The sequence below is a fragment of the Ctenopharyngodon idella genome, chromosome 17 (assembly GCF_019924925.1).
Source record: "Ctenopharyngodon idella isolate HZGC_01 chromosome 17, HZGC01, whole genome shotgun sequence".
NCBI classification, from domain to species: Eukaryota; Metazoa; Chordata; class Actinopteri; order Cypriniformes; family Xenocyprididae; genus Ctenopharyngodon; species Ctenopharyngodon idella.
This window is the reverse complement of record NC_067236.1, coordinates 5,063,305-5,124,252: the sequence shown is the minus strand read 5'-3', so window position 1 is coordinate 5,124,252 and position 60,948 is coordinate 5,063,305. Positions and strand designations below refer to the sequence as shown.

General features: G+C 35.8%; 2 protein-coding genes and 2 long non-coding RNA genes across 7 annotated transcripts in view; all 4 read left to right on the top strand.

Moving 5' to 3' along the window:
• Window positions 1–6,554: 6,554 nt before the first annotated feature.
• Window positions 6,555–37,124, top strand: stac (SH3 and cysteine rich domain). 2 transcript variants are annotated; one of them, XM_051868867.1, is made up of 12 exons: window positions 6,555–7,160; window positions 13,513–13,867; window positions 19,807–19,836; window positions 21,896–21,996; window positions 29,875–29,956; window positions 30,077–30,183; window positions 31,260–31,341; window positions 31,748–31,815; window positions 32,723–32,817; window positions 33,615–33,666; window positions 34,773–34,910; window positions 35,000–37,124. In XM_051868867.1, the coding sequence occupies exons 1-12, from the start codon at window positions 7,053–7,055 to the stop codon at window positions 35,096–35,098; spliced, it is 1,317 nt and encodes a 438-aa protein (XP_051724827.1). In that variant the 5' UTR covers window positions 6,555–7,052; the 3' UTR covers window positions 35,099–37,124. The 2 variants fall into 2 exon arrangements, with proteins under 2 accessions (XP_051724827.1, XP_051724828.1); XM_051868868.1 differs by lacking the exon at window positions 19,807–19,836.
• Window positions 37,125–46,458: 9,334 nt separating this feature from the next.
• Window positions 46,459–48,132, top strand: LOC127498589 (uncharacterized). Of its 2 annotated transcripts, XR_007925919.1 has the most exons (5): window positions 46,459–46,725; window positions 46,817–46,926; window positions 47,033–47,119; window positions 47,435–47,627; window positions 47,812–48,132. It is a non-coding gene; the product is annotated as an uncharacterized LOC127498589 (long non-coding RNA). The 2 variants fall into 2 exon arrangements; XR_007925918.1 differs by having other exon boundaries at window positions 47,435–48,132.
• A 1,164-nt stretch (window positions 48,133–49,296) lies between these two features.
• Window positions 49,297–50,813, top strand: LOC127498866 (uncharacterized). Its single transcript, XR_007925989.1, has 4 exons — window positions 49,297–49,484; window positions 49,614–49,714; window positions 49,840–49,914; window positions 50,215–50,813. It is a non-coding gene; the product is annotated as an uncharacterized LOC127498866 (long non-coding RNA).
• A 9,308-nt stretch (window positions 50,814–60,121) lies between these two features.
• The window catches only part of spdya (speedy/RINGO cell cycle regulator family member A), a 4,238-nt gene continuing 3,411 nt past the window's right edge, over window positions 60,122–60,948 (top strand). The window contains exons 1-2 of one of the 2 annotated variants that reach the window (XM_051868731.1): window positions 60,122–60,423; window positions 60,719–60,948. The exon at window positions 60,719–60,948 is cut by the window's right edge and continues 8 nt beyond it. In XM_051868731.1, coding sequence (XP_051724691.1) covers window positions 60,752–60,948 — 197 coding nt within the window. In that variant the 5' untranslated portion in view covers window positions 60,122–60,423; window positions 60,719–60,751. Of the gene's footprint in view, window positions 60,424–60,712 lie in introns of both variants that reach the window. The other variant, XM_051868730.1, reaches the window with a different exon arrangement.

Here is a 60,948-nt window from a genome sequence, read left to right as displayed (position 1 = left end):
TTTGCTGAGGCCCCTAATGGGTCGAGAACCGCTGCTCTAATGGATTATGACTACAGGAATCCCAGAATCCAGTTCTAATCCATAGATATGAATCATTCCTGATCAGCCTCTGTGCTGTTTGTTTATCTTTAAACACTGAGAGCTGCACAATATTTCACAGGAAGCAAAATGCAACCAGGAATTACAGTCTAATTCTGATTATAATGTTTCCAGTCGTGCTGTGCCATTAATGAGTCTCACTCTTATCTGCTTTAATAAAGCTAGAACTTACACTCAGTCTACAGGGGCCTGTTGGATTCTGATTTATTAGCCATTTTTTTTTTAAGCATATTAGACAACCAATACACAGAACAAATGTATCATAATACACTATCCTCCGGTTTCACAGACAAGGATTAAGCCTAGTCCCAGTCTATAATGCATGTTTAAGCTGTTTTAACTGAAAGTAACTTGTGAGTAACTTGTGAGTAACTTGAAAGTGACATTTCTTAAAATATGTCAGTGCCATTGTTTTGTCTCAAGATGCAATTTTTTTCTAAGACATGTTTATAAAAGCTACTTAAATGTCCTAATTGAACTAAGGCCTAATCCTGGCTTAATCTAAAGCCTGTCTGTGAAACCAGGCCTAAATTACTCCAGGGGGATATAAACTATCTGAGTATAGTTTGTTTGTAAGGACGAGAGTGCATTGTGGGCAACCCAAAATGCACAAATGGTTTCAAGCTGTTGCATATGTGCAGAGATGCAAGTTTGTGAATAAGCCTCTGCCAAGAACATATGTGTGACAGAAAGGATGGCCCTCTGGTAGACACACAGCACACTGTTTTTAGCTCCAGTCTCATTAGCGATGGCCTGAACAAGCAGAGCAGTCTTAGGGGTTCATTGTGCGTCAGAGCACTGCTCACGCTCCCCAGACGGGAGGAAATATTATTCTTCACTCCCTGACTCAATGTACTGAACAGGAAATGATGTGCTTCATTAAGGTGCTTTGATGATACAAATGGCAACATAAGTGAGAGATATACACAAGTAAACTCTCCGGTTCTGGGTTCAGGAGGTCATGGATGTATTGTTACAATTAAAGCTGAGCTTCTAGGCTAACAGCTTAAAGACTTGAGGTAAATTATGAACAATATGAACATACAGGAATTGAGTGCAACACTGTCTACTTTTTTAGCATCCTTTGTTCCAGAAGTATCCTTCCCGTTTCATTTTTCCAGTGGGGATTTTAAAAATGTACCAACTAGCTACAAGGTGAATCACAACATTGCAAACCTTGATTTTTGAGAAAAAAAAAAAAAAAAAAAGTATGTGAAAATCTGACAAAAAGGCATAGTTAATGAGCTTGGAAAAGAACTACAATCCCATGAAGCATTGCGAATGACATAATCAAAATAAAAACACTGGATAAATATAAAACTATTGATTTAAATATGTAAATATGGATACTTTTTTGTGCAAATTGCTAGTTTGATTTCTCTGATTGATTTTTTTTTTTGCAGAATCATGAGTAATGTAATTTTTCACCAGGAATTCTACTGTTAAACACGATAATTTAAAAATATTGGTTGAAATAATGCAGGCCAACAAAAGCATATGACATTAATTAACAACCTCATGGATTACAGTAGATGTGTTGTTAAAGGTTTACAATTTATCGTTAAAAATCAGCTTCCCTATGGATAAAATGAATGAGATTCTTATTGGAACCTGACTGTTGCACTCTATAGTAGTTCTGAAATGTAAGTGAGGGGCTCAGAGATCCAAAAGAGACTGAAGCCCAGAGTACAAACTGAAAATTTAAAGATATTAACCTGCCTATAAAAAGCTACAAGAAAAAAAAACCCAGCATATTAGATTGCTGTTGAAAGCATTGAACTTTACCTGAAGAATCGTTTACAGTGTTAGTCATGACTCCCAGCCCCCGTTCCTCCCGTTCTCTTGCTCTCTTTCCTGCTGGGAGGCATGCTTAAATCCCTCATTAGGGGGAGGTTTAATTGGTACTAATGCTCTGGAGAACTTCTCAGGAAATCCATTTAGCACATTCCCGAGTTTTCCTGCTGTTCTGTCTATCTAATAGCGGTACTAGAAGACCCTGTTCACCGTGTGGGCGGCTTGTTTTGGGTTCATATTGAGTTCAGTTTAACATTTAAGCTGTTTAATTTCATGCTCTTTGTGAAAGAAATTGCTCACAACATGTGTGAAGTCATTGTTTTGTTAATCTCCTAAAATAGTAATTTATGGAAGAGAATTTTTGTTAATTATTCAACAATTGCAGGAAGCAATGTCCAATCAAAGTGACAAGCCTTTTGAATTCCCTCGCACTGTTGTGGATCAATAAGTCCACAAGTCTAGCGCCCTCTGGTGGAGCCAGTAATATCTGCTATTTCTTCTAACAGTCTTTCTCATTTGATCTCTCATCTACGCGCAGGCTAGACCTTCACCTGCTTTAGAGGAAATGGTGTGTTGAGGTTGTTGTATTGTGTGTTTAGCTTCTTTAACTGTGTGTCGGGGGTGTTTTGTTGTGTATTTAGGTTTTTATTGTTTGTTGTAATTGCATTGTGCATTGAGGCCGTTGGATTGTGTTTTGGGCTTGTGTTGTTTTTGCAGTGTTGCTCTTTCTCTGGCTGTACCTTAAGACTTTGTGCTTTCTTTAGTTTTTAATCTGCTGTTTGAATGTTTTATCAGATTGGTGCTGTTAGCTGTTACCTTTTATATAGCCTATATAAATCTATAGACTTTGATATATTTCTGGAAGAGTTAAACAAGATCTTTTTTTTTTTTTTCTAGAAGAAAATTGCATAAAACTATCAAACTGTTGCACACAGTATTTGCATTTTGTGCTCTGTTGGCATCTGGATATGCGTGTGGAATATAATATTCATGTTTACCTTAAAATGTTCTTGTTTTCTGTTCTCCGCTTTGATGTAGTTTCATCCAGAAGTGTTTAGAGCAGGAGGCAGGAGCATAGCGACCTGTTTCATCTCTCTGCCCTGGTGAAAACGATTAGAGTAAAATGTCATTACTGCCAGAGGTGTGCGTGTGTTGTGTGTGTGTGTGTGTGTGTGTGTGTGTATCCATGTATGTATGTGTGTGTGTGTTTATCCTTGAGGGCATTTTAACAAATCTTGCAGCTTTTATGTTAGTGACTCCATGATTCATGTGGAGCTTCGAACAGAACAGATGGAAAACCCCGAAAGCAGTTTCATCACACTCTTACGCCGAGAGTTTAAGATTTCCCTCTGTTTTTGTTTCAACAGTACATGGAGAGAGAGTGACAGTTCAATGAGGCTGTGCACTGAACTGGCATAAAATACAAGTAAATGACCATAATTTTGTATGTCACATTAAACTGATATAAGGAACATCCAGTATTCAAGAGTGTGATCAGATCATTAGGATAACAGATCGGAAGTTGAAGATACTGTACTGTTCAGATACTGTATTGATCCTCTCCTGCTTTATGATGCCGCTGTCACACCTTATGTGGGATTCCATTAAATATTCAGTGTCGTGGATCTCTGTCTCTCTCTCTCTCTCTCTCTCTCTCTCTCTCTCTCTATGCTGAATCATCTGACAAACAAGCAGCAATCGCAATTACCTCAGTCCATTATTCACAGATGCTAAACTTAGCAGGGATCAGAGGTAAAACAGATGACAAGAAAAGATATTGTTGAATCCATATATAACATGAGCCATAGTTATATTTAGAGACGGATCAATGCTATTTTAAGGTAACTGCTCAGAAGGAAGTGCGTGGATCACAAAGCTGATATCTGCTTGATGTCTGATTGAATCTAAGCCATTTTATTTTCAAAGCAATGCCAAATCAGTCTCTGATCACTTTGTTGGTATAGACTCAGCACACGGGGAAATGTTTGAGCAGTGATTTTAATAATAATAAGTCATATTGTAACCAGCAGATAAAGCCTTATTTTAGACCGAGAAGGAATTTGCTGAAAGAAACTAAAGCGTGTTCATTAGCTGAAAAGTACATCATGATTCCCTGAGAAATATTTAATTCTGATTGAAGTACTAGATATCCTCCTATGTTAATTCTCATTATTCTAGAATTGATCTGACCTTGCTGTGATTGGCTTAACCTATGAAGGACTCTTATCTAATTATCTCACATAAATATAGAGAAATACAGATATTCACCACATTATGGTCGGTATGAGGAGGTCTGAGCCATTATGTTTAAGTACAATAAACATTTAAACCTCCTCTCAGGTAAGATTAACTTGAAGCCCTAGTTTTTATTATTTATTTATTTTTTAGAGAATCACAAATCAGCATATTTCAGATTTAACAGCAGTCAGATTAAGAGTTTAAATCTCCAGGAGATGGTGATACTGGTAAATACTGGCGTCATTGTGCAAGAGCTTGAACTAATAGAGTAAAATCCTTCTGTCCTGTGTAATTAAGACCCTATTTTCCTTCCCCGTGGCCTTCACTCCTCTTCTGCAGCTGGGGGTGAAAATTACAGCCCTTCCTCGCTCTCCTGCACTTCTCTCTTATTTTTCCTCTCATATAAATGAGATGCCATCTGTTGCCATCACAACTGATGGATTTTTTTTTTTACATCGCATGCCACTGTAATAGATTATATTGGTCATTCTTGCTTATTTTTGGCCAAATCTGTACAAATAAATTATGGGATTAACTGGATTTGACATTGGAGATTTCTAGAATGGTTGAAAAGACAGAATATTTGTGAGCCCTGGCTCCAACAGCTCATATTGATGCAGAAGAATCTCACACATATGGTGAGACTAATTAAATAATGATGGGAATTAATCAGACCAACAACCTTGACAAAACAGAATGTGATGTGTTTTAAAAGATATTTACAATATACAAATCTCCTGGATGCTCCAAACAGTGTCAGCTGCAGGTAAGGCCGCTCTGAGCAGGCTGTGTGGCCCTTTTACATAGCCTACAGTAAAATCATATGTATTTTTTTTATAATATCACAATTTATATTTCCATTAAATCCATGTTTTAATATTCATAGAGTCATTTCAAACATTAATTTGTAGATTATGCTTTTGTGCTGCCTTTGCAGTGTAAAGGTGGCACATCTGTAGATGATATTAAAAATATATTGACCCTTTTACATACATTATAATAATTTTCAGTTAATTTGTCTTTATTTTAACATTTTGTTTAACAGATACTTTTTTATTTTAACATTTTGTTTAACGGATTTTAACAGATACTTTTTAAACAAAACTTACAAAAAAGTATCTACATGTGTTGAAAAATGATAAAAATTACATTATGTTAATGAAATAAACATAATGTTAAAGTTAAAGTTAGCTTTGCAAGGGGTATTTGTGATTCTAATGTCTATTTGTTGTGTATGATTTAAAATGAGGTTGTAGTTGGTGGCATTTCGTCACATTGGCCCTGAGTTTGAGCTCAAGCTCATCTGTTTTTCTGGGTCATCTGTGGCCCTGAGTTCTACATTCAGCCCGGAATTATGTTAATTATGTTACATTATGTTAATGAAATATTTTTATTTTATCATTGTAATAGCAAGCCTGTTCACACCAAGGATGATAAATACAATGATTACGAATCCTTTACTGCACACTAAATAACTTGTAATCTAACTTTTGTGCGTGCTGAAATGCTGTTCGAAACGCCTATTTGCATGTAGGCCTAATAGACTACATACTTTGTTTTTAATTCCTTCAATGTTTAAAGTGTTAGTTCACCCAAAAATGAAAATTCTGTCATTAATTACTCACCCTCATGTCGCTCCAAACCTGTAAGACCTTCGTTCATCTAAAGAACACAAATTAAGGTATTTTTAATGAAATCTGAGAGCTCTCTGACTCCTCCATAGACAGAAATTTAACTACCACTTTCAAGGTCCAGAAAGGTACTAAAGACATCGTTAAATAGACCATGTGACTACAGTGGTTCAACCTAAATTTTATGAAGTGACGAGAATACTTTTTGTGCGCAAAAACAAAACAAAAAAACGACTTTATTCAACACTCTCTTCTCTTCCCTGTCAGTCTCCTATGCAGTTGATGCAGTAAGCACAATCTAGTGCTTCTGTGTACTACGTCAGAACGTCGACTCATTATTGGCCGGCTCCTGCGTCAGCATCACATGCATGCTCCTGCCAATACTGAGCCGGCGTTTGGACGTAAACACGGAAGCGCTGCACTGTGCTTACTGCGTCAACTGCGTAGGAGACTGACAGGGAAGAGAAGAGATTGTTAAATAAATAGATTGTTATTTTTGTTTTGTTTTTGCGCACAAAAAGTATTCTCATCGCTTCATAAAAATAAAGTTGAGCCACTGCAGTCACGTGAACTATTTTCACGATGTCTTTAGTAGGCTACCTTTCTGGGCCTTGACAGTGGTGGTTAAATTGCTGTCTATGGAGGAGTCAGAGAGCTCTCAGATTTCATCAAAAATATCTTAATTTGTGTTCTGAAGATGAATGAAGGTCTTACGGGTTTGGAATGACATGAGGGTGAGTAATTGATGACAGAAATCTCATTTTTGGGTGAACTAACCCTTTAAGCCTTAACTGGGGAGGCAGATCCTCCCCAAACCACCCGTTAATTGCACAGATAACCTAATTCATTCCAGAAATAGAAATGAACAGTAACACTAACCATTAACTCGGTTATTTTTAGACTTACAATTTATGGATGAATGTGAAGATAAGAATAGAGGTGACAACAGCCAGTCTACTCAGGGAAAAAATCCCTTTTAAAATAAGGATGGGAATTCATCAGATCTGAGCTCCTCCCTTGACGGGTTCTGATTGGCTGATCCACAGCCTGACAGCTAGATCAGTCAGTCTGCTGGACGATACTGACTCTAGTGAAGTGAGTTCATCTCGAGCGGACTGCGTCTCTACTATGCATTGTACAAACTGATGGAAAGTCGATAAACGAGTACAATATTGTACGTTCAGACAATTTATTATAAACGCATTCAGAACTTCCAGCTCAACTCAACATGTAAAGCGCGCGGGTATCCAGACGTACCCGACAGACTGGTGCTGTTTAACTGTTATCAACATGATTCCGCCAGCGAACATGATTCAGGAGGACACGATGGGCAAGGAGAACGAACGGGAGCACCGTGAGCCTCAGTCCCCCTCATACATCAGCCAGCAGGAGTCAAAGGTTTGAAACACACATCTCATGAAAACATCAGTCACAGCAAACCGACAAAGATTTATCGTTATGTGTAGTGCGCAGTTTACACGTCCTTTCACACTTTTAATGTTACAGAGACCGCGGAGTGTTGTGACATGTTTATAGCGTCTTTTTGGCGTTATGTGTGTCAAAGTTTGTATGTTTTACAATATGAATTCACTCTGCTGCAAATTAAAGTAGTTATCTACCACTTAACCTCGTGTTAATTGTGTAAATAAGCGTCAAATACAAAGAGTGCCGTTACAAATCTTTTAACACTACCGTGGCGCGTGTTAACTGTCACCGAATGGGCGTTTTAAATTTTGTGCATGCATTTATTATGGTAGGCTAATCAAATTTAATTGTTCAAATAATTATTATATCACCTCGCTCACCATCGTTTTATTGTAAACATTTTGATTCAAAATGGTAAACAAATAGAAGTTACATTTTAATTCAAAACAATATAGTAAGCAAGGCTTACATGGTTCAGATGATACCAGTTTTGTCATTTAACATCTGTACATGATCACAAATTTTAAGACATAGGTTACATTTTCACTTTACGTAAATGTAAACCCTTTATATTTCACACAGAGTAATTTTCTTAATTTTCACTCCTAAAAATAATATATTTGTATATATCATTAATTTGTAATTAGTTAACTGATGGTGTTACAGCTCACCATGTGTTACGACACTCCTCGGTCTCTCATACTGTCTAATTTTAGGTCAGGTGTTCACCAATCCTGTGAAAGAAGAATGAAATATTTGACTCATAAGCATCTGTTGCTTTATGTTTACCAATAACACTGTGCACATCTCCAAAATCATTCAAATTATTAAACAACCCTGCACACTGGCAACATCCGTTATATGATATTGTTTGTATGCAGTAGGGCTCCAAGTTAAAGTTAGCTTTGCAAGGGGTATTTGTGATTCTAATGTCTATTTGTTGTGTATGATTTAAGATGAGGTTGTAGTTGGTGGCATTTCGTCACATTGGCCCTGAGTTTGAGCTTGAGCTCATCTGTTTTTCTGGGTCATCTGTGGCCCTGAGTTCTACATTCAGCCCGGAAATGTTGGACGGGTCACTGTGCTTTTAGAGCTCAATGCCAGTTGGGAATTTTACATATTTATTATTGTCTTCAGTAGAGATAAGTTCTGAAAGACAGTAGTGCTTTATTTATTTATGTAGCTATTCAGAAACTGATTTATTATTTAGATTTACTTTGTGTCATTTCCCTCCTCTCTATAAATGCTGTTTCAGTCTGACTGTGTGCGTCTGAGTGTGAAAGTTTTAAATTTGTACATGAATCACTGAATTATGGAGTTAAATGTTTTCTTCACTCATAAGAAGAGTCTTGAGGGATTTGTGTGTAATTAAGTGCTGTTACTTTGAGCAATGGGAACACCTACAATTTTATGATATTTACTGAAGTCCTGTGGAAGAAAATTCTTTTTGAAAATTGTTTGAGAAAGGAAAATTCTTTCTGAAATAGAAATAAAATCTGTAACCACATTATATTTGATTAATGACCAAAGGCTAGTTTTTATATCAGTTTTTTTTTTTGGACATCATTGCAGAATACACTCGAGAATATGCCAAATTAGGAATGTAATAGTCTGCTTAAAATGAATATGACTCATTAGTTGTTAATGGGTGACTTATTCATAACTTTATCTCCAGTGTTGGTTGCATTTCACAGATTTCCAAGAAGCAAAAGGCTCTCAGTAAGAAGTAAGACCACCCTGCAGGGTTTTACATCCCTTGTTTGAACTTGGTTATAGAGTAATAATGACTTTTAGAGAGGAACTTGGGCATAATAATCAGAGAATTTCATCAGTATCAGGGCTTTTATTTGCTAATCTATCATCAAGCATCTCAGCTTAATTACTGAACCAAGATCTGGTTATTTCTGTCCCTATTTACATATTCATGAGCACATGGCACCTTGAACTGATCCAGGAACACCTTTTATGACTAAAACAAAATGAATTATAATCTCTATGTGTTTCTGATTGCTTTCTGTTAATTTATGTTTGGTAAGATAAAAATGTATTACAAGTAAAGCAAGTCTAATAAAATGTGTCCCTCCTTTACTAAACACAGTAATCTTGTTTGAAAATACCTGACTTCCATCTTAATCAGCTCCATCTTTCGTAGTCGTCCTTCAGGGTAGAGCAAGACACACATTTGGTGCTGACAGCAGCAGAATTGATTCCTAATAGATGTAGGCCTAGAAGTTTTGTGATTTTCTTGAAGAACTGGCCATTATTTTCGGAAAAGTCACTTCCATTGCCTTTTTTTAATTCAAAACTTCACATCCTATGTGAAATGTCTTTAAATGATCTGGTTGCACTTTTATAATGATCATATTTCAGGTCATATTTCCCTCATTAACCATTTTGATCAGCGCAAAAGACTGGGGGACATCTATTGACAGTTATATTACTTAATTTTTAGTATGTGAGGAGCCTAGTCTCAAAAACTTGAAATAAAGACCCAGACATGTACATTTGTCAGCATTAGTCTCAGGCATCATTGATTTTTTTTGTATTCCTGTTTCATTAATTTTATTGCAACTGCCAGGCAAAGTGTAACTTGAACTAAGGCAATGCTTTTCTTGACAGCCTGTTGTTTACAGTTAGTTCTGCAACAAAACAAGTGCCTTGTAAATGTCAGGAAGTACTTAAAACCAGTTTTTTTTTACCAACAGCATGTGCACTTTTATGACTGATTTAATGTAATTTACAGGGATTTCAGGCGGAAAAGCTGCTTATAAGGGACTTTGTCTGTAAGTTGACAGTGAGCTATGAACACTGATAGACAGAAGCGGCGAGGGAGGGACTAATCGATCAATCACTCTCTGTTGGGCATCAGAGATCAATAGGTCATTATCATCATCATACACAGGCATGCAGCTCACTAAACACACTGCACTGATTCTCTATTCTGATTGGTGGAAACATAATGTGAAAGTGTTGTCCAAATGGGCCATATCTCTCTCTCACACACACATGTACATATTAACAAACATACATGCATTGGGCTCAGCAATAATAACGGCCAAGGGCATTGGGTTGTTTTGTTTTGAGCCAGCAGATAGAACAATCACTTGTTTGATCACCAGTTCTGTTCAGTCTGGTACTGTAAATGTGTTTATGCCTTGCAAAATAAAGTTTTATGACGGAATTGCAAAATTGATTCAAAGCATCAGTTAGAATTTAAAAAACGAAAATTATAAATTATATAATTGTTTTCCAGTGTGTTTATGAATGTATAGCTAGCTGTTTTTCTGTGGCCCTGAGTTCTACATTCAGCCTGGAAATGTTGGACGGGTCACTGTGCTTTTAGAGCTCAATGCCAGTTGGGAATTTTACATATTTAATATTGTCTTCAGTACAGAGAAGTTCTGAAAGACAGTAGTGCTTCTATTTATTTATGTAGCTATTCGGAAACTGATTTATTATTTAGATTTACTTTGTTTCATTTCCCTCGTCTCCATAAATGCTGTTTCAGTCTGACTGTGTGAAAGTTTTAAATTTGTACATTAATCAGTGAAGTATGGAGTTTATTTGCTTTATATGTTATTATTTTCCAGCAAAAGTGTGTTTATGAATGTATAGCTATCTTGGAGCTGTAAATTGTGTGCCATATAATTTTCAGTTTCAGTAGTTATATGTATATATAATATACAGTCAAACCAAAAATTTTTCAGACACTAGATATAATTTTTTAAATTTATTTTATTTACTAGTTGGTGCAGGACACTATAGTTAATTTATGTAAGTGAGCATAGCAAAATAAAGTAAACTGTGACGTATTATACCCAAAAAATTCTTCATACAATGGACTACCAGTGAAATTTATAAAAAATTTGGGACCAAAAATTATTCAGACACTTTGACCTGACCATGTTTTGCTTAAGTGTTATCTGACATAATTAAGATAATTAGTTTAACTATGAGATCTTGTCATATTTTATTACCATTTTTTTAAACTACAGTGAATAAACTGTAATAATGAATGTAATTAATGTTCAAGGTGTCTGAATAAATTTTGGTTTGACTGTATGTACCTATGTATGTGTATATATATATATATATATATATATATATATATATATATATATATATATAATATATTCTAGAGATGCACCGATGTATCAGCCAACAATCGGTATCGGCCGATTGTTTAAAAACGGCCGATAATCCGATTATATCCTGTCAATCAAAAGGGTGCGGAAAAACGTGTTCAGACTGCAGCTCATACATACTGTGTGTACAAAATCACTCTTGTGTTGAATTTCTTCTTCTTGGCGGTTGGCAAACCAGCTTTTGTGTTAAATTTTAACGCAGTAACAGTTTAAAAATAGTGACGCTAAAGCAGGCTCTTTTTGACCCTGTGAATCACCCGTATTTCAAGCCAGGGTTGCCAGGTCTGCGTTTTTATTTTTATTTTTTGCTACATCAAATATTATTTGTAGCGCCTCCCGTCCAATAATCGCAAAAGGCTTTGTGCTTTGTTACTTCTGATAAGAATAAAAGTTTCAGTTTTCAAATTCTGTCCATTTTATAATGAAATTCAAACAATAAATGGCGTTTTGACGCTCTTAAATGTGACATGTCAGATCGCTGTAATGCCTCAGTTCAGGCGGCAGCGCGGAGCGCGAGTCTTTTCTTCCTCTTCAATACAAGTTATATCTTGAAAAACATGCATGAATATCAAAGGTATGTTGAAAGATATAGCCTGGTACAACTTACCAGAATGCATCACGTCTCATGTAATCACTTTATTTGTGCTTCAACCGCGGAAAGACGTTAATAAAACAGCTTGTGAACAATATGTCACATCATGTCAAATTTACCTCAGGAATGTTTTCCAATGTTCACAGTTCCTTAGCTATCTATATATAAAAAAATACTAGAGATGAGCTTATTTACTGTTAATTATTTTTGTGTAAATTTGCCATGAAGACAAGTGCTTATGAAAACTACCTTATGTGATGCTAAGTTTTTATACAAACATTTCAGTTTTTATTTGAGTGTAATTGTTATATCTGAAGATAAACAGCAGCTGAATATAAAACTTCTGTTGTTAATTGTAACCTCTAATATTGTAGTGTACCAAATGAGAGGGTTCCCTGTATAGTTTGCAACATTATTTGGGAGAGATTTTTTTTTTTCCTTAAGAAAAACCAAACTATCGGTTTCGGCATCAGCCGATATCATTCTGAATAATCGGCTATCGGTATCGGCAGAGAAATTTAGTATCGGTGCACCTCTAATATATTCAGATCCTCTCAAGGTCCTTCACAGATTTTACCTAGGATTGAATCGAGAAGCGATTCATATTCCATTAAAAAATACTGTAACGCATTGATTTGCATGACACTTGTTTTCATGAATGGTTCTTGAATTACCATGTTTTCTTCTTTTTTATTAAAATAACTCTAAGAATCGTCCCTTTTTCGGTATACTGTATTTTACATATAATTATGTAAAATCCAAATACCTTTTACAAGTCTTTATTGGAAAGGCTTTATCCTTTCCTTTAACCTTAATGGTTCATTGAACAAGCATGTTTTTCATGCTTGTTCAATGAAACATTAACAATTATTGCACATGCAAGTTCCAATAACTTAGGACACTAAAGAGACCTTTCTACTGATTCTGAAAAATATCAAAAGAATGATGCCCAGGGTATCTGAGGCATGAGGACTGCAGATGTGGCCAGTGTCTGTAATGTAAGATGCCTTAGACAGTGCTACAGGAAGGACAGCTGATGACTACCCTTGTCTAACCTTTACTGCTGGGCACTTTTCATTTTTATTCAGATTTGAATTGCATTCCTGTGCACAGTACTTAGGAAGTAGTGCAGGTTGGTGTGGCCTAGAGGACATTTTTAGTAGGCAAAGATGATCCTGGTGGGTGTTGTCAGCTAATTTAGAGGGCTGTCAGTGTATGACTGATATCATGGGTAATGTGCACCCCTTAAAGAGGTTACGTACCAAGAGACATGACAGCCCATCTTTCTCTACTTTGCCTTTTTTCCTTTTCTCTTTCACTAAGCCTTTTGATGCTCAGTGAGTTACATGAACATAAATAATCTGTAATTTTAGCCTTGTCTATTTGGGTTAACATATGATGGCTGGAGAGATCATATAATCATCTGGAGGTTGTTTCAGTGAGAATGCCCTCATTTGACACCTGCCAAGCATCAGAAATCACCCACTCACATGCAGAGTTTAATGTTTTGGGGGCTGTTTATGCCAAATGGAGTTGAGCATTTGTCTAAATCAGATGCTTTTTTTATTCTGTTTTGTGTTTATTTCAGCTGCAGAGGCTAAAACGTTCACTGTCTTTCAAGACCAAGAGTCTTCGCAGCAAAAGCGCTGATAATTTTTTCCAACGGCCGATCGAGGATGTGAAATTTCAAACCGAACTGCTCTCGGATGTCAGCAGCAGCACAGGTCATCTGAGTACCATCGGCGTGTCCGTCTCGGCCTCCCCAGCGATGTCCCTTCCTCCACCACCCCCTCCGCTGCCCACCGTCATCCCGGGCAACCTGCCCATCACAATCTGTTCTCCATCCCGTGCCCCCCGCCAGATGGACCCCAACGCACACACCTTTCTAGAGCACATCTTCAAGAAACCCCACTTCTGTGACATCTGCAACCACATGATTGTAGGTAAGAGGATGTGTTTTATGTTTGCATTCTGATGACAGGCTCAGGAGTCTCATTAAACAGGAAACACACAAACAAAGCTGTGTTTGTTTAGAAAGAGGAACATATTTTGATCCCTAACATAATGATTATAGATAAGACGACTGAATGCATAATCCAGAATATTGTATTACCCATCTGTTGCTGGCCACCAGACACTAATGTTTTGTTACTTTGGACGACGCCAACACACAATGATTCGACCATTTAGAGAACACTGAACAATGATTGAGTGGCACGATGTAATGAGTTAAAGACACCATGAGATAAAAATCGAATTATTGTGGCTGTTAATCAATGTCTATTAGTTTTGAGGTCATATGTGAGTGCACTCCTGAAAGCTACAAAACTTGTAGCACCGTTCAAAGGTTTGGGATCGGTAAGAATTTTTTTATGCTTTTAAAAAAATCTCTTTTGCTAACCAAAGCTACATTTATTAAAAGAAAATTCAGAAAAAAACAGTAATATTGTGAAATATTTACAATTTACAATGACTCTTTTCTATAATAATATATATTAAAATGTAATTTATTCCTGTGATGGCAAAGCAGAATTTTTAGCATCATTACTCCAGTCTTCAGTGTCACATGATCCTTCAGAAATCAATCTAATATGCTGATTTGGTGCTTAAGAAACGTTGAATGTTGAAAACAGTTGTGCTGCTTAATATTTTTGCGGAAACAAAATACATTTTTTCAGGATTCTTTGATGAATAGAAAGTTCAAAAGTATTTATTTGAACTAGAACTGTGTAAATGTCTTTACTGTCACTTTTGACCAGTTTAATACATCCTTGCTGAATTAAAATACTAACAAAGTCCCTTTCAAGGAAAGTCTGTTCACTCGGCGGCCATATTTGCAACGCCTCCGGGCAGCTATATAGGGTATGCATAGACATCACTTTCCCGCCGGAATGCGCTCCCTCAGCTGGACTGAGTGGCAAAAAGATCCTGCTGCATGACTGGATTTAATAGGGGAAACTGCGAAAACGCGAGTAAAAAAAAATATTACACTAAAGCTTGGGCTCGAAAGTGTTCCTTATGACATGAAACCTAATCCATCGATATTGGCATGCAGCCAGGAATCGTGTTTCCTGACATTTGTATGTTCCTGATTTGGACGCCGGGGAAATACATAAAGCAAATTAGCCTGTGGACGCTTTATATAACTACAATATAGGTAGGTCTAAATCGGAGCGATCACTTACATCAATGTTATATATTACGTTATATCGTCCAGCCCTAAAACTTGTATAGTTTTTGTCAGTGTTTATTTAAAAACACCCAATTATGCAGAATATAAGATGGTAAATATTTAATTGATGAGTTGTCAACACAATATATAACAATACAATATATAGGGTATGATTTTACCCCAAAATCCAACATTTTGACACAAAATGATAACTGCAAAACATATTTCTTTGCCTGGAGTTCTGTGAATTGCAGCGACCTATTTGCTTCTTTTTTCTGTAGCTTTCAGCAGTCTGTAAAAATATAACTCAGATTTTGTGTCAAAGCTATTTGTACAGTCAGTCACAAAGCTCTTTCCCATTTTGAATGTGTTTTGTGTGTTTTTCGGGGCATTCACACTGAAAACCAATGCTGCCACTCAGTCTTTTGCCACTCAGTGGGCGTAACCGCAGTCATAACAGTCGACGGTGACGTCACGTGCATATCCTCTATTTCAGGCATCCAAGACCATGGAGGACAATGGGGGAATCCTGAAATCTCAAAAACTGCTTGTCAAACTCACAATTAAATATATTTCAAATCAGCAACAAAATCTGACATGAACTGTCATATAAATATTGTTTCTTAGGCTCAAATAGCATTAAAAAATCTTACTTTTCAGGCAAGACTAGCCAATGTGCATGTGCAGTCCTAAGTCTCAGGTTTCCATGGTAACCAGAGCTTCTAATGGCTGCTGCAGTGACGCAATAACTTTATCAATCAGCGATTGGCTCTTGTACTTAGAAGGCGGGACATATTCCGCCATATTCCACCATATTGCGCGTTGCAGTTTCTCCCATTCATAACTAATAGGAGTGAATCGTCTTTCTATATCTATAGTCTTTGATACTAACTGGGAAAAAAAATCTTACTGACCCCAAACTTATATTATATTAAGTATTATATTATTGTCAAACATGTTTCTACAGGGCTGTGGCTATTTAAACAAAAAGGATGAGTCCCACCCAAATGTCTTGTTTCAGTATAAGTCTGTCAAAATAGGACAGCGAAGTGGCTTCATATGAGGTCTTTAAGCCTCTCAAGCTAATATGGTTAATGTGTTTTAACTTTTTTTGTCTCTAAAACAGAATTAAATATCATTGAGGTATTCTAAAGTTTCATACCCCGTATTTATGCATCTCTCCAAACTGGGTTTGCTTGTCTATATCATGTACGTAAATAGAGAGTTGATTCCATTTCAAACAGCGAGGTGGTTTCAAGATAAAGATCTCTACATGTGTGTGGTGTTTAAAGGCATATGTGCTCAGCTAAGCCTGCACTAGGGTATTTGTGGGTTTATCCTAATAGAAAGCAACAAGGGGATGTGGCTCAGCTTTCAATTTGTTTGTGTGTGTGTGATGAGGTGGACAGATGTCCACCTGTTTCAAAAGAAATAGTTATTTATTTCAATGCTCAAGGGTGAACAGAACACATACACATAATAATTTTTGACTATATTTATATGAATTTGAAAATATATATTCAATATGTATTAAAAAAATGTTGTGTTTTTGTATGCAAATCTGCAGTGTGTGTATGTGTGTGTGTGTGTGTGAGAGAGAGAGAGAGAGAGAGAGAGAGAGAGAGAGAGAGAGAGAGAGAGAGAAAGAGTGTGTCTTGTCTGGTTGTGGCTGGCATATGGATCTGTCAGGCCTCATCACCTCTTTACCTCACTAACACTCCCTCAGAAGAGCACACTAATGAGGGCAGGGCTCCAAATCCGGTCCTGGCACATCCGCATGAAAAGGACATCAAGAGGCGAAATGATGCATTTCAAATCATTGTAGTAAATGTAGAGAAACCTGAGCTTGCACAGCACTACATGAGGAATGATCTGTCGGTTCATTATCCCACAGCATTCTGATTACTGCCATGCAGGAAGGCGAATTTTATAAGATCTCACCAGCTGAAAAAATAGCGAGTAGAAGGTAAAGTTCTTCTGCTTGTGTGTCGAGTCTCAATTTCCTGCTGTGACTAATGGGTCATTACTAAATAACGAACCGTGAAATCCCCACATAAGGATCAGATATCAGGGCACCTGTGTGTGACCTGAATCTCCACAGGTAGACCAGATACCTCTTCACTTGTGTTTGACCCAAATCTCTACAGGTTATTAAAATATGAGCCCACGTGTTGCTGACCCAAATCTCAGCATGTGGATCAGATATCAGGACACCGGAATTAACTGGGTTTCAGCATCACGTTCCTTAGTTTTCCATGTTCGTTTGTGCTAGTCAATGGCATGATGAATGGGGTATATTTGAGCTGGAGATAGAGATCTGACCTGCTGCTAAGCTGTTTAGTTTCCGATTTTGTTCCCTTTTAAACTCCTAACAGTACACCTTGATTAAAAAGTATTTTTTTTTTTTTAATTTTTTTTTTTTATGTGTGTTCTTGTATACATGGTTTATGAGGACACAAATGTGTATAATGACATGGGTATTACAACGTAAACATGGTTTATGAGGACACAGGAAGTGTGGTTTAAAAACATACTAAACTGTTTTTTATTTTTGAAATTCAAAAAATGCAGACAGTTTTCTGTGATGGGTAGGTTTAGGGGTAGGGTTAGTGTAGGGGGATAGAATATACAGTTTGTACAGTATAAAAACCATTATGGCTATGGAAAGTCCCCGTAAACCACATATACAAGTGTGTGTGTGTGTGTGTGTGTGTGTGTGTGTGTCTGTCTGTCTGTCTGTTTAACTTGGGCCACTTTTATAAAAGTTTAGTTTTTTGCCATGCCATCATCATAATTTTTCTATTATTCACTTTATGTGTAGATTTTAATGTTTTATTGTAATTTTACTATATATTTTTTTACTTTGTTTTATTGTTTTTGTTCTCAGACCCAGACTTTCAATCTTAAACTATGAAAATCCATTATAAAATATGAATTATTTTGTTTAACAATGAAATAAACATAAACCATTTTAATATTTATTTTGTGAAAATTATTTATATAAGATTTGTTTTAAAAAAAAATCACACCTCAACCTACAACTTTGCCCTCTTTTTTAGTTAGGGGATTTTTGTAGTTTAGTTTCTTATTTCCAATTAAGCTGTAATTTAGGTCAATTATGCAAAAAAATATATTTTACAAAAATGACATAATTCTACTGGTTGCATATATTGTCACTGTTGGACATTGTTAGTAGACATATTATGTAGTGTTCAACGCGTGTCTTTTCTAAAAGGCCAAAATTGAAGAAACACCCACTAAACACCCACTCAGCTGTGTGGTAAAAAACTAAAGGATAAGAAATGTTTTAATGGTCCGCTGTGCAGCCGTAAAGATATTTACTGACCATGAACTGATCGTGCATTTCTTTCAAGTTTTTAACAAGCATGTTCTGTGTTAATAATTCTAGGTATTGAGTCTATTGCAAAATGTCATTCAACAATTTACAAAGCAGTTTCTGGATCAGAGAGCAACACATTTTTCATGCTGATGTTCTCTCATGTTTGGATGGAGCAGAGGCATCTATTTCTGAAGACACAGAAACCATGCTGTATATCAAAGTATAAAAGGAGGCTTAGCATTGCGAATATGGTTGGCTGTCTGTGTGGGTGGATTCCCATCCCATTGGGCAACTGATGACATTAACAACATTGAAATTAAGTCCACATAACATCTCATGCAGCTTTTGCAAGCATTTTGAATGATGAAATCATTTTCCTCTGTTCCTTTGGGGCATACAAGTCCTAAAATAAAGACCAAACATTTCATGACTTTGAAAAAATGTTCTAATATCTCTTACAGTCATTTTATTGAAGTCTGGCCTGGACTAGATCTCAGTTGACACAAGTGACTCTAGGCCATTTTCATTACAGAAAGAATTTCATTAGAATGGTTCTGCCCAGTATCACCTCTCGACCCTAGCAAAAAATACTCAGCACATAAATACCCGACCATTAAACACATTAAAGACGCATTAAAGATTTTTTTTTCTGAGGCTGAAGTAATCAGCACAGGGATGCATGAGAGAGTCTGGACCGAGCATGTGATGTTTGATTAATCGAACGGATAGCTGGAAGCAGCCAGTTGTAGCAGACAGGGGCAAATGAGCCCTGTGACAGAGTCATTCTCACAACAGCGGGACCTGATGTTTTCACCCTATTAATCATTTCACATTCATATTTCATTTATCATTTTAAATCTTAAAGCTACTCAAAACATGAAAATATATTCTTTTAATCTTTTCTGTGTAGTTAAATGAATAGTTCACCCAAAAATGATATATTTTTTTTATCATTTACTCATTTTTTTCTTTCATCTGTCAAACACAAAAGGAGATATTTAGAATTTTTTTTTTTTTTTTTTCCCATACAATAAAAGTCATTGTGGTCAAATGTTCATTTGGACCCCATTGACTTTCATTGTATGGACAAAAAAAGCTCAATTTTTTTTTCAAAATTTCTCCTTCTGTTCCACAGTGGAAAGAAACTCATACAGGTTTGGAACGACATGAGGGTGAGTAAATAATGACTGAATTCTCATTTTTGGGTGAATTGGTGTTCAGAGAGACATGTTTGTTTTAAAAAATCAACATCTACGAACCTCGAATGAGCTGTAAGTAATGTCATGGTGACTTATATGACCATAATTTTATTTTCATGATACATGGAATAATTGTAATGCAAGAGGGATTCTCTCCTTTAATTTTTTTAGCTTGCCAAGGGGGAGCAGGCAAGGTGTTCGGTAAGTCTGTTCTGTTTGATGATGAATTGAACTCTGTAGAAACCAAATCAAAATAGATCATCCACCCCTTCCCCCAGCCCACCCTGTCCTGCTTCTGCGCTCATAATGACTTGTTCAGCACTCTCAGGAAATGCATATGATGAAGTAGCTCCTCATATGCTTTACAGACCGATGCTTGATAGAATTTTTCCCCAGATCGGTCAATATCAAGCCCCTTCAAGGGATTGAGAGGATTGTTTTTGTCTGTTAGTTCTTGTTACTGCCAAAAGAATATAGTTATTCTGTGTGAGCTGTTATTTTCCAGAGCTTTGCTATGCATGCTGTTGTTATATACTGTAAACGATGGTTTAATTTTTTCTTTAAATATTTAAATGTACACTATGTAACTTTTTTTTTTTTTTTTTGCTCAAAATTGACAAAATTGAAATGAGAAAACCGTGTATATGTCTTATCAAAGCATCTTAAAAAGAGCTAAATGAATAAATGTTATCATGAATCACAATTGTATCCCTATAAAAGTGTTTCTATTCACTGGCGGGACGACAAATGCTGCACAGTATCCCAGTACCTGTGTGACTCGTCATATACATAAACAGAAAGAAGTACAGCCCCAGCTACAATGTTCTTTCTCAAGACAAATGCAGTTTTGTTTATTAACCGCTAGAGTGCCAAAAGTTACATAGTGTACATTTAAAGTTAATAAAAAATGCACAATGTATGTGCTAAGATACAGTATACAAATGGAAGAGACACAGGTGATTTTACTCTCCATAAAGTGCTGCTTGCTCTTGGGAAGCAGCTGGAAAGATGACTTTAACACTGTATTTTCAGTAATTAGTATTTATTGTCTCACCGCAATAAAATCTGATTATGTTTATCCTGCATGAGGCAGTTTTTTAATTTCTGAAAGCAATTAGGCCTGATAAATTCTTCATTACCTATAGATCATGCAAAGAAGCATGCATTAAAGTGATGCATAATTTGTGATGGGAAAAGCTGAGTTTTTGGTTAATGAAACATTCAGCACTAGTTAAAAAAAAATAAGTGTAATTTTAACACCCTGAGTTATCATCTTAAGTGGAGTCAGAGTCAAATATATATATATATATATATATATATTTTTTTTTTAATTAAAGATTTCATTATTATTTTAAGGCACAAGAGTGTTGTTACTGGAAGAAGAAGATAATGGATGTTGTAACATGCTGTCCCTTGGTGAATTTATTTATCATTTTGTTTATATTTTGTATGCAGCTTCAGAATTTCACTGCTTACACGTAATGACTTTTGAGGAGTAGATTTACATTCCCTGCTTTCAAATGAACACAAATGTTGATAGCAGGAAAATCATACATTCATAGCTAGTTTTGTTCTTCCTTCCTTCCTCCAAGTCCTTTCATAAACCATATGAATCAATAAAACCATGTCTCTGAATACATGTCCTGTGCACCAGGTGTGGTGACATCAAATGCTAAAATTGAGCAAATAGTAGAGAAGATTAAGGATTTCTGTTAGATCATAAGAGTGCTGTTTTATTAGATAGCTTCTTGGACATGCGTTCACAAACTTTACGTTTGGCTATTGTTTGTCTTCAGCTGTTTCTGTTCAGCTTAGCATTAACACCTGCATTTTCCAGTACTACTAATACGTTTGGATTCTGCAAGTGTTTCTGGGACTGTGAAGACATAATTTGATGATCTGCTTATAAGGGATCCTTTTTTAGGCAAAAGAAATGTAGGCCAGAATGATGGCCATCAACCTAAACACTTGCAGAATTGCCCCTGTAACCCTTCAATAAGAATATATTTGGAATTGCATATTAAATTGCTAATTAAGAATTAATATAGGATGAAAATGAACAAACTGTTGGTCTTGATTTATAGAATTTTACAGCAAAACTGCACATGTGGGAATTTCTAACTCTGACCTGTATTTATTGATCACTTTTTGTTTTGCAGTAATATAACATTGTTTTGTACAAATAGTCTTTATGGTCAATAAGTTTGCTCTCAGAAGACTTTTAAACATGATATTAACTGAATATGACCTCAACTGCTAGGCACCAATGCTAAGCTGGGCCTCCGGTGCAAAGCCTGCAAGATGGGCATCCACCACAAGTGCCTGGATGGAGTTGGACAGCAGAGATGCATGGGAAAATTGGTGAGATATTTTTTACTTTGTGAATTGAGTGTTTGTTTTCCCCTACTTTGTTTGTTTTGTTGATATTTGGCTAATCTTGGAAATTGAGTGTGGAACTAAAGTATTCAGTGTTTATGTTCGTTTGTTGAGCATACAGAAAGGCTTATTAAGGCATGATATATCAGATACTGTTGCAAAGAAAACACTTTTCCATTCTCCACTGATGCTGAAACCAGCTCCATACTTATAATTTGTAATACCACTTTCTTGTTGTTACTTTCTGGCAGTAGGTGAAGATTTGTAGTGCGTGAGTGTTAAGATATGTTACTCTTGACAGTGTTATTTTTGGTTGTTTGAAGGTGTGATTCATCAGTCTGTCTTTTCCTTCTGTGAATTGCTGTGTGAGTATGAATGTTAATGGTTCTCTGGTGTGTACTAGAGGAAGTGAGAGAGAGGAATGATGGGATAGTTGATACGGAATATCAAGATGCATCTATCATGTAAACACCTCTGTGCTTTACTCGGGGGACCCGCAAGTCACGACTCTTCTGGGAAATTCACACGCCCCCCCACACACAGAAAAAAAAATGGCAAAAAGGAAAGAGAGTGCTATAATTTCCATTGGTTTTCCCATGGTTTCACTGCAATACCAGTGAGTCAGGTTTCTCAGAGAATGAGTGACTGACCTTAAGAACAAGTTCATTCAAAACTATTATCTATTACTATTGTAGAAATAAGAGTTTTTTTATACTTCTGTGATAAAATCAGTCAAATAATAGATTTTATTAATAGTGAGATCAATATATATTTATATATGTACTATGTAGAATTTTAACTTTTGAATACACAAAATAACTTTAAAAAAATCTTACTACTACCCCCAAATATTTTTTTGATAGAAGGCTCTTATGCTTCTTTATTTAAAAATACAGTACATCAGTAATATTGTGAAATATTATTACAGTATTTTCTATCTGAATATATATTTTAAAATGTAATTTATTTTTGTGATGCAAAGCTGAAATTTCAGCATCATTACTCCAGTCTTCAATGTTTCATGATCCTTCAGAAATAATTCAAATATTCTGATTTGAAGCTCAGTAAACATTTCTTCTTCTTCTTATTATTATTATCAATGTTGGAATCAGTTGTGCTGCTTAATATTTTTGAGAAGTAGAATGAAAAGAACAGCATTTATTTGAAAGAAATCTTTTGTAAAAATGTAAAAGTCTTTTAAACTATTGTAAAATATATAATAAAGTCCTTTAAATTCAACAGTTATTTATTACAGAAAAAAATCTACCATTAAATTGTATTAAAGATGGGGTGAGCCATATTTCAAAAACACTGTTTGTGCCGACACCAGCGTGTAGCCAATCGCATTAGGGGCGTATGATGGTTGAGGAGAGAGAACGAGCAAGAGGCAGATTTGAAGAAAGATGAGACCCAGTACAAAAGAGCTCAAAAGAATATCACTGGAATGAAGGTTTATGACTGGGCAAGCCCTTTAGTACCTGCGTAAATATTAGAAAAGCTTTCCAGTGCTGGAGAGAGTTAAGCGGGAAGGCCTGAAAACAGACACCGTGTCTACACTGGACGCGAGCGGCACGATGCAACAAAAGACAATGGAACTACAAATAGACCGATATATCGATTTACTGATATTTTCCCCAATATTTAAGCATTTTACCATAATCGGATATCGGTTTTGTAATATCGGATTTACCGATAAACGTTATGTTATTTAATATAACAGCCATTAATGCACAAATTAGATGTGTTACATAAATGCCTGAAATGTAGCTATTTATGCAGCTTGTCTCTAAGAAATAGAGACAAGCTCACGGAGTCACGTAAGATAATCCGTCAAGTCCTTTCCCAATAAAGATGTAACTTTGCATGAATTAAATAATACAGCCATGAATGAGCACATGTTGGAAATAAAAGTGCTGAATTTAATTCTCTCTCTGTTGTCTGTGCTCATCATTAGTCTCATGAAGTCGTCTGCATTTTGCTGTTCACTCAGCGGGTTGATGCTCGGCCACCGCATGTAACTTTTAACAAGATGACAAGTTCACTTGTTTAAAACACCGTAATTATATAAACATTTACTATATAACCATTAATTCACTAATAAACATCCAAGTAAACACAACTCTTTGGAAATTAATTATTTATTATCTCCACGAGCGATCACAGTTTGAGTATAGTTCTGTGTAAATGCAGAGATAAATAGTGTTTTGTCAGCAGATATTTCATAATCTAGAACGACAAAAACATTCTTAATAATTCTGATATAACATACCAGTTGAGAAATGCAATAAAATAAGATGTATTGTTTGTTATATACCAGTGTTCCAGAGAATATTATTCAGTTATTTAACATTATCCAGCGAATTATTCTTCACTCTTTAGCCTATTAAACAGCTTATAAATCTACTAAAACTGTAGTTTAAAATGAAATATTACATTACTGCAAAGTTGATATGACTCCTGTCTTTAATTTATTTTCTCCATTTGAAAACATTAGACATTCTACATTTATTTTGCTTATTGTTAACATTAGTGTTGCTGCTGATGTTTTTTATAAATAAAATTATTTTTGTAATATGAAGATTAAAATTAACAAAATTTATTGGTGTATAAATAAGATTTGTTTTGTTTTCTATGCAAGGAGGGAGTGATTGTTATAATTAAAATGGTTTGTTCAGTTCAGTGGTGTTGTAATCATGTCAAAAACAGAAGTATAACAGTAAATAAATATCGGTTCTGCATATCGGTTATTGGGCACATAAACACACAAATTATCGGTATCGGTTCTAAAAAATCAATATCAGTCGATCACTAAATGGAACCCATTATAATCAGTGATGTTGTCTACACTGGATGCGGCGCATCGTGACCGACAATTCTGATGCCTCGTTCTGTTTATGACAAACTGACACGAAGGACAAATGCTTTGCAATGGGCACTTTGTTGCATCCTGTATAGACTGCTTTTAGCTGTTGCGACACTGTGGGAGGCTGCTTTGATTCCGCTCCACACGTGAGTAATACTGGGTTTGAGTGTCATTGATTGTCTGGAGCTGCTGTGCTGTTGGCGACTAACAACAAACACTTGTTTGTATTTACTCTTGTGTACTTTACATTCATTTTTTATGCTTCCTTGTCGTTCGTTGATATCTGCGCTTTATTTTTCGTGAAGCGTTTTTTGTGGCGCATCAGCTGTGATAAATCCACCCTCGCATTGCGTGTGTAACAGTGGCCAGATAGTGAGAGTTGAGCAGGTAAACCACTGCGCACTGACGATCGCTAGAGAATGCGATGTTTAGAGTCATTGTTAGTGCGCTCGCCTCGCCTGCCAGCAGCGATCGGCCTGGGGTTCCAGACTGACTGAGAGCAGGGTGGTTAGGATTGGAGGGTGAGTTTTGGAGGCGGAGAAATGAAGAGAGGGGTGGGTTTGTTTGGGTTGATTTTAAATGTCCAACAGCGTTTTTGAAATATCGCTTACCCCACCTTTAAGGGGGTCATGAAATGCATTTTCAGGTCTTTATATTATGTTTTTGGAGGTTAGCTTATGAAGCTTGTAAAAAAAATGTACCAGTTTTCATCCTCATTTTTTCACTGTCAAAAACACTCAGTTTGAAGGGAGTTCTGTTTCAGAAATGCAAGTAAATGCCCACTGCTGTGATTGCACCGTATCTATGCCCTCCCCCACAACATGTGTCACACATGCTTGTTTGATGCTTGAGATGACCAGTGCTGTAATAAAGCTTGATTTGCATGATATGGAGTGTGCAGAGCGATTTCAAATCCTGGCGTTTCAGTAGAGTGGAAAACAAAAATTCACATTTTAAACTGGGGAGTTAGATTTGAGGTATAAAACTTGCACTATGTTTTTATTAGTGCTATCAAACTATGAATCACGATTAATAGCATCCAAAATAAAAGTTTGTGTTTACATAATATACTGTATGTGTGTGTACTTTGTATATACATAATAAAAATACATAGTACACACTAGTGGTTAAACGGATCGTTGTTGATCCGTGATCCGTACGGACCAAGCCCCACTGTTTGGCACGCATGTGATTCGCGGATCAATTGCAAGTTTAACCGCAATAGAGTGAAAGGTTATCATTTGCACGTGTTTTGTCTTGCTAGTTTACACATTAAATAGATATAAAACCATTCCAGCGCTAGAAGAGGCAAAAGAGGATTTAATTCGGTAGGCTATCGCACGCCACGCTGTTATCGGTGCGCACAGACGCACATACATACAAGGCTCGCGCGCGCACACAGAGAGAGAGAGAGGCACGTTTCGGATACCTCGCGAACTCCAAATTGATTTTTCTTTCGCGTCCTCAATGCACTTGGATGGACGCAAACACGCATTATGTCAGTAAAAATACCCCTCTCGGCAAGTATTCTCGTAAACACATTCGGTTATGTCTTAATTGAACGAGGTGAGAATTCGGAAGTGTATCTATCGGATGTGTGCGTGCATGGGGTCTTACTCTTAAAGTGACAGCAACCTATAAATAGCTGCTGTTGTCTGTCGTGTAAATCAAACAACAAAACACAGCTTTAACCAAAGATTAATCTATATTAAATTTATACAGTGAACAGTGTCATTTTACATTTAATTATTACATTTCTGTACATGAAAATTAGACCTTATACTTTATTTGTAACTTTGTTGTATTTATGCTTGTAATTGGTGTACAGTATTTGTTCTTTTTACAGTATGTTCCTTTGCCTTTAATAATGTATTAGTTAGGCTAGTAGTTTCTGCTGTGGTATCAGAGTAGTTAAAGTGGGCTAAGTAATAAATGCAAAGTTACCCCCCCACCCACCCCCCAATTATTATTATTATTTTTTTTTTTTTGTGCTGATCCGAAAAATGATCTGATCCGTGACTTAATAACCGCGATATGATCCAAACCATGAGTTTTGTGATCCGTTGAACCACTAGTACACAAACATATATATTATGTAAACATTTTTTATTTTGGATGCGATTAATCATTTGATAGCACTAGTTTTTATTGTAGAGGAACCTCTTATATGTGTAAATATCAAGGACATTTTGATTTTCGATTTCATGACTCCTTTAAATTGTATCACTTATAGATATCTGCATTATCTAAGCCATTCTGCTATCTAGAAGGCATCGAGACAAAATTTCACATTTGTTAGCATAAATACAGTTGTTGAATGACAATTAACCCAATTACAGTTCTCCATAGAACAACTACAGAAGCAACTGTTGAAAAGAAAGGAACAAAATAACTTTGGGTAGAATCGCCTTTGACCAATGTTTTTTTTTCTTAGATCCAAGTACTTTTGATTCTAGTACTGTACTATGAGATCATCAACACAGGAAGTGGAAAAAATGCTGTGCTTGTGCTTCAGAATATTTGGCAGGTTGAAGTCTCCTGATGATGTAGTGGGCTCTCACAAATGGAAAATATAGATGTGGGGGGTCAGGATTAAAAAGAGAACAACTCCCCACTGGATTCGGCTCTAATTCCACTTTTGCTCTAAAGTGGACAAGTTGCTATTTTTAAACTCTGTTTATTTCTCTTGGCTTGTCTGATCAGTGAGAACCTTAGAGCTACGAGTGCTTTTCAAAAGAGTGCTTTACTACCAGCATGACATGAGCCGAGTCCTGATTGTTAGTCAACCATTAAAACTCCCATTATGTGCAAGTGAACTTCACATGGTGTAGCCATTATAGTTATTTCGGCTGATTAAGCAAATTAATCACATGGATGTTTTTCGGTTGAGTCAATTCTGTATTTTAGGGCACTCACAGACATGGTGCACTTTTGTTAAATGCATTTATTAGCATCTACTTCAACACTGAACATGTCTCTTTACACGATTCCAAAGTGAGCGTTGGAGAAATGTGACGCAGTAGCACTGGAGAGCTTCTCTCTGGGTTCAAGTGGTACTCAAATTAGTCCCCGACCCCAGTCATGGCTAACGAAGAAGTCTTCAAAGCATATTTGAGATGCTGATTGCGTAGACAACCTGCGTGGACTAAACACAACAAATACAAATAAGGGCATATTGAGCCAGGTTTCTTTTTTAGGCTATGTGTGTGCCCGGATGCTAATTATAATGCTGTAAAGGCTTTAGCTTCTTTTATTGATTTAAAGCACTTAATCTCTGTGTAAATGTAGGCTATCTTTAAAGGTATAAAATCATTCAAATGAATTGAAAAAGCTTTAATCAAATACCTTTGCGTCATTAACAGTCATTTATACAGTGTTAGTGGAAAAAAAAGATGAACGCTATCAGACTGATACTGGATTAAACCATTTAAGTCATGACAAAACAGCTGTTATACCAGACATGAAGCAAAAGTACATTGTAAAAGAGGACACTTTGTGTGAGAACACTGGGAACATTTATCTGTGCGTACTAGTGCATATTAGGACTGAAATATGAAATATATGGTTCAAATTATATCTCAATATTTTTCTGTTTTTTTGACAATATGTGATGCATATTTCGATATTTATGTATTTGTTCTGAAATGGATTAGAGTAACGAAACCATTATTAAATAATCAAGGCAGGTTTCCCACACAGGTTTTCAGCAAATTAACACTAGGAAGACTGATATATAATTATTTTTATTCATATGCACCAATATAACAATACGTTATGTACATCTATTTTTACTAAAACATTTTAATACATGGGAAATAATGCCATGCAGAGACTTTTGTAGACATTTTGGAGTGATAATACAAATTAATTGTTGAAATAGAGTTTTAAATCAATTAACTGCAAAAACCAGTTTGAAATGATTTATTGTGTTGAAATGACTTATTAGTTCAAGCACAATTTCATCTCTTTATTAACAGGGTTATAACACTAATGACACTATGTAGGAAATTTATTTGCCAAAAAAATCACATTAAGTCATTGTAATTTTGAGTCTATCTGAAACTTCTTGGGTGTGATTTTCACTCATTTCAGTCCTAAGAACCAGCTTGAAATTTTGGCATGGTAACTGTCAGTGTCAGAAATTAACCAGAGCTCAAGCTAAAAATGCCACTGAAACAAACAAAAATGCCCTATAGGTATGTGTTTATCATGTTTTGTGAATTTGTTTACATTTTTATTTGATGTTGAGTTATTAATTAACAATCAATTGTTCTGATTGTTTTTTTTAAAGGGGTTAGTTCACCCAAAAATGAAAATAATGTCATTAATTACTCACCCTCATGTCGTTCCACACCCGTAAGACCTTTGTTCATCTTCAGAACAAATTAAGATATTTTTGATAAAATCCTATGGCTCAGTGAGGCCTCTATTGGATTCGGATCACGTATCAAACTGCCAAACTGCTGAAATCACGTGACTTTGGCGCTCCGAACAACTGATTCGAAACAAAAGATTTGTAAAGCTTCATGAAGCAGTGTTTTGAAATTGCCCATCACTAGATATTGTTGAAAAGTTGTTATTTTGGGGTTTTTTTGGCGCACAAAAAGTATTCTCATCGCTTTATAATATTAAGGTTGAACCACTGTACTCACATGAACTGTTTTAAATATGTTTTGAGTACCTTTCTGGATCTTGAGAAGTTCGGTGACATTGCTGGCAATAGAGGCCTCACTGAGCCATCGGATTTCACCAAAAATATCTTAATTTGTGTTCCGAAGATGAACAAAGGACTTACGGGTGTGGAACGACATGAGAGTGAGTAATAAATGACATAATTTTCATTTTTGGGTGAACTAACCCTTTAAAGAATTGAATCAGGTATTTAGCATAAGTTTTTTTTTACATATCCTTATCAAGGTGCACATGAAAACCAATTCTGGGTATGAAAAAGTTTATTAATGAAATAATAAAATCCACTGATCCTGTTTGTGTGATTGCAGCCCAAAGGTTTTCGAAGATATTCTAGCTCCCCTCTGCTGATTCAGGAACAGTTTGGCTGCATTAGGGAGGTTATGCCTATTGGTGAGCAGTATGTAGAATTATTTTTTTTACTTTTGCAAAATTTGTCATTGCATCACCAGCTTGATTATCCTGTTCACTGACATTTTGTAGTATTTTGACTCATCTTTTGTTTTGTCCTAGCCTGTGGCAGTAAAGTTGACCCGGTGTATGAGACTCTGAGGTTTGGAACCTCTCTGGCTCAAAAGACCAAGCGGGCCAGTGGATCGGAGTCACCACAGAGAAACTCTGTAAGAAACACTTGTTCACTGGTATCCAATTTTTTGGTCATACCTTTTAAAAATGCATTATTCTAATTAGTGTGTTTAAATAAAATATTTAAAATATAATTCAAGAATATAACAAAAAACATGAACTGAATTTTCAAATCCAATCTGATGGGGCATGTGATGTGACAGTTTGAATGGATGCAATACTTGTGTGTGTGTGTGTGTGTGTGTGTGTGTGTGTGTGTGTGTGTGTGTGTGTGTGTCTGTGTGACTGGTGTTTGGTCCAAGCTGAGTGTAGTAAACATGCATCCATCATTTACCTGCAGGCAATCTGCTTCAGTTTAGGCTTTTAAAAAGATTGATATCACATTTTAATGTGCATCTGGTTGGCTGCTTGTGCAGAGAGTGGAGCTCATATGATAAAAATGGTGATGATTATTATGATTATTTCAATGAAACACTCAAGACAATTCAATTTAAACTCTTTGAGCTGCTCTTTGCTCAAGTCCCAATTTACAATCATTATTCCTCTCTACATAAGAAGTACTTCTTTATTCTTTTATTAAAAACATTATCACAGAATTATCAAGAATGTGGTCATCATTTTGTTATTTATAGCAACATATTTGGTCCCTGTCATATGGACTCAATTTTATTACTTTAATACACATTTTTTATGCGTTTTTTTTCCACTCAAGTTTTCAAACCACCTAATGTGCAGTTACTATGGTTGTAAGGGAATCTAGGCGGCCCAGATGTAATGTTTTACTGCTTGAAACAAACACACCCTGGAAGGAAGTGATGGTCAGCTTCAGATAATGCTTCTCTAAAGCAAATATAACCAAAAAGGGAGAGAATGAGATGAAAGAGAGAATAGACAGAAGACACAACATGACATGGTGAAGGCAAGATTAAATCAACCATGAAATTATTTGCAAAAGAAAGATAAAAGGATAATTTATATGGTATTTAATAGATGTAAATCTCTAAATAGTAAACAAATAATATTAATCTTTTCATGTCTAAAACACATAACAGTCATTGTGTTCATATATGTGTATATGAGAGAATTCATGTGTGTTTACACATTTGTTCAGACCAGTGACGTGGCTCAGGTACCAGAAGAAAAGGCGGCCCACAGCAGTCGAGCTCAACTCACCAGGAAACCCAGTGACAACGGTGAGAACATTCAAACTTTATTTCAGGAAAATTTGAGCTTTCCTAAATAAGAATAAAACTACAAATTTACATTAAAATTTTACAGTTTTGTTTAAAAATAAAATGTATTGACCCCTAGCTTCAGTGAACTCATGTGCCCATGACTGTGTTTGCTCTGGGAAGAGAGACAGATATTTTTTCTCTGGTGCCACATAGGTGCCAGCATGACCGAGAAACTATGATTATTTTTTGTCTAATTAGTCCACCACTCTGACCAATGACTCACTACAACAGCCACATTTATTTAACCTCTTGCAATAATAAGAAAACAAGCAATGTTTGTTCTGCCATGAGTTACTTGTTATCAACAGATCTGTACTTGAATTAGTCTTTACTCACTGATTTTTCCTTTATCTCTTTGTTTTAGTTTTTACACCCTTGGAGAATGGAACAGAACATTTTCATATTGCTGAAAGGAAATCAGAAGAATCATCTGTAAGCATCACAAAATCTCTTTTCACACACTTTGTATAATATTTTTTATGTTGTTTATTATGCCATTGACAGCTGTCAGGTGTCTATAGGTCAGTCAATATAGGCAAATTCCTTAAAATCCTGAAAAAAACACAAAAATAGCGTTCATGTTAATAATAGTTTATTAAGCACCAAATCAGCATATTAGAATGAATTTTGAAGGATCCTGTGACACAAGACTGGAGAAATGTTAAAGAAAACACATTTGCGCAGTTGGAGTTCTGACTCAGAACCTTACAGCTGCTGAGCTTTAGCCATTGTGACAACTAGCCCTGTTCTCCCCTGTGTGTTTCTTTCTGAAAATTAACCCTTTTTTCAAAGAAAGAAAAAAGGTTTCCACTGTGTAGCACAGAGACCATGATATTTTAGGCCAGAGGAAAATACTTTTTATAATGAAGCTTAGTCAGAATTTTAAATGGCTTGTGTCGATACGTTCTGACGTTGATTTGAGGCAGCTAGCTGCACTTCATTCACTCATGATTCTGTGTCAGGATTTAATCACATCTGAACTATTCTGAGGCCAGTTGTATGTGTGTGTGTGTGTGTGTGTGTGTGTGTGTCTGCTTGTACTCACAATTTCCCAGGAGCTGGTGGAAAAAGTCCAAATTTAAGAAACACATCCACCTTAGCCAAAGTCTGCAGCCCAGTAATGTTTGGATTCTGGAATCATTCTTTATTTAACTTATCCTTCTGGCAATAATATTTCATTATTAATATTTTTCTTTCATTGCATTACATAAATTCAATCTAAAATATTCAATAAATTCAGAAGTCATTCTATACCCCCCCCACCCCCCAAACACCATCCCCCTACCCCCAATTTGTAATAGTCTCTTTCTGTTTATGTCCCTGTATGTTTAAACTGTAGTCAAACAGAGAGCTGAAGAGGGACCCCCTGCTGCTCAATACTTACGTGGCTTTGTTCGGATTCACCCCCCAAGACAACCAAGACCTGGAAATGAGGTGAGAAGAAAGCATTTTTTAGCTTTCAAAGGAGGCATAAGCTGCTGTTTTATTCCTTTCCAGTATTTATTTTGTGGTATCAACAGCAGATGCTAGTATTCTACTTACAGCTATAATAAACTTCTTGATCCCTCTCTCTCTCACACACACACACACACACACACACTAGAGAAGTGCTGAGTTATTCAGTGTCACAGCTGATTTGAGTCTTTACACCTGTATCGTGAAAATTTGTAATTCCTCTATTTCCGTCCAATATATCCTCAACAGGATATGCAATTAGTTGCCACAGGGAGGCTGTTGGCTGTCTGCTGGACAACTTCTTGGTGATAACGATTAGCTCAGGGTTTCTTAGTATGCAGAACACACATTGTGTGCTTACCTACATTGACAAGCATACTCTTGAATAAACATGAGTTTTGATGGGGAAAAAGTTGTAGCTTTTCAGTTTTCTGCTTAGACTGCTTTTATGTTGTTGCTATTAAAACTTTGTTTAAATAGATGCTGACTTTTTGATTAAGGTGTGGTCACACTTGGCTTTGAGCATGCAAAATTACTTCAAAATATGGGCAACTGCACAGTGTTCCCTATCTGTCAGTCATGATTGACGTTATGTCAAAGACTGACAAATGGGGTCTTACTTGGGAGCCCTAATCACCTCTGAGTTGGCCTCATGTAACGAGAATTTCAGCCTCATCAAAGCTTTCAATCCAAAGTTAATTCCAAAATTCATTTTGTACTATTGAAAGGGGATGAAATGTACTAATTTGTCCTAATGTGTTCCTGTCTCCCTGCAGACCCGGAGATCGAATAATCCTGGCAGATGATTCTAATGATGACTGGTGGAAGGTAAAATCATGACAGATTTACTGTTTGATCCAAGACATCTACTTTCATGGTTAAAAATTGATTCTCTCCTTTATGCGACATTCTGCATCATTCTGCAACTTGATGATTTAAAACAATGATGGTCACAAATGGTAAATTAGAAATACATAAAAAATTGAAAAATTGAATATACAGAAAATGTTTCAGTGCCCTTTTCCATGCAATTACAAATTGATTTGCGGATTAAAGCTTTCAAAAAATGACACCAAAGCACCATAAAAAATCATTGAAATGGTCTATATGAATGTTACAAACAGATCAAAATTTGTTTTTATGTCAAATGGTATGGCTTTAATAAACAGTATATTTTAACTTACAAAACAGTTAGTTCCTGTCCTTGATTCTGATTGATCAATAGCTGTATTTTATTCACAATAAAACACGGCTATGACACCCAATGGTGTCAAACTGTATATTCTCAAATGATATTGTTCATTGAAGCTTACTGTATTATGTAGAAGAGTATTGTGAGAAAAAGATCGAGTGAGTGAGTTTATTACCTGCATTCAGATTTAGCATTTTCCTTCCGGTCAGTCCTATGTTCATAATAAAACATTTAAATGTCAATGTTTAAATGTCAGATGTATCATCTTGTCCTTTTAACAGTTAAGGGGTTTTCCTGTGACTGACAACGCTAGTCAAAGCATTTGTCAGTTGCGTCTTGTTCCGTGTTCACAACAATTCAGTCTTTTCAATGTAAAAGTCTTCGCTGACTGACACACTCATAAAGACAGTCTTTGCCGCCATCTAATGGCGTAATAATGTAACTTCTGTTGCTGTTCATGATCAGGGACTATTTTTTCCGGCAGAAGGAAGGCTTTAGTGAAAGTTTACTTCATGAAAGTTGCATTAATGCATATTTTTGGCTTTAATATTTGTATTGTGTGGTAACCGTTTTATAAAAGCAATAAGGTACTCGAGGCTAGTGCTGTATCATGAATAACAACTAACAATGCCGTTCAGCCATGACTTATTCACGATACACCACAGCCTCTCGTACCTTATTGCTTACATACGTTTTTGTGAGTTAAAATATTTGTTCTTATGTATCTTACTAACAATTCCAGGGTGTGATTGAAGATAGAATAGGTTTTTTCCCGGCATCCTTTGCGCATCAGGTGAGGGCAGGCGACAGGGTGTTCAGATGTCACCGAACCTTTATTGGCTGTAAGGAACAAGGGCAGATCACTCTGAAAGAGGGACAAGTGAGTACATTTCTTAATAATTTATTCTTAATAACTTAGATTCCCACCACAAACAGCTTGATAATGCTGCTGTATCGACACACTTTCAGATTTGTGTCAGCAGTGAGGATGAACATAATGGCTTCATCAGAGTAGCCAGTGGAAAAAAGAGAGGATTCGTTCCCTGTGATGTCCTGGAGAATATATGAAATGAAAGAACGGAGAAAAGAAATGGTGTGGTTTAAGAAAAAGAGACATTCCAGGGCGATGACTCCAGCACTGCCTCCTGCCACCTGTAGGGTGAGCAGACACTGCAGGGCTCTCAGGAGGGATCAGAACAGCCCTGTTCTAACCCCTGTCTCCCTCAGTGACAAAGGAAGAATGTACACTGACTCCAAAGAGTATTTGGACACCTAAGTTGCACCGAAAAATGCAAACATTTCATTAACTAACAAAACCATCAAATTATCTGCAAACAAATGATGCCATGCTTTTCTCAGAACTTATTTCACTTTTCTAACCCATGTTTTTATCCAACTACTGTCAAGGTTGACAACTAGAAAGTGTCTTTGTTTTTAACAGTATATGTATTATATCATTTCAAACCGAAAACTATATTTCTTTAAATGCCACTTGGATTCATATTTTGAAATCTAATGCAATCCATTCTTCAAGTTGAGCTTAATTGTCCAAATACTTTTTTGGGGCCATTGCATGCTTGTTTCATGAAAGGGATAGTTCACCAAAAATGAAAATTATCCCATGATTTACTCACCCTCAAGCCATCCTTGGTGTATATGACTTTCTTCTTTCAGATGAACACAAACGGAGATATATTTAAAAATATCCTGGATCTTCCAAACTTTATAGTGATTACGGTTTATAAAGTTTTAATTATGAATTTTTTTCTTCCAAAAACGAATCGCTTTGCTTCAGAAGGCCTTTAATAAACCCTGGAGCTTTTTTGATGGATTTCTTTTATAATGGATGAATGCGCTTTTTTGGGCTTAAAAAAAATGGCACCATTCACTCCCATTTAAAGCTTGGAAGAGCCAGGATATTTTTTAATGTAACTCCGATTGTGTTTGGCTTAAAGAAGAAAGTCATATACACCTAGGAAGGCTTGAAGGTGAGTAAATTATGGGATCATTTTTGGGTGAACTATCCCTTTAACTGCTAAATGTTTGTCATGTTTTTTTTCTGATCTGAGAGAATTTTGTTTTCTGTATTTAATTTATTGAATGTTAGTGTAAGGGGTCACCAACTGCAGCAGTTTTAACTATCAACTATTCACTATAGCATCAAAACTCACTTCACACTGTTTTGAAATCTTAATTGTTAAGACAACATATTTAAAAATTTTCTTCAGATTTTTCATAAAATCCAGTACATGTCTGTTGCTATGTAATGTTTTTTTTTCTTTCTTTTTTTTTTTTTCAATAAATGTGCAGGTATTTATTATTTCATTTATTTTTTATTATTATTTTTTTTTATTTTATATTTTATTTTGTTTTAGTAACACTTCAGAATTTGACAATTTATTTTTATTTAACTTACTTTCAAATCATTATTTTTCACTCATGCTTCTGAGGACAGAGCAGGAAAGAACAGATCTCAGCTGTGTCAGGAGTGTTTTCAGATGTTACTTCTAATACAAAGCAGAAATAACACATTCTTTGATCAAACACCCCCTGGACTGTGATAAAACCATGTGGACAAAGGTTTCAGCCAACAAATCTTGACATGTTTTAATGTCCTAGTGTGTTCAGCTGTCTCGATTTCTCAAACATTTGATATGTGCTAACATGTCATACCGATTATCTTTTATTATTAAGTAAACACAAGGCATTATAGGAAAAGAACATTTTGATGTTCGAATTTTGAATATTAAAAGCTAAATGAAGCAGAAATATGTATTTGCTGCACCATCACAGCAGGTATGAATGAAGATGATTACAGTAAAGATTTTTAAATGAAAGTTTTTTATTATTAATATTATTTGAGTCTAGTCAAATAATATAGGCATCATGTGTTGTCCCTTTTAAATGATACATAATCTCTGTCTCTTAATAAGATGTCTCACAGAACTGATATAAATATATATATAATTTAACTCATCTTGTCTGGTCTTTTGATAATCTTTTCATTTGAGCTCAGTGAAGCTGGCTGATTGTATAGCATCATGATGATATTTCTGTTTATACTTTATGTACAGAATTAAAGTTTATTTATTGATCTGATTGTGCTGTGCTTTATTACATTTAAAGGTTTTACATATTTAAAGGTAGGGTAGGCAATTTCTTTTTAAAAAAAACTTTTGTTATACTGGTTAAAACTCTCTTCTAGGCATGTGACGGTATCAAATTTTCATGTTGCGCTAATTGCTTAAGCTTTTGTCACGGTATATGGTATTATCACGATATTGAAATAAGTTGCAAAAAAATAGTATAACAGGTTTAAAAACTCTTTTTCTTATAACAAAAAACTCTGAACATTTAAATACAATACTGGAATACACAAAAAAATATAAAGTAAAATGTTTCAAACAGATTAAAGTGCAAAAGAATGATAAAGATCAACAAGTAACACTTTACAATAAGGTCTCATTGTTTAATGTTAGTTAATGCATTAACTAAGATTAGGAATGAGCAATAGATTATGGGTTCTACTTCCGGTTTAGGGAACTTCCATCTAAAAAGACTGAAACGAATCGTTTCAAATCATAAGGTTGCCCTATAATAAAGCTTATCCGTCAGTTTGACTGAATGAGTTGTCAATTTTTCTTTCATGTTTTATTTTTAGACATCATGAAAATAACGTAACGCTTGGTATTTTAACGTAACATAACAGGAATATCTATGGCAAGAGCTCTTTTCAGTCGCTGCTTTCTATTCTCGTGATTATTTTATTTTGTCCCTTTGCTTACCGTTGTAATAGTATGAAAAAGGACAACATATACTGCACATCTATTCTCCCGATATAATTTACGATATATCCCATTAATAATTCACTGGAATGCACAAAGAATCTCTCGTTCTTCTCCTCAAAGCCTCACGTCTCTTTCCAGGTTTGTTTTCACAGGTAAATACAATTTATTATCTGTAAAATTATGGAAATCGCTTTGAAATAGTATCACGCAATGCTTAAGTTCATGAACATTTTTTATTAAGGCAACGTTACATAATACAGATATATATCACTATAGTTATATTTAAACTGTCCGTTATTGCTGTGGAAAGAATCGCGCTTTTTCATGGCCTGGGGCGTAGGAATAAGGTGGATAGGACATGTTGTAGTTCCATCTGTTGTTTAATCTCTGTCTATCTCTCCAGATTAAAATATAAAAATGTTTAAGTTTGAAAATAGCTTATTAAGTCTTTAAGTATTAAGTATTTGGTGCTGTGATGAACAACATTGCGAATACAAAATATTGAATGGCTGTTTAAAGCATTTTAATTACTGTTCAGTAGCGCATCTGCTTTGTTTACTGAGTTTCCGGGGTAACCGCTGCATTTCTGCTGTTCCATCAGCGCCATCTGCTGTCAGAGAGTGAATGTGCACTTTCATTCACCGCATCTCAGATTGGGTTTGTTTACATCTGAGCGCGCCTCACTTTGACGCAGCATACAGCGGTGTTGTGCATTTTATATGGTTGATGGGGAAAGTATTCTCAAAATGTAGGCCTATTATAAACATTTTAATAATTCGTTATAAACAATTATTCACGGTATTTTGAAGTGCCCACGATAACAATATTGTGCATATTCATTATTGTGATATATCGTATTACCGAATATCAGCACATGTCTACTCTCTTCACATCCTGATAGCAAACAATAATAGAAGTATATTCTGTGGAAGTCTCAAGACCAAAAAAATGTTCATCCAATCATTGCATTTGGTCCACCACGTGGTAACCATACATGTCAACCCCTGATGTTCTACCCAGAGTTGTTCACATCCTCAGACTTGGATTTATGTGTTCAACACTGAAATGAATCTGCAGCAGTGAGGTGGTATAAGTAAGTGCTCTGTAAGTTGTTTGTTCATTATTACATGCTTTGAGACGCTTTGCAGACTCTGCTGTGTGTGGTCATGTCTTTTGAAGGAGGCATGGCTTTGGAGAGCGCTCTGAAGGGAGGGTGGGATCTTATGCTTTTAAAGCTAGCTTGCTATTGCTAGCCACTCTGAAATTGCCTACCCTACCTTTATAGACAAATACTGTAGATATGAAATATTGGTTTGAAATTCCTGTATAACTATATTATCTGCAGCTTCCGCTAAGAAAAAATAGCCCATTGCAATATACAACACTAAAAAACTAAAAATTGGCCTAGCAACAAGACAAACACTGCAAAAATATTACAGTAATATTAACACACTGGAGTCCTCAGAGGTCATTTTACTACAACCGATAAGACAATAAGTTGTGTTTGTGTGAAATCAGATGGTTTAATGGCACTATTGACCAGTCATAAGTGAAGTGTAATAAAAACAAAATAAATTCTATGTACATATATAAGTGCATATGGTAGTAATAGTGCTAGATCTTTGTTTGATAAATCCAGGTACATGTTCAGCATCATTACACAAGGTTTTATAAAAAGAGCGCTGTAATGTCTGATGGCTGCGGGTGGAATTGACTAAATGAGCTGAGTGCAGACATTGTTCATCATTGACTCTAGTTTTGCCATCGCCCTGTGCTGTGTCACTGCCGTCAGTGAGTCTGCAGTGAGGCTGGTAATAGAGTTGGCCTCCAGTTTGATCAGATGCCTGGAAATCTGTTGTTGTTCGCCCAGCAACACAGTGGTCATTGCAGACTGGCAGAACGTCTCCCTAGATGTTCAAAACAACGCAAGAGCCACGTTTAGCTATGTTCAAATGCACTGTACAAGCTCCACCTCACACCACCTTTAGCCTATGTTGTTCTACTTTCTTGACACTGGAATATAAATTCTCCATGGCATCTTTGTTCAAATTGTCTACAAACCAAGGGAGAAATAAATAAATAAAAACGACAGAGAACGAAACATGATTAAAATCCCCAGAGGAAGTGTTTGGGGTTTCTAGAGAGAATGCTCTAATATAAAAGTAATTTTTGCCTTATTTGCAGATTACATATTATTCATGCTTGGAGGAGAATGTACATAAACTAATGTTGTCCTAGTGTTTGGTAGCAGAATGGGTTTGTATATAACATAGGCAAGTACAATAGGGATTCTAAATTTTTCATGATATTATAGCAGTTAATTGGCTAGTTAACTAGAAATCAAAATATTCTTTGAAATCATGCAGCATATTAATCTAATTTAATTAATTATGGAATGTGGAATAGCAAAAAGAAAGACTTACAGATTAAGCTATTGTCATCAATATTTCCATGTCATAGTAATGTTGTTTCTCCCTTGTGTTATGAGTGTCAGGTTCATCAACTGCCATGCCGTTTGAGTGGATGTTTGATAATTGAATTAAGTGATTTTTATTATATTTATGTGATAAAAGTGTGATATGAAAAGAGAAAGTGAAAGTAATATTGTGTATGCAGACAGGTTAGCTTACTATCTTTTTTTCTATATATAAAAAAAATGTATAAAAGACACCAGATCAGGTAACTGCTGAAACATCTGGTTACTTTTATTCATAATGCTTATACTCCACACCTCTTTATTACACACGCACACTCTGACTTTACAAACATCTACGGTGTGGTATGTATGAAGTGTGATGCAGCCCCTCGTAAAAAAAGAAGTACACTTAAATTTAAAAAGAGTACTTTTTACTTAAAGGGTTAGTTCACCCAAAAATGAAAATAATGTAATTTATTACTCACCCTCATGCCGTTCCACACCCGTAAGACCTTCATTAATCTTCGGAACGCAAATTAAGATATTTTTGTTGAAATCCGATGGCTCAGCAATGACATTTCCTCTCTCAAGATCCATTAATGTACTAAAAACATATTTAAATCAGTTCATGTGAGTACAGTGGTTCAATATTAATATTATAAAGCGGCGAGAATATTTTTGGTGCGCCAAAAAAAAAAAAAAAATAACGACTTATATAGTGATGGCCGATTTCAACTGCTTCAGGAAGCTTCGCAGCCCTATGAATCAGCGTATCGAATCATGATTCGGATCGCGTGTCAAACCGCCAAACTGCTGAAATAACTTGACTTTGGTGCTCCGAAACGCTGACTCGACACGCTGATTCATAACGCTCTGAAGCTTCATGAAGCAGTGTTTTGAAATCGGCCATCACTATATAAGTTTTTTTTTTTTTTGGCGCAGCAAAAATATCCACGTCGCTTTATAATATTAATATTGAACCACTGTAGTCACATGAACTGATTTAAATATGTTTTTAGTACATTAATGGATCTTGAGAGAGGAAATGTCATTGCTGGCTATGGAGGCCTCACCGAGCCATCGGATTTCAACAAAAATATCTTAATTTGTGTTCCAAAGATGAATGAAGGTCTTACGGGTGTGGAACGGCATGAGGGTGAGTAATAAATTACATTATTTTCATTTTTGGGTGAACTAACCCTTTAAATATACTTCAAAAGAATATACTCTGGCGTAAATTGAATGTAATGAGTTTGGACACTTCCCAGGTGAAAAAATACTATAATAATTTATAGTAAATACGATAGTGTTTTTGAACCATACTATAGAAAATTGTAGTATACTTTATATATTATAGTATTTACAACACTTTGTTAATGAATGCTATGCATACTGTAGTATTAACTATAGTGAACTAATAAACTGTAATAAATACTGTAGTATACTTTAGTTTTTACTACAGTAAACATAGTGTATATTGTAGTATAATATACCCATGCAGTTGTAGAAAACTTAGTACAGTATTGGGTAATTTGTTTATATATATATATATATATATATATATATATATACAGGTGCTGGTCATATAATTAGAATATCATCAAAAAGTTGATTTATTTCACTAATTCCATTCAAAAAGTGAAACTTGTATATTATATTCATTCATTACACACAGACTGATATATTTCAAATGTTTATTTCTTTTAATTTTGATGATTATAACTGACAACTAAGGAAAATCCCAAATTCAGTATCTCAGAAAATTAGAATATTGTGAAAAGGTTCAACTTTGAAGACACCTGGTGCCACACTCTAATCAGCTAATTAACTCAAAACACCTGCAAAGGCCTTTAAATGGTCTCTCAGTCTAGTTCTGTAGGCTACACAATCATGGGGAAGACTGCTGACTTGACAGTTGTCCAAAAGACGACCATTGACACCTTGCACAAGGAGGGCAAGACACAAAAGGTCATTGCAAAAGAGGCTGGCTGTTCACAGAGCTCTGTGTCCAAGCACATTAATAGAGAGGCGAAGGGAAGGAAAAGATGTGGTAGAAAAAAGTGTACAAGCAATAGGGATAACCGCACCCTGGAGAGGATTGTGAAACAAAACCCATTCAAAAATGTGGGGGAGATTCACAAAGAGTGGACTGCAGCTGGAGTCAGTGCTTCAAGAACCACTACGCACAGACGTATGCAAGACATGGGTTTCAGCTGTCGTGTCAAGCCACTCTTGAACAACAGACAGCGTCAGAAGCGTCTCGCCTGGGCTAAAGACAAAAAGGACTGGACTGCTGCTGAGTGGTCCAAAGTTATGTTCTCTGATGAAAGTAAATTTTGCATTTCCTTTGGAAATCAAGGTCCCAGAGTCTGGAGGAAGAGAGGAGAGGCACACAATCCACATTGCTTGAGGTCCAGTGTAAAGTTTCCACGGTCAGTGATGGTTTGGGGTGCCATGTCATCTGCTGGTGTTGGTCCACTGTGTTTTCTGAGGTCCAAGGTCAACGTAGCCGTATACCAGGAAGTGTTAGAGCACTTCATGCTTCCTGCTGCTGACCAACTTTATGGAGATGCAGATTTCATTTTCCAACAGGACTTGGCACCTGCACACAGTGCCAAAGCTACCAGTACCTGGTTTAAGGACCATGGTATCCCTGTTCTTAATTGGCCAGCAAACTCACCTGACCTTAACCCCATAGAAAATCTATGGGGTATTGTGAAGAGGAAGATGCGATATGCCAGACCCAACAATGCAGAAGAGCTGAAGGCCACTATCAGAGCAACCTGGGCTCTAATAACACCTGAGCAGTGCCACAGACTGATCGACTCCATGCCACACCGCATTGCTGCAGTAATTCAGGCAAAAGGAGCCCCAACTAAGTAATGAGTGCTGTACATGCTCATACTTTTCATGTTCATACTTTTCAGTTGGCCAAGATTTCTAAAAAATACTTTCTTTGTATTGGTCATTAGTAATATTCTAATTTTCTGAGATACTGAATTTGGGATTTTCCTTAGTTGTCAGTTATAATCATCAAAATTAAAAGAAATAAACATTTGAAATATATCAGTCTGTGTGTAATGAATGAATATAATATACAAGTTTCACTTTTTGAATGGAATTAGTGAAATAAATCAACTTTTTGATGATATTCTAATTATATGACCAGCACCTGTATATATATAGTTGTTATGTTACCACAGCAACTATAGAATTACCACAACAAATCAATTCAAGTACTTTACTATAGTATGGTTCAAAAACAGTATTTACTATAGTATTTTTTCACCTGGGTTAACTGAATGTTATGTGCAATTAAATGAAAATGTATATTAGTTTACATTTATTAAATGCTTTTAGTATGAAATTTTCACATGTAATTTCATAGTTAGGGCCTACTTCAATTGTCTTTGAAATTTAAAGTGTACTGCCAAGCATTTTCTTTGCAATTTTATTCATTTATTGTTTGTTTGTTTTCTTATAGGACAGTATAGACAAGTGACAGGATAATGGGAAGCAGCTTGACTATAACCGTTAAATTATAATCAAGAACATCATATGCTTTTGTCACGTCTGTTTTTGGTTTGGTTTCACATTCATGTTTCCATGTCTTTTATTTTGTAATTTATTATAATCATGTTTCCTGTCATGTGATTCCCTTGTCTCTCATTTGATCTTGTTTGATCCTTCGTTTCATGTGTCATGTTCTTATCGGTTCATTGTGTTCATTGCTTTCAGGTGTGTCATCATCAGTCCTTGTGTATAACACAAATGTCTTTTCATTAGCAATATTCTACTTTCTCCCTTCTCTCCCTCAGCTTCTACTTTGTGGTATTTGTAAGACTTTTGTTAGGAAAGCAATAGCACATATAGGAAAAACAGTTTCTAAGGTTTATCAAATGTGTACCTCTAAACATACTTTAATGTTTTTCCTTGTTCCTGATTTGTTCTCATCTTTTTGCAGGAAGAGGTCAAACGTCAGCTTGATACAAAAAAATAAAAAATAACATGGTTGTAGAAGCCTTTATGCAAAAATATAAAATGAAACGTGCTTCTCTCTGGAGGCAATGCACAGACAATCTGTATTAAATTAAAATTGTGCAAACAGATTGAACATGCTAACTATGTGAAAGCTTCAAGCGTAGAATTGTATTGTCATATATGTATTATCATTTCTTACACATGATTGGAGAACATTTAAAAACTGCTTCAAACATTTTATGACAATAAAGTTTTCAGTTTTCTTGGGATAACCAAGAGTGTCCTCTACAGGTGATTTTTTGCAGCAAATATCAAACCAGTTACTTTTATGGGTATAAAAGATCAAGAATGCTCCCAGATTAGTATAGCGTGTGTTTTTTAGTATATGCACAATAAAATTAAATCCATTCATCAAATACTGACATAAAGTGAAAACCACATTAGCATAACCACCAGTTTACAAGATGCAAGCTTCAAGAAACATGAAGGCTACACAGTGTTTCGGGTTGATAAAGTGATGACAAAGATTAAACAGTTCTACTCCCATAGTAAATCAATGATGTGAAGATTAGATTAACCAAAAGAGACATTACAGTTATAGTAATGCACACTATCGTTCAAAAGTTTGGGTTGTTTGTTTTTCAAAGAAGTCTCTTTATGCTCACTGTGGCTGCTGATCAAAAATACAATATTGTAAAATATTATTACAATTTAAAATAAGCATTTTCTATCGTAATATACAAACCCAATTCCAAAAAAGTTGGGACACTGTACTAATTGTGAATAAAAAAGGAATGCAATGATGTGGAAGTTTCAAATTTCAATATTTTATTCAGAATACAACATAGATGACATATCAAATGTTTAAACTGAGAAAATGTATCATTTTAAGGGAAAAATAAGTTGATTTTAAATTTCATGGCATCAACACATCTCAAAAAAGTTGGGACAAGGCTATGTTTACCACTGTGTGGCATCCGATCTTCTTTTTATAACAGTCTGCAAACGTCTGGGGACTGAGGAGACAAGTTGCTCAAGTTTAGGAATAGGAATGTTGTCCCATTCTTGTCTAATACAGGCTTCTAGTTGCTCAACTGTCTTAGGTCTTCTTTGTCGCATCTTCCTCTTTATGATGCGCCAAATGTTTTCTATGGGTGAAAGATCTGGACTGCAGGCTGGCCATTTCAGTACCCGGATCCTTCTTCTACGCAGCCATGATGTTGTAATTGATGCAGTATGTGGTCTGGCATTGTCATGTTGGAAAATGCAAGGTCTTCCCTGAAAGAGACGACGTCTGAATGGGAGCATATGTTGTTCTAGAACTTGGATATACCTTTCAGCATTGATGGTGCCTTTCCAGATGTGTAAGCTGCCCATGCCACACGCACTCATGCAACCCCATACCATCAGAGATGCAGGCTTCTGAAATGAGCGCTGATAAAAACTTGGGTTGTCCTTGTCCTCTTTAGTCCGGATGACATGGCATCCCAGTTTTCCAAAAAGAACTTCAAATTTTGATTCGTCTGACCACAGAACAGTTTTCCACTTTGCCACAGTCCATTTTAAATGAGCCTTGGCCCAGAGAAAACGCCTGCGCTTCTGGATCATGTTTAGATATGGCTTCTTTTTTGACCTATAGAGTTTTAGCCGGCAACGGCGAATGGCACGGTGGATTGTGTTCACCGACAATGTTTTCTAGAAGTATTCCTGAGCCCATGTTGTGATTTCCATTCCTGTATGTGATGCAGTGCCGTCTAAGGGCCCGAAGATCACGGGCATCCAGTATGGTTTTCCGGCCTTGACCCTTACGCACAGAGATTGTTCCAGATTCTCTGAATCTTTGGATGATATTATGCACTGTAGATGATGATAACTTCAAACTCTTTGCAATTTTTCTCTGAGAAACTCCTTTCTCATATTGCTCCACTATTTTTCGCCGCAGCATTGGGGGAATTGGTGATCCTCTGCCCATCTTGACTTCTGAGAGACAGAATTAACCTTTGAGAGACATTCTTAGAATGTTCAAAAGAACAGTGTTTATTTGAAATATACCCTACACCTCTTGTACTTTTTGTCCATTTGATTAATTGCTGCATTTTTCTCATGTGTTTCTCATTTTCTCACTTGCTAAAAGAAAAACCGAAAAAAGAAAACTGACAACGCATCTCAAACAAAGCAGCAAAAGTTAAAGCAACCGTTTAGCACTGTGGCGTTGTGGTATTACTTAAAGTTCTGTCAGCTTCTTTACAGGACAAGAGTAAACAGTTTTCACTCTCCAGAAGAAAAGAACTACCAATGACATGATTTCATAAACCAGACAGAAGTGTGTTTAGTTATATCGATGTCACGTGTTTCGCACTTTGACACTGGTCTGTTGTGCCTCTCAGTGAAAGAGAGAAAAAGAGACAGGCTGGTGAGTTTAAGCAAAAAGGAAAGTGAGAAAGAATCAATACTTGAATCTGATACAATGTTATCAATCGTTTATTTTGTTTTTCTGATCTCTTTTTCAGGTAAGATACATCAATTGCAATATTCTTGAAAATATAACAAGGCTTTATGTGAATTAAAATAATGATTTGATCATTTTCTTTTAATGAAAAGCCCTAGCAAAGAGTGAAAATGAAGCTCTTTCAGTTTGGTGGGAGCCAGAGATGCCCTCGCATACTGAAACCTCACACAGTTTGATGGATGGCAATGGAAATGAGTTTTCGGTATGTACAACACATTACTACAGCCATTTAGCATAAGACTCAGTCGTTAATTTAATTGAACATCATTATTCTGATTATTTGACCTTGTTCCCCATTCCTCATTCAGAGAGTGCGACCGAACATCATCTTCTGTTGTGTATGCCAAGAGGCTGTAAAACGAGCTAAAAATGCAGTTTATCAAAAGCTACAAAAGGTAATGTTCAGTTGTCTTTAAACAATGGCTAGTTTCTTTACAGTAAGAGCTTGTAAAAGCTCTAATTTCACTTCTTAATCTGGAGTAAAACGTGTGTGATTATCCAATTTAAGCATTACATCAAATGAGTATAATTTGAATAGTGAAAATAAGTAACATCAATGTGAATTTATTCACTGGACAGCTTGTGTCACAAAAGAACATCATTTAATAGTATGAAAATAAACCTTTTAGCCAACATAAAAGTTGTGTCTGTTTTATGTTGAATCATAAAGCTCTATTTTGTAAAAAATTTTTTCTCCTGTTATTTTACAGAAGATAAACACTGTATGTTACAAATACATAGAGCCTTTTCGAAAGATCTGCTTTCAGCGTGCAGTGAAATATCGGGACATCATACTACACAAGATCTTCCCTGGAGGGAGTCCAAGGGGCACATGTGTGAAGATAAAGTTATGCTAGTAACAACTGTGACAATGGCTGTAAAAGGGATACATTTACATTGACTGTTAGTAGCTAACGTCAAATCTGTTTTTAAATTATCAAAGCTGTTCTTCATTATTTGAGAGAAAATTGTTAGTTGAATATCAGTCCACTGCCATGTGTATTTGTATTTAATGTGCATTTTTTTTTGTTATGTACTTGAATATTTATCAGCTATGGGGTCTTCTGTTTTCATTTATGCTTTTCAGAAAATCAATGAAAAATGCAGGAAATTGATCCTAGGGAGGCGCATCTGCTTTTCTGTAGCCAACGGATACAAAAAATCCATAATAAGGACTTTTTTTCCTGGAGATACTCCTATTGGCACCTGCAGAGTGATGAGGTTATGTGATCACAGAGATGATAAGATCAAAAAATGCAGTTAAAATTATGTTTAATCAGAAATGCCTTTAAAATGTTTTAAGAGATGGATGTTTATTGTACTGAAGATTATACTACTGCTTTTTTGGGGGATCCTCTGTAAGGTGTAAGATTGTGTTATGTTTAAAAATAAAATAATTGTCCTGTGATTTTTTTTTTCTCTTTAAAGTTGTTTCTCATTAAAGACTGATTCTGTTTGAGCTCCAGTAATTCACATCATATAGGCAAATGGTTAGTAAAAGGGGTAGAGAATGTAAATTATGCAGTTCAAAAAATTAATTCTGTAAAAAAAAAAACCTTCAAACTTTAAACTTCACAACTTTTCATTTTAAACTTGGTCATTTTTGTTTGCTGCATTCTAAGTCAAACAGTTCCACCTGGGTAACTGGACACTAGAGTTTATGATGCTTTATCAACCCAGTTTTTTTTTTTTTTTAGCTGCTGTTCAGGATTGTTTAAAAGGTCAGTTTAGCAGGATATAGACAATTTTGACATCACTTACTATTTATGAGAGGTTAGTCAGGATCTGAACATTGCTCTTTTCCATTCATTGAAAGTAAATGGTGACCAGAGGGCTGTCAAGCTTCAAAATTAACAAAAAAGTAGTGAATACAACTTTTGGGTATATACACTCTTTAAAATAAAGGTTCATTATGGGCATTGATGGTTCCATGAAGAACCTTTAACATTAATAAAAACCAACCAGGTTCTTTATAAAAAGGGTTCTTTAAATGTTCTTCACACTAAGAAAAAAAATGGTTCTTTTAAGAACTGTTCATTTAAAGGTTCTTTATGGAACCAAAAATGGTCCTTCTATGGCATCACTATGAAAACCTCCTTTTGTAACCTTTATTTTTAAGAATGTAGGATACTATAATGTAAAACACACTTTGGACACTATTGAAGTTTCTGGCCTATAGGGTAATTAGCACTGAACTACACTGTAAAAAAAAATATTTTCATGATTTGCTATCACAACATTTTTTTTTCTTTTGTCAAATCAACTTAAATAATTAATGTGGATCAGATAACATAATATTTTGAGTTTCTGTTAAACCAGTCACCTTCTTTCTATTAACTCTAATTTTTAATTTCAATGAACTCAAAATTTCAAGGCAATCAGGTAACTTACTTTTTTAAGTTAAACCAACAATTCTTTTTTACAGTGTATCAGTCATAACTGCTGTTTCCCTGAGGTTTAACATAGAGTTATGCTATTGTATACAGAAACTGACTTACAAAAATAGTCTAATATAATAATAGTAATAAGCAAAAGAGAATAACAACTGAATACTTCTGTTAAATGAACGGTTGATCCAGGGTTAGAGGAGGGTTCAACTTAACACTTACATTTAGCAGCTTTGTCTGTGTTATTAATATCAGCAAAACCAGCAAAAACAGGGTTAGAGTGCTCTGTCACTTTGAAATAAATATATTACAAAAGGGAATTACAGAACAATGTCTCTAGCCTGTATCGTTGGATTCGTCATGATTCTTTTTGGTAAGATATTGGTAATGTTTTAGTTTGACTCATTAATTTGATCTGATTAACTTCAGTGAAATGTTGAACCAGAATCACATTTTGTCATAATGTTAAGATTATAATGTAGTTATATTGTGATATGTTAAGTTTTATTTTGTGCAACTGCTGCTGCGAGTTTTCCATATGAGGCCAGTGGAGAGACGGTACAGACAATCACCTTTAAGGAAGATCAGTGTAATCCTTCCAAGGTAATGAAATGGATATATCTATAAGAATGTTGTCATCTCTCACCCTTAAAAAAACTAATAAAAATTATGTACAAAATATTATGTACATTCTATCAAGGATAACCACCCCTTATTTCTCTTCCTAGATGGCCGTAAAATGTTGTATATGTTTGAAAACGTTGACGAAATACTTACCCATTATAAATGCTATAATTGACAAGGTAAATATTACTTTTATTCCTGAATCTGTTTTTCAATTTTTGGTCTGTTTAAAACACAACATTTGTGAATTTAAACTCATATATTTAATTAAAAAGGAAGATAAAATAATTTCTTTATAAATATGATTTTCTAAGCCCTCCTTGGAAATATCTTGGTATTATTAGCCATATTATTGTTACAGTTTTGTTGTTTACTTTGTTTATAAAACAGTAAATGTGAAGAAATATGTCTGTCTTTGTACATTGTCATAAGTTTACTTTTTTATTAAAACCGGCTTTATTTTTTGTTTCCTCTCTCAGAAAATAAATTCTGTATGCAGTCCTGGCTTATTTTTATGGAGAACTTGTAGAAGAATTGCCAGAATAGCGAAATTCTTGGTCATCAAAGGATATTTCCCAGGAAGTCCTCAAAGATCCTGCATTAAGTATAAAATGTGCAAAAGGATTGATTAAACATAAACTAACAAGTCAATCAAAATATCAGATATTTAGGGAAGATTGTTTACTTTGTTTTGTCAAAAGGATGAGGTAATAAATGTTTTAAATGCAAAAGCAGTGTGATCAGATTATTCATTCGGTTTTTTTTAAAAAATACATCTAAAATACACATAACTTACATCTGAAACATGAAGCAATAATCTAATAATGCTGATGGTTATTTAGCCATTTACACTATTTTACTTATAATCTAGTGGTTTAATCTGTACATCAGCTTTGATTATGTCACAGACATTCAGTTATCTTTGTCTTAGTTTGTATTCATTATTCATCTTTATTCATTCATCTTTGTTTAGTTTCCCGCCACTTATGAGTTGTCATGGAGATTCATTGAGTCATCATAGGTGTTTGTCATTAATTGTTTGCTTGTGTGGATTATTAAAGCCATTTTTTTAACCTGATCTTCTTCTTCCTGTGCTTTCTATGACTAAACCTGACAGATTAAGTGTATTACTGATGGAATGGACAGTGTAGAAAATGCTGACAGGAGCTCCATTAAAACATGCTTGACACTGTGGTCCACCGTGGTTTTGGTGCCTTGAACATCAGCACTTCAATAGACTAGCGTAGACATTTATTATACTCAACGTTAAACATAACTGAGAAAAAAAATATGGCTAATAATACCAAGAAACTTTGCACACACATAGAAATCGTCGGCCACCAGGGCCGGGCACAAGTTGACATGGGGGTGTCGTGGGGGGGCTCTGTGGCACACCCTTTTATGTGGTTGTATTTGGAGGCTCTGCAATGCATCCCTTTTCACATACAGTATACTTCATACCTATACTGTATATCTCATTGGGCCAAACAACTTTTGCATTATAAGTCATACGCCAGCCCAACATGAAGTCGGCTATTATAGGTTGTTTGTAAAACACATGCTCTGGAATTTGATATACTCCTCCCAGGAGATTCATCCGATCGCCACCAAACTCAGTCAGCATGAAGCCAAGACATTGAGGATGCTAAATTAAGAGAGGATTTTTGATCTCTTGAATGGTTTGGCCGTGGTGAGGCAATTAATTTATTGTGAAAAAAGGGAAACAGAAAGTGTGTTAAAACTTCTGCATACATTGGGTGCTTCTCAAATGGAAGGGTGCATCCTGCTACGAAGGCTGCGTATCTTGTCTGCCACGTCATCAAATGTCGCTGAAGGCCATCTCAATCGGATCCTTGGCAACCTTCGTCACATTCTAATTCACAACAATAAACTGACGATCAGGGGTGTAGCACCGATTCCTTATAAAGCGACAAGAATATTTTTGTGCTCCAAAAAAACAAAATAACGACTTTTCAATAATATAGTGATGGGCCGATTTCAAAACACTGCTTCGGAGCTTTACGAATCGAATCAGTGACTCGGAGCGCCAAAGTAACGTGATTTCAGCAGTTTAGCCGTTTGATAGGAGATCCGAGACACTGATTCGATTCATAAAGCTCTGAAGCAGTATTTTGAAATCGGCCCATCACTATATTGTTGAAAAGTCGTTATTTTGTTTTTTTTAGCGCACAAAAAGTATTCTCGTCGCTTTATAATATTAAGATAGAACTACTGAAATCGCATGAACTGTTTTCAATGTTTTTAGTACCTTTATGGATCTTGAGAGAGGAAATGTCATTGCTTTGAATGCAGGCCTCACTGAGCCATCGGATTTAATCAAAAATATCTTAATTTGTGTTCCGAAGATGAATGAAGGCCTTACGGGTGTAGAACGACATGAGGGTGAGTAATTAATGACATTATTTTCATTTTTGGGTGAACTAACCCTTTAACATTGTAGTTACCTCTACAAGCATGATGAACATAGGAATGATATTATCCTGAGCCATATATTAGGCTACATGTCTGATATTTATGCTATCATAATATGTGTATAGTTTAAGAATAGTTGCTGAATAGTATACATGGTAGAAATAATGACACTTGTGATATTACTTTAATTTTTCATGACTGTTACTGAGATGGCCAATTTTTATATATTTTGAATAATTTTTGTCATTTCTGTAAAATGTTAAAAGTGTGTTGGATTTGTAAACAATAGCTGCCTGGATTTAATGTTTTTTATTGTTTTTGATATACATGTTTTTAGTTTATTATCTTCACACTATCTTAAAATTATATGACCAAATTTGCTCATATTAATATAATGCAAGATCCCCACAAACATCGTTTACATATTGTTTTCCATATTTACAATTTATCTCTAAAGATTTGTCACACACTTTTCGTGTTACTTCCGCGTTTAGAGTACGATAAGAGCGTTTATTACCGGCTTAGAAACAAGTTGTTTCTCATTATGTAGGAAAATGCAGACTCCCGTTCAGCAAGCATCACATGATTTACACAACGTAAACAGCGGCATATAGGTCGCCGTCGCCTCGCTCGAACAATATAGGTTCTCACTTGGTCTCTTTGGAAAGAAATTTATGAGGAATTGTTTTCCCTTACTGTTTAATTTTTGCCTGATCTTAGCTTGAACGGCGGCGGCGCGATTCGAAGATCACCACACTCCGGAGTCCGGCGCGTCCGCTCTCCCTCAGCACATTTAGCGCTTTGCAACGTTCCTAGACAACCAATCAAATCATGCGAATTGCGTGCGTGCTGTGCTTGTAGGAGGGGCCTACACAGACGTGTGCCAAAGCTTGAGTACAGAGAAATAGCGCAGACACAGTGTATATGCGCACAATTGTATAATAATAATTATAATAATTACAGGATCGTTGAGGGCCCCTCATAGGCTAGGGCCCTATGCACTCTGTCACCCTTTTCCCCCCACTTACGACGCCCCTGCTGACGATATTGAGCTTGACTGAATTTTTTATGAAAAAATAAATATGTTTTTGGACATGAAAGTATAGATTTTATCTTTTGTTTTGGTGTAAATTACTCCTTTAACACTAAACTGCCATTAATGTAAGCCACTGGGAGACTGCAGATGGCTGTGATTCATTGTATTGCATTAAAGGGTTAGTTCACCCAAAAATGAAATTTCTGTCATTAATTACTCTCCCTCATGTTGTTCCACACCTGTAAGACCTTAATTCATCTTCGGAACACAAATTAGGGTATTTTTGATGGAATCTGAGGGTTTCTGAACCACACATAGCAATGTCATTGCACCTTTTGCGGTCCAGAAAGGTAGTAAAAACATGGTTAAAATAGTCAATGTGACTAAAGTGGTTTAACCTTATATTATGAAGCGATGAGAATACATTTTGCGTGCAAAAACAAAATAAAACAAAGATAACTTTATTCAACAATTTGAACAGTTGTCATATGCAGATGACATAGTGAACTCAGTGCAGGCTTCCTTGTTTACATCCTAACGCCGACTCAGTATTGGTCAAAGCTGAACATGTGAGCACCATGACGCATGCGTGTGATGCTGACACAGGAGCCGGCCAATAATGAGCCCACGTTCAGATGTAAACAATAATGAAGCCTGAGTTCACTATGTCACCTGTGTATGACAACGGTTCAAATTGTTGAATAAAGTCATTGTTTTTGTTTTGTTTTTGCATACAAAAAGTATCCTCGTCGCTTCATATAATTAAGGTTGAAACACTGTAGCCACATGGACTATTTTAACCATGTTTTTACTACCTTTCTGGACCTTAAAAGGTGCAATGACATTGCTGCCTATGTGTGGTTCAGAAACCCTCAGATTTCATCAAAAATATCTTAATTTGTGTTCCAAAGATGAACGGTCTTACAGGTGTGGAACGACATGAGGGTGAGTAATTAATAACAGAATTTTCATTTTTGAGTAAACTAACCCTTTAATAGAAAGCCAGATAATATAAAGATTTGTAATACAAAGTATTTTTCCAACATTACGTTTTATATGAATTTTCGTGCCGTGAGTCCATGACGGTGGGGGCGGGGACATATGTGACATAGCCATGTTTAGAATGAAGATAACCCGGGGTTAAGCACAGTGTGAAAAGCCCTATATTGCTCTCATCGAGCTAGACAACTGTCTGATTTACAGTCATTAGCTCCGAATTTTAAACTACTCCTCCAAGGGGGTTTGTACGATTCACACCAATGTATGTTCCACATAATGCCAAGACACTGAAGATGCCAAATTGCGAATGGATATTGGATATCAGAACGGTGTTGCCATGGCGAGGGATTAAAGTAATGACAAAAAAAGGAAACAGGAAGATTCTCATATCTTCTTAACAATAAATTATAAACAATTTATTTCTATAAATAATACAAATATTAGAAATAAACACATTTTAGTCTGGTTTTTTTTTTCCAATTAAAGCAGTATGTGTAAGTTAAAAAGATTAGTGCTATCTGGCTGAAATAAATAAATAAAATAAAATGTAATACATAGTATGACCACTTGATGACAGCATAGGACATTTGGATATATATTTGGACGTGATTAAAAACAACTTTCTGTCACAGTTTAAATTTTATTAAATGTTATTGGATATTCTGGCTTGACTAAGTCGTAAATAATGTCCAACTGATACTTCTCACTCTGCCCCCCCCCCCCCCCCCCCCCCCTCTCTCTGTGTATGTGTGTGTGTGTGTGTGTGTGTCTATTTTACAGTCTTGCAGGTTTAGTTTAACCTATTCATTGCTGTGTGCTTTTGCCTGCATTAAAGATAGTTTAATAAGTAGGTTAATGAGAATATAAAAAATACTGTCAGATACAGTATACTTTAGGACTTTCTAAATTTTTTCTGCAAATGATAACTCCACACTTTTTTTGACACTGACCTATGAAATCCTATGACATGAAATTCATCTGAATATAGGTGATCTCATGGATGTGGCTTTTGTGGTTCATGGTCATATTGGCAGCAACTGCTGCAGTAAACATGGCAAAATTAAACGACTTTGACACAGTTCTTTTATGTTTACCTGCTTTAAATGCATATTGATTGCCATGCACAGTTTCCCTAAAGCCACTGGGGTGGCATGGCGTAGTAGAACATTTTGACATCATTTACTATTTATGAGAGGTTAGTCAGGATCTGAACACTCTTTTCCATTCAATGAAAGTAAATGGTGACCAGAGGGCTGTCAAGCTTCAAAATTAACAAAAAAAAAGTAGTGAATACAACTTTTGGGTATATAGGATACTAATGTAAAACACACTTTGGACACTGTTGAAGTTTCTGACATAGGGTAATTAGCACTGAACTATCAGACATGACTGCGGTTTCCCTGAGGTTTAACATATAGTTATGCTGTTAATTTACTTGCAAACAGATTAATATAATAATAGTAATCAGCAAAAGAGATTAACAATATGAATACTTTTGTTACATCATTAGAACAAGTGATCCAGGGTTAGAGGAGGGTTCAACTTAACACTTACATTTAGCAGCGTTGTCTGTGTTATTAATATCAGCAAAACCAGCAAAAACAGGGTTAGAGTGCTCTGTCACTTTGAAATAAATATATTACAAAAGGGAATTACAGAACAATGTCTCTAGCCTGTATCGTTGGATTCATCATGATTCTTTTTGGTAAGATATTGGTAATGTTTTAGTACTGGTTTGACTCATTCATTTGATCTGATTAACTTCAGTGAAATGTTGAACCATAATCGCATTTTGTCATAATGTTAAGATTATAATGTAGTTATATTATGATATATGAAGTTATATTTGGTGCAGCTGCTGCTGAGAGTTTTCCATATGAGGCCAGTGGAGAGACGGTACAGACAATCACCTTTAAGGAAGATCAGTGTAATCCTTCCAAGGTAATGAAATGGATATATCTATAAGAATGTTGTCATCTCTCTCCCTTAAAAAAAGTAACAAAAATTATGTACAAAATATTCCTGTGATGAAGTTTGGAGGACAGTAGTGTGTAGAGTATATATTCTATCAAGGATAACCACCCCTTATTATATATTATTTCTCTTCCTAGACGGCTGTAAAATGTTGTATATGTTTGAAAACACTAAAGAAATATTCACTCATTATAATGGCTCTAATTAACAAGGTAAATATTACTCAATTTTTTTTTGTCTGTCAAAAACACGATATTTGTGAATTTAAACTCAACTAAAAATTCAAACTAAAATAATTTTTATAAAAATGATTTGCTAAGCCCTATTTGGAAATACAGTATCTCACAAAAGTGAGTACACCTCTCACATTTCAGCAACCATTTTAGTATATCTTCTCAAAGGACAATACTATAGAAATGAAACTTGGATCTATTTTAGAGTAGTCAATGTGCTGCTTGTATAGCAGTATAGATTTACTGTCCTCTGAAAATAACTCAATATACAGCCATTATTGTCAAATTAACTGGCAACAAAAGTGAGCACACCCTAAGTAATAACAGCTGTATGTCGTTTAACCATGCAAAGCTACATGTCCTATTCATCATGTTCATGTTTTAGTCTGCTTGATAGGATCATACAAATGTGTGGATCTTGTATTAGAGCAGTTAAAATTTGGTGCTTTGAGTACAATTCTCTCATACTGACCACTGGATGTTCAACATGGCACCTCATGGCAAAGAACTCTCTGAGGATTTGAGAATTAGAATTGTTGCTCTCCACACAGATGGCCTAGGCTATAAGAAGATCGGTAACACCATGAAACTGAGTTACAGCACAGTGGCCAGGGTCATACAGAAGTTTTTCAAGACAGGTTCCACTCGGAACAGGCCTCGCAAGGGTTGATCAAAAAAGTTGAGTCCTTGTGCTGTGCATTAGGTGCAGAAGCTGGCTTCAAAAAACAGATGCATGAGTGCTGCCAGCATTGCTTTAGAGGTTGCAGAAGCGGGAGGTCAGCTTATCAGTGCTCAGACCATACGCCACCCACTGCAACAAGTCGGTTTGCATGGCCGGCGTCCCAGAAGGACGCCTCTTTGAAGCTGGCTCACAAGAAAGCCCACAAACAGTTTGCTGAAGACAACCTGTCCAAGAGCATGAATTACTGGAACCATGTCCTGTGGTCTGATGAGACTAAGATAAACTTAGATGGTGTCCAGCATGTGTGTCGACGCCCTGGCGAAGAGTACCAAGAAAATTGTGTCTTGCCTACAGTCAAGCATGGTGGTGGTGGTAGCATCATGGTCTGGGGCTGCATGAGTGCTGCTGGTACTGGGGAACTGCGCTTCATTGAGGGGAACATGGATTCCAACATGTACTGTGACATTCTGAAGCAGAACATGATGCCCTCCCTTCAGAAACTGGGCTGAACGACATGATAATAACCCCAAACACACCGCCAAGATGACAACTGCCTTGCTGAGGAAGCTAAAGGTAAAGGTGATGGAGTGGCCAAGTATGTCTCCAGACCTGAACCCTATTGAGCACCTGTGGGGCATCCTCAAGCGGAAGGTGGAGAAGCGCCATGTGTCTAACATCCAGCAGCTCTGTGATGTCATCATGGAGGAGTGAAAGAGGACTCCAGTGGCAACCTGTGAAGCTCTGGTGAACTCCATGCCCAGGAGGATTAAGGCAGTGCTAGATAACAGTGGTGCTCACACAAAATATTGCAATTTGGACACAGTTTTGACATGTTCACTTAGGGTGTACTCACTTTTGTTGCCAGTTATTTAGACAATAATAACTGTATGTTGACTTATTTTTAGAGGACAGTAAATCGATACTGCTATACAAGCTGCACATTGACTACTCTAAAGTATATCCAATTTTCATTTCTATAGTATTGTCCCTTGAGAATATATAATAAAATGGTTGCTGAAATGTGAGGGGTGTACTCACTTTTGTGAGATACTGTATCTTGGTATTATTAGCCATATTATTGTTACAGTTCTGTTGTTTACTTTGTTTATAAAACTATTCAGTAGAAATGTATATGTCTGTCTTACATTGTCTTACATTGATGTAAGTTTACATTTTTTTTTAAAACCATCTTGTTTTTTGTTTCCTCTCGCAGACAGTGTTACCTGTATGTAGAGCCAACAGGTTTTTACGGAAGAAATGTCTAAAAATTTTCGCAAAGTTGAAAAATCAGGTCCTCAAAGTATTTTTAAATCATCTACAATACTGCATTAAGTACAAAATGTGCAAAGTAAAGGACTGATTAAACATAAACTAACAAGTCAATCAAAATATCAGCTGTTTAGAGAAGATTGTTTACTTTGTTTTGTCAAAACCATAAGGTAATAAATGTTGTAAATGCAAAAGCAGTGTGAGCAGATTATTCATTCGTTCTGTTTGTTTTTTTTAAATAGAGGCTATCTAAAATACAAAAAAAGGAAGCACATAACTGACATCTGAAACACAAAGTAATAATCTAATCATGCTGATGGTTATTTAGACATTTACAGTAACAAATCTAGTGGTTTAACCTGTACATTGGCTTTGATTAGATATGTATTACTGATGGATAGGTGAACTGAAGAGACAAGACAGTAAAATGCTGACAGGAGCTCCACTAAAACATGCTTGACACTTTGGTCTACTGTGGTTTTGGTGCCTTGAACATCAGCACTTCAAAAGACTTGCGTAGACATTTATTATACTCAACGTTAAACATAACTGTGAGAAAAGAGGAGCACAGACAAACACAGGAGAGAGAAGTATCCTTCAGCTGAAAATCATCTAAGAAAGACGTGTTGTAGCCAAGCAGCTCTTTTCTTAGTAGAGAATTTGAAGAATCATGTCACCCGTTATTCATTTTGGACTGCTTATCATGTGCTCAGGTGAGACTGAAGGACTATATGATTTTAAATTAAAAATGGGTTCTTTTCATTGTGTATTATCTCACATTTGCTTTTACATATTTACAACCATACAATCGCATATTTACAATCAAATTCTGCACATAAATGTTGTCTGTTTTTGTGGTTCAGTTCTTGTTGGGTGTAGCAGCATTACTAACAAGGCACATTGGAAGAGCATGCTGGAGAGGAATGAGCTGAACCTTCCTGAAGAAGTCAAAAAGAGTCACGAATTAAACATAGAGGTAAACTGATATGTAATGCTATACAATAAAAAAAGATATAAAGTTACTAATGTTCACACATTTCTTTCCTTGCATCCTCAGAAGTCTGATATGAATGTCATTATGTGCTGGGTTTGCAAGAAGTCAATTCATGAGATCAAGAGCATAGTTCTCCATGAGATTAAACAGGTAAACTAAAACTCTTTCTTCTACCTAAATTGTACAGATATTTTGTTTGAAAATGCCTGCCCATCGTTTAATTAAATGTGTTTTTGTTTAAGGAAATAAAGGCTGTGTGTAAAGCAATGAAAGTCCTCGAACACATCTGCAAGAAATATGCAAATAAATACCAATTCCTGATATTACATCTGCTGTTTCCTGGTGATAGCGAACACACCTGTCAGCATTTGAACATGTGTAAATAAATGTTATTGCTCTGCCTTAATGAATATGGCAATTTCCAAATGTCTGAATAAATCAGCCTCTGGTCTGTTTGCTTTATTGGACTATAATGTGCTCTAATTTCATGTTCTACAAAATAGAGGAAATAGTGTTACTTTTCTAAAATATTTTGTGTATTAGGCCTATTCACTGTCTAAAACATCATAAGCAAAGTTTACGAAATAAATTTGTTTACTGGATCATTTACTGCTTTTCATGTGCATATTTTGTTCACTAATCACTTATTTGCATTTGTTGGCTACTTAGTTAAGTTATCAAACAATTTTATAAACATATGTTTTTAAATGCAAATACAGCATATGTCTTTCCAAAATATCTCGAACTTGTGCTTTTTATGTTCATGTAAGTGTTCTGAACTCTGATTGAAGAATATTTGACCATGTGACTACTGACACAATTCCCGCGCCGCTGCCCAAGGAAGAGCAGGTGCACGTGCGCGCTCGCGCGAATAGCGTGGCTTCCATTTTGAAATATTTATTAAAATGTTGGTTTTGTTTAAATTCACAATTAGAAAAATTATTATTAATGCTATACACAACAGCTAAAATTAAATCTTACCTATTCCAGTAGTTTATCTAAACACATACCTGAGAGCGCGTGGCAGCATGCGCGTGTCATGACTGAGCCGCGGCTTTTTAAACTGAGGTAAATTTCGTTTAGCCTACAATTGAAAACTGTCTCATATTATGCTAAAAAAATCATACTAACCACATAAAATTCAGCATATAAACATTTGTACTTATATTTTAGTCAGATACGAATGGTGAGAAGTCATTTTTATCTTTCTTTAGGTGATAGATTTTGAGACGCTACTTTAAATTGAATTTAGCAAAAGTCTGTGATTAGAAACAAACAGGAATTTAATAAATAACAAAATACATATGCCATTCATATTCAAATAAAAATCAATTATATAATGATAATATTTACACAGTGGCAGTTCTGTAATATCGGCTGATTTAATCATTTAACGATGATTAAACTGAGCCGACCATGGGCTGAAACGGCCCCATCTGGACCTGCTCACGGTCTGCAGATCCGGCGCGGCCCGCGGAGAACGAGGCCGACCCCAGCGGGTCGGAACCAGCCAGACTTATCTCAGCAGCCTCGCAGGAAGCCGCCCGGCCCTACCCTGCTGATCCAGAGGCAGGAGATGGCCGCCTTCTTCAG

What these genes read in the sequence shown, in the direction of transcription:
- stac (XM_051868867.1), top strand. Translation starts at nt 7,053, where the DNA reads ATGATTCCGCCAGCGAACATGATTCAGGAGGACACGATGGGCAAGGAG. An exon ending in AACCAAGACCTGGAAATGAG is followed by an intron (nt 32,818 to 33,614) that starts GTGAGAAGAAAG and finishes GTCTCCCTGCAG; the next exon opens with ACCCGGAGATCGAATAATCC. An exon ending in TCACTCTGAAAGAGGGACAA is followed by an intron (nt 34,911 to 34,999) that starts GTGAGTACATTT and finishes ACACACTTTCAG; the next exon opens with ATTTGTGTCAGCAGTGAGGA.